Source organism: Delphinapterus leucas, chromosome 11, assembly GCF_059928025.1.
Source record: "Delphinapterus leucas isolate spDelLeu-1000000601 "Yukka" chromosome 11, BTC_Dleu_Yukka2, whole genome shotgun sequence".
NCBI classification, from domain to species: Eukaryota; Metazoa; Chordata; class Mammalia; order Artiodactyla; family Monodontidae; genus Delphinapterus; species Delphinapterus leucas.
In genome coordinates, this window is record NC_143139.1 from 54,626,115 (window position 1) to 54,687,062 (window position 60,948).

General features: G+C 37.7%; 1 protein-coding gene and 1 pseudogene across 2 annotated transcripts; one reads left to right on the top strand and one right to left on the bottom strand.

Annotated features, from left to right (window-relative positions):
- The first annotated feature begins 13,386 nt into the window (after positions 1-13,386).
- RAP1B (RAP1B, member of RAS oncogene family) lies at positions 13,387-59,431 on the top strand. 2 transcript variants are annotated; one of them, XM_030763026.2, is made up of 8 exons: positions 13,387-13,517; positions 49,524-49,605; positions 50,671-50,739; positions 51,994-52,050; positions 52,974-53,114; positions 54,926-55,069; positions 55,758-55,874; positions 57,834-58,107. In XM_030763026.2, the coding sequence occupies exons 2-7, from the start codon at positions 49,549-49,551 to the stop codon at positions 55,842-55,844; spliced, it is 555 nt and encodes a 184-aa protein (XP_030618886.1). In that variant the 5' UTR covers positions 13,387-13,517; positions 49,524-49,548; the 3' UTR covers positions 55,845-55,874; positions 57,834-58,107. The 2 variants fall into 2 exon arrangements, with proteins under 2 accessions (XP_030618886.1, XP_022427297.1); XM_022571589.3 differs by lacking the exon at positions 57,834-58,107 and adding an exon at positions 58,114-59,431 and having other exon boundaries at positions 13,388-13,517.
- Positions 44,832-47,024, bottom strand: LOC149748027 (small ribosomal subunit protein uS8 pseudogene; annotated as a pseudogene).
- Positions 59,432-60,948: the final 1,517 nt, after the last annotated feature.

The following is a 60,948-nucleotide window of genomic DNA, read 5'->3' on the forward strand; positions in this document are numbered from 1 at the left end:
ACCAAAACGAGCTTCAGCAAACAGTGTTGGACTAAGACAGAGATTTCTCAGTCTAAGATTTCTTAGATTTCTTAATCTAATAATTGAGATTTCTTTCTTAATTATTTTTAGTTGTAGTTTTCACTGGTAACAGTCAAAATGACTGAATATAGGACAGAAGCAGCTTTATCGAGATCTAACTTACATATCATAAAATTCACCTGTTAACGAGTATATATTTCAGTGATTTTGGTAAATTCATGCAGTTGTACAACTGTCACTGCAATCTAGTTTTAGGACATTTCTATCACCTTCAAAATTTCTGTCATTCCCATTTGTAGTTAATCCCCACTCCCATGCCCAGCCCAGGCAATTACTGTTCTGTTTTTCTGTCTCTGTAGATTTACCATTTCCAGAAATTTCATATAAATAGGAATATGCAAGATATAACCTTTTGTGTCTTTCTTCCTTCACTTTGCATGATGTTTGTGAGATTCACCTATGTTGTGCATATATTAATGATTTCTTTTTATTGCTGAAAGTATTATATAATACCACATTCAATTTAACCAGTCAATGGACATTTGGATTCTGTCCATTTTTTAGCTATTATGAATAATAATTTTATGAACATTTTTAGACAAGTCTTTGTGTGAACATACGTTATTTATTTCTCTTGGGTATATACCCGGGAAAGGAATGCTTGGGTCATATGCTAAATTTATGTTTTACTGTTTTAAGACATTGCCAAAGTATTTGCCAAAGTGAACGCATTGTTTTATATTCTCACCAGTAGTAGGTATGCATTCCAGTTTCCCCACACCTCCTATACTTGATAAAGTCAATCTTTTGGATCACAGTCATTTCAAAGAGTTTATAGTGGTATCTCACTGTGATTTTTAATCAGCATTTCCCAAAACAAGAATGTCAAGGATCTTTTTGTGTGTTTATTAGCCATTCAGATAGCTTCTTGGTGAAATGTCTTTCAAATCTTCTGCCCATTTTTCAGTTGGTTGGTTTGTCTTATTATTTGTCTTATTATTATTATTGAATTGTAAGTGTTCTTTTCTTCTGGATACAAGTTCTTCATCAGGTATATGATTTACAAATATTTTCTCAAAATATTTGGCTTGTCTATTCATTCTTTTAATGGCACCTTTTTTTAATGTATTTATGTTCTTTTTTTTCTTCATTTATTTTTGGCTGTGTTGGGTCTTTGTTGCTGCGTGCGGGCTTTCTCTAGTTGTGGCGAGTGGGGGCTACTCTTTGTTGCGGTGCACAGGCTTCTCATTGCGGTGGCTTCTCTTGTGGAGCACGGGCTGTAGGCGCGTAGGCTTCAGTAGTTGCGGCATGTGGGCTCAGTAGTTGTGGCTCATGGGCTCTAGAGCACAGGCTCAGTAGTTGTGGCACACAGGCTTAGTTGCTCCGCGGCATGTGGGATCTTCCCGGACCAGGGCTCAAACCCGTGTCCCCTGCATTGGCAGGCGGATTCTTAACCACTGTGCCACCAAGGAAGTCCTAATGGCACCTTTTAAATAGCAAAAGTTTTTAATTTTGATGAAGCCCAATTTATCAATTCTTTTCTTTGTGGACTGTGCTTTTGATGTTGCAGCCATATTTTTTCTTTTAGTGTTTTTATTTTCTTTGTCCTACTTCTTTTCTTGATATTTGATATTTGTTGCACCTGTATTTATGCCTGAGTTCAGCCAAATAGGTATTTCATAACAGTGTTTATCTCATTGCGTTCCTCTTTCTTTCATAAAATTACATGTTAAAAGAGCTCCACTGGATATTTTTAAAGTAAGGTGAACCTGTTTGACAATTTCAATGAACATTATGATGCCTCAAAAGTCAGATAATAATAGTGATTTTATCCAGGGCTAACTGTGTGCCAGGCACTGTTTTAAGCTCTTTGCTGGTATTAACTCATTTAATCCTAATGCTCTCATGTAGTAAGTACTATTATTATCACCACTCTAGAGAGAAGCAAACAGACACACAGAATACTTAAGCAAGTTGCCCAGGAAGTGGCTGTGCTGGCATTCAAGCTCAGGCAATCCAGCTCCAAAGCCAGCAATCTTAACCACCACGCTGCACTTCTTCTAAGCAATTCCCCCTCCAGAATGACTCCCCATATAAGATGTAAGGAATATGTGGTAGGTGTCTAATACAGTGTCAGCCCAGCCCCTCCTATCTGGAAACTGCCTCATCACCCCACAGGGAGGGTTCCTCTTTCTGTTGTGTGAACTTCTCACTGCACCGATCTCTGCCCCTTCCCCCATGCAACCATTGCCGGCCAACCCAACTGTGAACAATCAGCTCAGCTGAACGTATCATATTCTCACTCTCACTTGAGGCTTAAGATATACTGGAATCAGGAGCCAAGTCAAGTCACTGAGTGCTCTAGGCTAGGACTTCTACCAGCTGCCACTGCAGCCCCAGGCCTTTCCCTGGCTCCTCCCTTCCTGAGACCTGGCTGTCCCATAATTCCACAGTTCTCTGAGACACCTCCCTAATTCTTCTAATCCATTCCCTTTCTGCTTAAGGTAGCTCAGGTTGGTATCTCCTACTTGCAGCCAACAGATCATCACCACCCCAGGCAGCCGTGACTGAGGCCCACTCCCAGGGCCCCATCGCTATGTGGGTTTCAGGACCCCTACCCAGACCTGCTGGCCTCATGGAGCACTGGTGACACTTGCTTGTCAGGTATGTCTTCCCTGAGATAGTCTTTCTAGGCTTTCCAGGAGACAACGAGTTTATCTGATAAACTAAACTGTGCTAATGAGAGACAGAGAGAGAGAGCTGGAAGAACCTCTGCCTGCTTCTGACTCCCAGGTAGCATGTGTATACTGAAACAGGGGCTTTCTGGAGATAATGGCACTTTTGTTTTCCAAACTGAGTGGCTTTACTAGTGGCCACTGCAGGTCAGAAAAGAGGAGAAGGAATATTTCTGGGCAGTTGGAGCTTTATTGTGCCCTCTGTTTCACCTCCTCTGAGGAGCAGCTTCTCCCTCTTAACAGAGGGTGGGTTGGTGAGCAAAGAGCCACCATTACAATCGTCCAGGGACAGCAGCAGTCTCCAGAAGGTGACTTCAGAACCTGAGCAGCTCCAAAAGTGACACTAGCGCCAGTGACAGTAACAAGTGGCAAGAAGTTCTGGTTTGGGGAGTGTGGTTTGAGAGAAAGAACACAGCCTGGAGTCAAATCATCCTACTTTCAAATTCCAGTTCACTGCTCACACAGATAACTTCTGAGCCTGTTTCCTCGTCTTTAAAATGCAGTGATGATAGCGGCAATGTTGAAGGGTTGAGGATTCATTTACAAAAAGCCTGGCACACTGTCTCCTCTGTATTATTCAGGTTTACCCTTTTCCAAAACCAGTAACTCCACGGCTTTTTCCACTGTTTCTCCTTCACACACACACACGCACAAAATTATTCACAAAGGGATCATAATGCTGAGTGTAAAATTGAGACATTTCACAATTATTGTTCTGTAATTATTCAAGTTAGCAGATGTATACTCAGTGGCCAACTTCCTAGGGAGCCATGATCTAGGCTGGGGGAAATTTTCCTGTGGTTGCAACTTGGAGAGTATCTCTTGGATTACACAACAAATGTTACCAGACAACTGAAAAACTATCTCAAGTTTCAGGATACTCAAAAATCAATATTATTTTCCTTGCTACTTATTTTCGGAGAGCTGAGAGAAAGTGGCTGAAAATTTCATTTCCCAAACATAAAGGGGTACTTTTATCGTTACTCCAATACCTTTGTTTTTTCCACTAAACTTGGCAATCTCATTAGAACTTCATGCTATTCATCAGCATCTCTGGATCAGCTATCCTTGTAGCTGATCTAGATACTGAAACCACCCTCCTGGAATCACATAATTAAGAGATCTAAATCTGGAGTAAATTTCTAAAACACATAAGGAAATCTACCCATCTAATCTTTAAAAGTGAGTTAAATGTAAATAAATGATCATAAAATTATAGTGGCTAACATTGATTGAGTGCTGACTATGTGCAAGGCAATGTACAAAGGATATTAGATAGACTGCTTTATTTAATCCTCACAAGGCTTCTGTTTATTTGTTTTTTGGGGAGGAGACAAGTTTGGTTAGGAATTGTTGCTCTCCCTGTCATACATTTAGGTATGTACTCTTCTTATTCCAATTTTTTAGGTGAAGCAACTCAAACTCAGGATGTAGAAATAGTGTGGATTCTCACAGCTAATAAGTGATGGAGTCAGAATTTGAACCCAGGCTTTCTCACCCAGAGCCCAGGTTCTTAACCAATTTTTTAAGTTTTGGTAAAATATAGATAACCTAAAATCTACCAATTTAACCATCTTTACGTGTACAGTTTTGTGGCATTAAGTACATTTATGTTATTCTGCAACCATCACCACCATCCATCTCCAGAATATTTTCATCTTCCCAAACTGAAACTCTGTACCCATTATACACTAACTCCCCATTCCCGCCAGTCCCTGACAACCACCATTCTACTTTCTGTCTCTATGAATTTGACTACTCTAGGGACCTCATATAAGTGGAATCATGCAAATTTGTCTTGTGGTGGCTGGTTTATTTCACTTAGCATAATAATGTCTTCAAGGTTCACCTATGTTGTAGTACTGATCAGAATTTCCTTCCTTTTTAAGGCTGAATAATATTCCATTGTATGTATACACCACATTTTGTTTCTCCATTTATCCATCAGTGGACACTTGGGTTGCTTCTACCTTTTGCCTACTGTGAGCAATGCTGCTCTGAACAAAGTAATCTACTCTCCCTGACATTTCAATTTTGGGGGGAATATATCCATTAACCAAGACATTTAAAATACTTTCCTTCTCTTTGCTATTGGTCAGTTACTCTTTGCTTTTTGTTTGTTGTTCGTGGATGTCTCCATTTGTGAATCAGTTATAAACATGTAATTAGCTAGGGAGACTCTTGTGTTGTCTTAAGCTAGTAGCACGAAGAACAGCAGGAGGAGGCTGGGCTAACTCACAGCTGGGGTAGACGTAGGCACATGCAGGCAGACTGGTGAAACAGAACTTTTCAGGCCGATATAGCTTAAAAATAATTTCTCTCCCTTGGCTAACGTGGTCTTTTGACAAGCTTGTTTAGGCATTAAGGACATAACAAGCCACTGAAGAATTTAGATAGAGACAGTTAGGAGAGGAAAGGGATCCTAGTGAAAAGACGCTGTGGTTCTGAGGCCTACAGCGAAGCAGGGAGGAAATGTATAAGCACATTAGTGATGTTAAAGTCCGTCTTAAAAAGACAAAAGCATGTAATTTAAAAAGAAAAAAGAAATGGACAGAATCAGATAGAGCAGGAGGGCACTCAGAGATAAATGCCCTTAGAAGGCTGCTTCTGCCACTGTTCAACTTTCATCAGACTTTTACCAATTTTTATCAGAATCCCACTGAGTAATTATTTTCTCAAATATATTCACCTTAAAACAAAATAATCTACTCCCCCTTATATTGACTTGGGTAGGACTCTTTTTTTTTTAAATTTTTATCTTGGTAAAGCATCTACCAGAATTGTCTTTTGGTAGTTTTTCCCCTATTTAAACCATCCTTCATTACTTCATTACTTTATTACTACAGCAGCATGACTGGATGAAGAGACAATGAGTCCCTGGGAAAAAGAGTCCAGGGCTTCAAGTCTGGCCTGGCCCTGTCTCAGACTGACACCGTAGCCCCATATTTTTTACTTAGCCTCTCTCAATCTGTTTCTTAACCTGAAGACGGGGATAAAAAACTCAAAGGATATTTTAAAGGATCGAGTGAGATAAGTTCTTAGTATGTAGTATATGCACTTCTTATCTGGATTTTGATATGAATAAATAGTTTTCAATCCATCTTCCATATTTTCTTCACATAATGTAAATATGTGAAAGGGAGGTCCTTACTTTCTCAGTCTAGCATTTGTAGATAAAGATGTGTAATATCAAGGCTATAGGATTTTTGCCACAGATATCCACCAAAAGTGATATCATTTATAGAGAAGGTGAAAGATAAGGAAAGGCATAGCACAAAAGTAGAATACAAATGGTCATCCACTCAGCAAATGGAGGAGGGGCTATTAGAGATTGAAAGAGATTTAAGAGGCATAACAATTAAATATCATGTCTGGACTTTTTTGGATGGCAGACTGAACAAACCAGCAGTAAGGAGCCATCTTTGATATAATCAGGAAATTTTAAATTTGGACTGGTACTATGTTTTGTTAAGGAAACTTTTAAAATTTTGTTAGGTATGATAACAGCATTGTGGTTATATTTTTTAAATGTTCGTATCTGTGGGAAATGCATACTAAATTAGTTACAGGATTTTCCTTCAACTATTCCAACTAGAAAAAAAAAGGGAGGGGACAAATGAAACAAGAGTGGCAAAAATTAGGATAATGTTGAAACTGAGAGTTGTGTACATAGGGGCTCCTCTATGTGTAACTGAAATTTTCCATTATAAAAAGCTTTTTAAAAAATTAAGACCACTTTTAGACAATGGATGGAAAGAAGGGCAAAAGTACATAAACCAATCAGACAATGAATATGGAGAAAAGTGGTCATATTTTAGTGATTTGGGAAGTACAGTTGACCCTCGAACAACATGAGTTTGAGCTGCACGGAGCCACTTATTATGAGGATATTTTTCCAATAGTAAATACTACAGTTCTACACTCTCTGAGGTTGGGTGGATCTGCTGATGAAGAACTGGGGATCTGGAGGACCCCCTTCATAAGGAGGTCCAACTACAAATTATACTCAGATTTTCGAATGGGTGAAGGGTCAGTGGCCCTAACCCCCCATATTGTTCAAGGGTCAACTGTAGAATCAACAGGATTTGGTGAAGAACTTGATATGTGGAAAAGGCAGAGGGAAGTGATAGTTCTCTGTTTTAGGGAGCTGGTACCATTTATTGAATGGAGGATTCCTGGAGGAAGAGCATATTTGGAGAGGTCAACCAAGGAAAGCTTTCCAGGAGGCAATTGGCCCTATGCAACTGGAGCTTGGCAAAGAAGTCTGAACTGCAGATATAGATCTAAGAGCCACTGGCATTTAAATGGCATATAAAGCCATGGGAAAGACTAGAAATGCCTAGAAGAAAGTATCCAAGAAGAAAAGGACCCAGAATCAAGCTCTGGGGACTCCGACCCTTAAAAGTCAGGAGGAAGAAGGGATAGCGTAAAGAGGGGGAGATGAAAAAGCTAGAGAGAAAAGAACAAAACCCCAAGAATAAGGTGCCATGAAAACTAAGGGAACAGTGTTATAAATGCTGATTAGTAGCAGTTGAAGTAGTACTTTTGGAACTGTGTTTTTAGTGTCAATGGATTAAAACAGGTTTTCTTTTTCAGCTTTCTTAATAATCAGATAATATTTTAAGGTATCCACACCATAAACTTTATAGCATTTTTTCCATTGCATAAGTATTTTTGAGTTACAAACTACCGACATAAAGAAACTTTAGAACACAACCAATCCTTCACTGAGGACTGTCATAAGCAAAGCAAAAGGAAAGTTTAACAAGCATCTGTTGAACTCTTACCATGTTTGTAAAAAGTTTTATTGTGCCAGAGGATGTAGTAGGAACCAATATTTATAGAGAATCTTTTCATGATGACGTACCTAACATTTACAGAGTGCTTACTTTGTGGTGGGCACTATTCTATTTGTATTGTTAACTCTTTTAATCCTCACAATAATACCATAATGTAGGTTCTACTGTATTCATTTTACAAATGAGAAAACAGGCACCAGAAGTAAATTCCCTAAGATGAATGGAGCCTCCATTTGAATTTGCAATCTGACTCCAGACCCAATCCACTTAACTGTTACCCTGTATTACTTCCTTTTTTATACCTGGTCCCTTATTATTATTTTTTTTTTTTTGCAGTACGCGGGCCTCTCACTGTTGTGGCCTCTCCCGTTGCGGAGCACAGGCTCCGGACGCGCAGGCTCAGTGGCCATGGCTCACCGGCCCAGCCGCTCTGCGGCATGTGGGATCTTCCCGGACCGGGGCACGAACCCGTGTTCCCTGCATCGGCAGGCGGACTCTCAACCACTGCGCCACCAGGGAAGCCCCTGGTCCCTTATTTTTAAAAAAATTAAAACCCTACACTTTAGATACTTTTATGTACATTTTTAAAGATTACTAATAAGAAACTCTGAAAGGTTAAATAACGGCCAGAGGTCACAAATCCACTATGATCAGCTTGGAGAATCACACCAAGATTAGCAAGACTCCCCACACTACATTTTATTTATAATATGTGATGCCGGGCAGTATGGTAAATACAAAGAAGTGTAAGATATGCTTTTGGTTCTCAAGGATCTCAGGATAGAGAGAAGACAAAAGCAATTTAAGTAAGGCAATGTCTGATAAGTACCAAATGAGTGGTACAAACAATAATTATTAGGGAGATTCAGAGAAGCAAGAAACCACTAGATGTAGAACAATGACTAAGATTTAGATAAATACAAAAGAGACAGGAAAGATTTTCTGGCTGAAAGAACAGCATTAACAGAGGAATAATAGCACAGCATGGTGCCAAAGGAAGGCAGGCAAACTAAGATATAAATTTCAACTCTGCCCACATATTTATATATAGCCTTGGTCACTTAGCCTTCCTAAGCTTTAGGCTTCTCATCTGTATAATGGATCATTCAAACCAACCTCCTGAAATTTGGTCATCATTATTGGGGTATGTGATTCATACGCAAGACTTAGGAGTGACTGGGAGTAGAAGCCAGGACTATCATAATGATAAGTTCTAAGGGGATGCCTAACTCTTGAGCATCTTTGGTATGATTTTATTAGCTGTTTGATTTGGAGACAGCCCAGATTCTGAAAGTATTTATATGCGGTTTTTGAAGATTTTCTTAATTTAAATTTCTTTTGAAAATTCATGACGGGGGAATTTCATGAAGCTGGTTCTTCCAGTGGTTTTCTACTTCAACATTCATTTACATGATGGCTCTGGGAATGTCATTTTCATTGTATGGTTTTTCTCAGCTACAGCTTAAGAAAGGGGGAAATTTTAAGTATAATCTATTCCTTACACCATAGACATTATCAGTGACAAAATTACAGAACTGTTAGAGTTAATGTGGTGTAGGCAGGTTTGGCGGTCAAGCCTACAACTGCTGAAAGAGAGTACAGACAGAATTTGAAATATGTCTTGAGACAAATAAGCAGTTATTATAGCTATTACACAGAGTAGAAAACATGCCAAACTGCCTCATTTTTCTTATATATAAGTACATGGTTTCCCCAAAACAGAAATCTTAGAGAAACACAAACTACCCTAGGAGAGTATGAGTCCTGAGTTGTTCTCCTATAATAGCAATGATCTAATATGCTCTTACCTGGTCTCTCACGTGATTAAGTGCTAGAATTTCTAAAATAACTGCATAGCGTTTGAAACAATCTTGGACCAAGGAAACAGAACAAAACTAACTTGGGATTTAAGTCATTGTTTTTCCTCTTTTGTATCAACAAGCAGCCCTCTTATCCTTCTCAACCTCCAACCCCAGCTATGCAAGGCGTTGCAAAGAAATAGAACTACATTTATATAATCATATACTATACACACACACACACACACACACACACACACATACACACACTTACATGACAGAGGGAAAAACCAGTAACAATGTGCCTTGAAGGATCAAATTTCAATATTGTTCATTTGTGAATGAAATAACATAATAATATTTAGGGTTAATGACTCTCAATGCTACTGATAACCATGCTTAATTGGAAGTTAAACAGCATGACTCTTGTTAATGCAAATAATCATTAACCATTAATTAGGAAAATTGTAAATGTGAAGGTTTTTTTAAATCTAATTTTGCAGTTGCAATAAGACCTTTACTTATGTGGACTTTTTAAATGAAACTAATGAGATATAAATGGTATTTGAAGTAAAACTTCTAAAGAGGCAAATACATGGAAAATCAGAAATACCATATCAGGTTAAATACAGCAAGAGTTATGGGTGAGCACACTATTAATTCACTTCCCCTAAAGAGGGAATAACTAATTTTGAGCTTCTTCTAGTCTCAGGGGCTAAGACATGGCTATTTTCTCTACTTTCTCTTACAACACTTCTGTAAGGCAGAGGTTATATATCCCCACGTTGCAGATGAGAAAACTATGCCTCGACACGATTAAGGAATTTGTGCAAGACTATGCAGCTAATAAGCAGTGGAGCTGAACTCTGACTCTCGTGTTCTCCACTATTCCACAGTACCTTAGGAACAGAAAATTCAACAATGCCTATTATATGAAAACCACCATACCAAACATGAGAAATATATATCCTTATCTTATGGACTTTATCTCCTAGTACCAGTAGGACCCGCTACATAATTTGAGGGACCTAGGGCAAAATGAAAATGCAGACCTCTTGTTCAAAAATCATTAAAAATTTCAAGATGGTGCCATCAGAGCATGAAAAGGATCATGGGGACTTTCTAAGCACAGGGCCCTGTCACATGCCCACGAAGCTGGCCCTGAGTACAAAAGGGCAAACAATGACAGCCTGTTTTTGTTACAGACATGAGCTAGGATAGTTTTCACATGTTTAATGATTTTTTTTTAAAAGAAGAAGATTTGTGAAACATGAAAATTACATGAAATTCAAATTAGTGCCCATAAATAAAGTTTTGTTAGAATACAGCCACACTCATTCTTTATGTATCCTATGGTTGTTTTTGCACAACAAAGGATTGAGTAGTTGTACCAAAGACCATCTGGCCCACAAAGCCTTAAATATTTACTATCTGGCTTTACAGAAAAAGTTTGCAAGCCCTTGTTCTAGTAGGAGGGTAGAAAACAAGTGACAAAAAAAGAGAGCAATAGTGTTATGGGGACTCAATAGAGGAGAGCCCACATTAAATTGGAAATATCAGAAAAGGTGCTCTTTCTTGGAGAAAGTAAATGGACCTTGAATAACGGGCAGAGGTGGGAAGGGGCATTCCAGACATAGGAAATCACCTCTGCACACCAGAGAAGTGGGAAAGCACTATGTCTGGGCAAGATGAGAAGTCTACCTGACCGTAAGGCATTTTTTAAGTGAAAGGGAAAAATAAGATACAAGGATTTTTAACTTCAGTAGGGCAGGGGAGTAAATGAATGCTCTTTGGCAAAGAGAGTGACTTGGTCAGTATGCTTTAAGATAATTCATCTGGCAACAGTGTGTAGAATGGATCACAGCAGGAACAGACAGGAGGCCACAGGCAAGGTAGGAAGGTGCACCTGAAGTCCAGGAGTTGAGAAGTAATGCCAACCCAAACAAGTGTGGTCTCAGTAGAAATGAATTGCTATCCAATAGATGTGCCAATTGACTGATGGTTTCAGGAAAGGCAGAAAAAGGAGTATCAGGATTGAAGACTGGGTCATTTAAAAGATGGCGATACAGTTAACAAAAGGAGAAGAAACTGGTTTGGTGACAAAGGTGATGAGTTCAGTTTGCACACATGACCTGTTCAAGTTGCCAGTGGAATATCCTGGTGAAGTTTTCAAGGGGATAGGAACGAGGAGCTCAAACCCATAAGTGAGTTCGGTGCTTAAGAGATGTACAGTCTGGCATTCTCTGCATAGAGATAATAGCTTAATACGAACGAAACGATTTCCAATGTAACAGAAGAAAACAAATGTATTTTTAATTTAACTATTTTACATATTCTCTCAAATTCTAAATAATCCTAGCTCCAATCTTCTGAAACTGACTCTTTCTGGGGAAAAAAGAAAATCAATTGCACAAAGGTCAAAGAGTTAAAAAAAGAGAGAGAGAGAAAAGAAAAAACAGTATACCCAGGTAACATTTTCTCCCATGAACTCAGTTTCAGGCTTTCAGACTTCTCAAAGTTTCATGCAATAATCGAAAAGTTAGTAAAGTCAATTTATTTGAAATTCATTCATTCAGAATTTACAATATTTCCTACAGACTGCTCTGACACGTGCCTTTGAAATTCCCATCAAAAAACGGTTTTTCTAAGGAAACAGAAATTACCAAAATATTCAACATATTCAGTTAACCTAAATCGTGAAACACCTAGAAAGCACTTATACAGAAAACTTAGGATAATTATAGTTCATTCTTATCTATTCCTTTCGTTTTCAATTACTAGTATTCTTAAAAGGAGTGAAATTAATCATATTTTTTGCTAATCTTCCAAATTTATAAAAGTTCATCAAAATTTATTTCAAGAATGCCTTATACGGCTTCCCTGGTGGCACAGTGGTTGAGAGTCCGCCTGCCGATGCAGGAGACATGGGTTCGTGCCCCGGTCTGGGAAGATCCCACATGCCGCGGAGCGGCTGGGCCCGTGAGCCATGGCCGCTGAGCCTGCGCGTCCGGAGCCTGTGCTCCGCAACGGGAGAGACCACAGCAGTGAGAGGCCCGCGTACCGCAAAAAAAAAAAAAAAAAAAAAAAGAATGCCTTATAACACAGGGCCCAGTTAAACTCTGAACTAAGCAAAAATTAGCCTTTAATGACCCCCCAACCCCTACTTTTCCCTGCATATTTGCCCATCTTTGAATATTTTTGCCCATCAAAAACCCAGTTTTCATAAAAAAGCTAATATCTTGTATAAAGGGTAGTCGTATTTTAGTCTTTTCTCTAATAATGGTAAATTCCACTGTTAAGTTCCCACCCTTTTTGAAACAAGGCATTTGGAACAGAAAGTCCTTTCTGCTGCCCAGTAGTTACATCATAGACCACCTATGGGTAACCCTTTAAAGTACTCGAGTCACGCATTTAAATGTGCGATTTATTTTACTCATATAAATAGTTGATTTAGGTACAAAGTTGTTTGGAATCTTGGATTAGTTAACTGAGTTTGACAGGATAGTTTGCAAAGAGTTGTCCTGGGTGAAGACGCTTGACAATTCACGAGAAACCACTTCAAGAATGAAAAAGACTGTGACCTATTCAAGGCACCCTCACGGGAGCTCTAGGTGTGGAAATTGAGCGCTGTTACTTCTCCAGCCACTTTCCCCAGCACAAAGGAGTACGGGAGCACCAAATGTTTGGTGGCGTTGGTGACTGAATTACAGTTTGCATGAAAGGCACGTTTTGAATTCGTACGGTTTTTAAGCTCTTCGCACCGTTGTAACCCGCTACGATTTGGGAAGCCGAGGGAAGGCCGAAGAGGCAGTAAGAGGGAGAGAAAAACACCGCGGTTGAAACGCCACGAAGAGCGCCGCGCGGCCCCGGTTTGCGCTGCGGGGACGCGGAAGGTCCCGCCCCTCGGCTCCCCTCGCCCCTCCCCTAGGCCCCGCCCCTTCCCGGCCGCGCACCCGCGCGACCCGCCCGCGGGCGGAAGCGAGAGCGAGGCTGAACGCTTGACGTCAAGGCGACACCGCCAAACCTCGCCCAGAGTCAGGCGTGTAAGCCAGCCGGAGCGGCGGCGGCGGCGGTAGCGGCAGGACCGCCGTGGCGCCGGTAGCAGCGACCCGGAGGGAGCGCGAAGCGACGCTGGCTGCAGGGACCCGGTGACAGCGTGAGAGGTTCGCAGAGTGCGTGCGTGGCCGCTGAGGGGAGCGGCGGCGGTGGCCGCGCGGGGCGGGGGCCGGGTGCCGGCAGAGGGGAGCGGGTGGGGTGCGGCGCGGGCCGGGCGGGGCGCGCGCGCGGCGGTCAGGGGGCCGGGGCGGCGGCGACGGCGGCCTCAGAGCGCGGCAGGTGGTGCGAGGGCTCGGGCCCGGCCGGCGAGTGCGCTGCCTCCCAGGCCGACGGGCATGAGCCGCCGCCGCCGCGGGGGAACAGCGCGCTTTGCGGAAGGGGTCAAATGTCTGAAATATGGCGGAGGAAGTGAGAGCCCGAGGACCCCCCCCACCCCCACCCGCCTGCTCCCTCCTGCCCGCGGCCGCCGCAGCCTCTCCCGCTGCCCGCGGTCCCCCGCCGGCTCCCCGTAAGACTCGTCCCCCCTGCCCCGGAGCCCCCTCGCCGGCCGCCTCTTTTTCTCCCGGGTGTAAGTGGAAGTTAGAACGGAAACCAGAAAGTTATCCTTTGAGGAGACCCAGCTTCCCCCAGTCCCGAGCTGGGGCGAGGAGCGTTCGGGGGAAACCACTCCCCGGCGTCCTGCGGGCTCGAGCCTGACAGGGAAAAAGTTTGCCTGAAACGGGGCTGGTTTGCTCCATTTGTTGCGGGAAGTGGCAGGAGGAAGGCAGCGGAGGGAGCCCCACCTAGTCTGGCAGCGGCCACCGCGTAGAGAAAAACTGTTAAAGGGGCCTTTCCCTTCGTCAGCAAGAGGAAATCTCTTTCTCTTACAGAGGGAGAGAAAATCCAGGAAGTTTGTCTTCTCTTTTTCGCCATCTCGATGTGTGTAATCCTAACATTGACTGTCAGCGCCGTGAATCTTATTTAAAACTACCCCCAGTGAATCGGGCCATCCGAATATTTCTTGTGGAAAAAAGAAAAAAACCTGATGGCTTTTGGAGAAAAGATCATCCTTGCTGAGTTTAAGCAGACGATTTTCTTCCCCTTCTCCTGATCCTCCACCCCCTTTTATTAGTTCAGAACAACATTTTTGCCCTGCAGCTCTTGTGTGAACATAAGCAGTTCTGTGTTACAGTAACGGGAAATCACATTTTTAACGGGGTAGAAAGTTGACGCTAAATGAAGATTGTGATTTTAATATTTTAAAATTAATTCAGCCTGATTGGATTTTTGTTTTGCTAGTAGCACAGCATTTAGTATATAAATATCTAAAATATAATTTATCATGTTTATAAAACTTAAAGCTTCCAACTCGTAAATTCATTTTTTAACCCTCTTTTTTGTAATTAGAATGCTATTTGGACTTGTTCAACAAAACCTTAGCTTAGCAAGAAGTAACATAAAAAGGGTAGACGTTCATTTAACTTAAGGCTGGTATCACTCCTAAAAGCTGACCCTTGAATTGTGTTTGAGTCATAATGGAGTCATGGGACTTTTTAAGGGCCGGAAAGGGCTATTTAGATCATCCAGTCCCACCCTCTGATTTTACAGAGGAGGAAACTGAGGCCTGGAAAAGATAAGATAACTAGTCAGTGGTCCTGCTGACTTGTAGGACAGTAACGTACCATAATAGAGAACCTGGAGGAAAATATATGACATTTTTATAGTGAATTACATTTTACAGAGAATGGTCGTCCCATCATACCCCAAAAAAGGTGAGTACGTTAGTCAAACAGTGTAGAATCATTTGGGTAGTTTCATTACCAGGTTTTAAGAGAGGAAGTTGATATCAGAATGGTGAATTAACTTTAAGGACACAGAGCCCTGAATGATAGTCTTATTTGAGCCCATCCATGCTTTTGATCTCTGCACTACGGGAAAGTAGTTTCACTTGCATTTTCTTTTTGTCATTCATAATAAATTGTGAAGCTCCCTTATCTGAAGAAGCCGGAAAGTAAGTCTTTGAAACATGTGTATCCAGTTTGGTTTTAATGTGCCAAGTATGGGAATACAACTGAAGAACCCAATAATAAACTGGCTTAATTTTAAACTTTGGTATGGGTTCATGAAAATGATTGCTCTTTCTGCCCCTTCCCACCCTCCCCCACCCTATGAAAGTCATCTCTCTTCCTTTCTATGACAAGCGTCACTTCCTGCCTCCTGTTATCATTATATGTTTTTTCTTATCCCACTAAATTATAGACTCCATGGACAGGATGTGTTCTTTGCACAGAGACAATACCAGTTTGTTAAATGTAAACACCATGAGGGTAGGGACTTGGTCCATTTTATTCTCTACTGTATCTTAGTTACTAGAACCTTGCCTGTGCACATAGTAAGTGTTTAGCACTTAGATTTAGGGATTAACTGTAATAAACATTTAAAGAGATGGTATTTGAAGAGAACTTTGTCTTCCTTCAAAAAGAAACATTTCCACATTGGTTTTGGAACCATTTTAAGTTTACAAATTGATTTCGATTTTATCCTCAAAACAGTCCTTTACTGTGGAATTTCAGTATTTTCTCTTAGCTGTGTAAAGGGAAAGTGAGCCCCCATGGTAAGGAGCCACCATGTAAGGAGGGTCTAGCGAGGTGTAATAGGGAATTCATCATAAAAAACTTTGATCCATGTACAGTAGGATCTTACAGGTGTATCTTCCAATATAATTCAAGATTGATAGAAGACCTATGCAGAGATTGATAACATAGTAACTAATTATACATGTTGTTTTAAATATAAAGTCTAAGATTTGAATGAGAAACTGTCCATGTTCAATTTTCTTTGACTTCTGTTGTAGGTATTTGATCAATATTTATTAAGGCAGTGAAATTAAATAGGGAAACTGGATCTCATACAAATAGGATTTGACTGATTTTGCAAAGGTGTCGTTTATTTTTCTTCCAAAAGTGTAAGTAGGGAGTTTTATTATTGAATATCAAGGTCTTACTGGTATGCATGTGTCGTCATTTTCCCAAAGGCTTAAAATAATGTGTTTCTGTGTTATGTATTGGTAAAGAAGGGGTGGATATTGATCTGTAGTGTTTAGATTTGACTGGCACCAGGAATAGTTTAGTATTTATGAACTGAATATTCAAAAGCTGTCTTTTCTATTATGGCAATAATGTCACATGTTCAGTCTATAGAAAATCTTGATGAAGATTGATCTTAAACTCTGTAAGACCATATAGGGTTGTGACTAAATTTATGCCTTGATTTTTCTTCCCCCTCCTATAATTTTTGAGACCCTTAGAGTCAGAGATTAGGCTGAAGTTTTTACAGTTACCCTTTTCAAATTGGATTTCTTTTAGAAAAAGTTAAGAAACAGGTATTTTGGCTGATGCAATGATTCATTGTTAACACTGGATAGATTTTTCAGCAAGCAGGAGGTCTGTACTGTGGCTTACCCTTGTGCTGAAAGCCTGATGTTTTTCAGTGTTAAGATATTTTGCAATACTACTTAAAGGTACTAATTACCATTTGAGAACTTAAGTCTTTTCATTTATTAGTCCTTTGGAAATGTTATGAACACAATGGAAGCATTAGGTGCAAGGAATAGGATGAATTTATCTATTTGCAGTAAAGACTGGCTTGCTGTATAATCTCTTGTACTTTGTTTGAACCTAGTTGATCACTGGATTCTAAGACCAATCCCTTTAGTCATAGAATTTGTATTTTAGAGAAGAAAGGTTATCAGGAACTTTTGTGCTGCCATTAAAAAATTAAAATCACTTCTTAAAATACACCACTAACAAAAAGAAATACCACTTCTCCATACTTCCTAACACTGGTGTGTTTATTCCCAATGTTAGTCAAATTAAGGCTACAACAGCAACTGATTATTTCAGTAGCGATTTATGAAGAATTTTTCTTTGCATCAATAGTGGATCAAAATTTGTAAACAGTTTCCAAGGAACCTTAAAACTTATAAAAGAAAGAAATGAATATTTGGGGAATTCCCTGGTGGTCCAGTGGTTAGGACTCCACACTTTCACCGCAGAGGGCCGAGGGTTCAATATCTGGTCAGAGAACTAAGATCCCACAAGCTGCGCGGCGGCCAAAAAAAAAAAAAAAATTACAACATAGATTGCAGAATTTCCATTTGGTTTTTACTATACAGAACAATATTCTGGAGTATTACCACACTTAAAATTATATATGAGGTGCTCAGGTACTAGAAATGTGTTCACTTTTAAATTAATAATCTTAGTCTAACTATACAGAATAATTAACGTTCTGGTTTTGAATTTTATATTGGGCTGGTTCCTAACACTTAACTCTTGTAGTTATGCTGTTTTGTAATTTTGTAGTTGTATGTGCGTGCGTATGTATGTATGTATTTATTTATTTATTTCAGTGAGACCTTTTAAATTTAAACTGGATTCTGATCCCATGAGATAACTTGCTAGGTAACCTTTTCCAGTGGTGGGCATAGAATGTTTTTAACTGTTGTACAGGCAGACTAAAGATGTTAAAGGAAGAGAGCATCCATTAAAAGCAGTTATACGTAATTTTGAACATTTTCAGTTATTGACTTCTTGGAATCATCACTTTTGCTACATCACGGAGCTTCTTGCTGAGTTTTTCAGTAGTTGCCTTGAATATTTATTTCAGTAAATATGTACTTTTAATTAAATAGTTTTCTCTCCTCTATTTAAAACTTAGCATTTTGTTAAGTAACTTTATTTTGAAAATATACAGTGAACTAATTGCCCCATTGGTGGATCACCTTTACCTGTTGCTTTCCTCCTCTTTGCCTTGTGGGAAGGGCACAAAGATGAAAGAAAATCTGTTTGTCCATTTAATAACAGTTTTTGGCAAAAGCTTCTAGAAAGGAAATGGAAAATGTTATGTAAAATTCTAATTATCTGAGTTTTCTATAATTTATCCTTCTTATTAGAATATATTTTTCAAGTCACTGTATTCTATAAAAAGCGGGGGGGGAGTTTCTAAAAGTTCTTAGTTACTGGGAATGAAGACTATAAATATAAGCTCTTTTTGTTTAATTAATAGTTTGTAGGTGTCAAAGTGGTGTGCATGTCGCATCCAACTGTTACCTACGTGTTGTTAGATTGCAGTGAGACTACATTATGCTAACATAGTTATAGCTGCTGTTCTAAGATTTATAAGTTATCATTAAGCTCCTCAGTAACTATAGCAAAACTTGGGAATCCCTCAGGAACCTTGAATTCTGTACTGTACAGATAATAACAAGGGATAGTAATGAGGTATATAAACATGTGCATCTGTTATTCTGCTCTTGAAATTGTTGAACTTGAGATTTTGCACTAAAGTGTTTTGAATACAGAAAAGTATAATGAAGAAAAGTATTGCTTGTAATCATACCAGTGCAGTGAGTTTTTAGGCAAAGTTTGTAAGCTTTCCGAACCTCTGCTTCCTCAGTGGGAAAGATGACGTATAAAGCTTCTGTTCACCTGTAGCATCGCTAGTGCCAATTGAAGTTGATTAGATTGCTTAATTTTTAAGATTCCTATTAAGGTATGAATGAGAAGTAAGGAAGAATAATTGTGATTGTGACCAAATAAATTGTGTAGCTCAGTGGTTTTTAAAGTATGGTTCAAGGAATCCTGGGGATTGCCTAGACATTTTGAGGGAGTCTACAAGTACAGAACTGTTTACAATAATACTGCGATGTCCTTTGCCTTTTCTCTGTGTTGACATCTATACCAATGTAGAAAAGCAAAGGTGGGTAAAACTTTTGACATCTGAGAACAAATCAGGTGAGAGTACCTCCCTGTATTAGCAGTCATGGTACATATCCTTCAGTGCCATGCACTCACAGTTTAAAAAAAAAAAGTCCAAATGCACTTGATGAAGAAGTAAAAAAAAAATTATCAGATCTCAACTTTGTACATATCATTTTAATGTACTGTGACAAAATAGGAAGTATGCTTAAAACGCTTTTTCTGCTGTCATACTGAAATATGGTTGCCTCTAGGGAAAGCATTTGTGTGATTTTTGAGTTGCAAGCTGAATTAGCCACTTTTTTCATGAACACCATTTTTACTTGAAAGAATGCTTGACAAACTGAACAAGTTTTTCAGACTTGGGTATTAGACTGACATTTTCTCAAGAAGCGAACCTGGATCTTTAAAAGGAAAAGATTGACAGTATTTACGGGCAATGATAAAGTTCTAGTTTTCAAGGGAAAATTAGAATTTTGGAAGATTTTTCCGATGATATTGGTGATGTTAATGGACATGGTTTTTAAAATAACGTATAATGAAATATGTCAATATTTGAAGATCCACATGACTCTGTAAGCCAATATTTTCCAAGTCACCAGTGCATGATATTATAAGATCATGCAAGGATAAGAAACAAAGTTCTAGCTAGACCAATGGGTCATTTTTTTTTTAAATTTATTTATTTTTGGCTGCGTTGGGTCTCCGTTGCTGCGCACGGGCTTTCTTTAGTTGCGGCGAGTGGGGGCTACTCTTCATTGCGGTGCGTGAGCTTCCCATTGTGGTGGCTTCTCTCTTGTTGCAGAGCAGAGGCTCTAGTAGGCGCGCGGGCTTCAGTAGTTGTGGCACATGGGCTTAGTGGCTCCGCGGCATGTGGGATCTTCCCAGACCAGGACTCGAACTTGTGTCCCCTGCACTGGCAGGTGGATTCTTAACCACTTCACCACCAGGGAAGCCCCCAAGACCAGTGGGTCTTAATGTGAATGTAGAGTTTATTGATAAGGTTACCCATTCCAATATATTTCAGCCAATTGAGTTTTGGTGTAGTATCAAAGGAGAATATCCACATTTATCTGAAAGGCCATTAAAATATTCCCAAATGTCTGTCTGGTTATTATTTACTTTTTTGTGTGTATTACTCATTTTTCCATGCTTTGCAATATATTGAACATATTTTTGTTGGAGGAGTAGAGAAGAATAGGAACCATAGATAAATGTGAGGCAGTGTTTTCATGTGCTTCATCTTAGAATCTCATTAATATATAATCATTTTAAGTTTAATTTCTTTGCAGTTTTTTCCATTGAGCAGTCCATTCAACTTGCTGCGCTGCGCGGCTTATGGGATCTTAGTTCCCCAACCAGGGATTGAACCCAGGCCCTGGCAGTGAAAGCACCAAGTTCTAACTACTGGACCGCCAGGGAATTCCCCCCATTCAACTTTGGATTGCAGTAGATTAGGTAATTGTTATTTTTTAAGTCAATTTTTGGTTTTAATACTTGTTTTGTACATCTGATTACTCAACCATAGATAGGTTGCTTGTATGTTCAAGTTTTGACATAACCCTAAACAGATTTTTAATAGTTGACTTTCACAATTTTAGGATATGTAGTAGCTTTCATGTAGTAAAGCTATGTACTTTTTCCCACTTCTAGTTTAACCATGTGTCCTTGACCTGAGAATTTGATGTCCTTGACCTGAGAATTTGATGTTGTCTAGATACTTTTCCAAAACAAATGAGAATGTTTTTACCTTCTGGGAGAAAGTTTTTTCTTTTTCATGTTTATTTAAGAATAATTGTAGCAATCCTTGTTAAACAACTCTTTTCATAAAAGTCATGTCTTAGGACCATTCCAAATTTTAAAGGATTTTTAGGACAACCTGCATTTGGTTCAAGTAACAAGTTTCAGGTTATGAAAGAAGTAAGATACATAAGTTGTAGTTTGTAGTTGTAGTTTGTAGTTTGCACCCAGTTTCTTGGAAATTTAGTGCCAGTTATTTCCCTAGGAATAATAAAACGGGTGTGAATAAAGAGAGTATTGAGTCTGAACACCACTGTTTGTAAGAACAGGGTTGGCATCAGAGAAAGAGAAAGATTCGGAGTGGTTTAGGGAAGAAATAAGTGTAAAAAACTAGCTTCAGGATAGCTTCAGGGAATAAGCCCTATAGAATTCCTGCCCCCATGAGCTAATCCCACAGTAGGGGGCGTTCATTTAATAGGAAGCTTTAGTTCTCCCTATATTAAATAATTAACTGGTCAGCTGTTCTGAATTAGGGAACATACTGAGATCATATTTTATGTCCTGGACATCCAAATTAGTCACAAAGTTGCCACTATTGCTTATATAGTTTAAGTTGCTAGCTGAAAAATGTTTGAAATTCCCTGTATTTTAGGTTTTTTATACTTAAGCTTTTTTTTCCTCCAAGAGCCCTGTCACCTTACTTGATCTTCGTTGAACAAAGAGAATACAGGATTTGCAAGCTTTTAAGGACGGAAGACCATTTATAAAAGTTTTCTATTGTTTCCATGAAAGTGATGATGGTGATAATAGTGAAGAGGTGGAAGGGCAGGAAATAGAACAGAAAAGAGTGAAGATGGTGATTAAGAGGTTCTCTTTCTGATGAGCAGGGCTGCTGCTATTCACTTTAGAGTTCTGGTTGAGCAAAAATGATAAACTCCACTTTGAAAAGCACTTACGGTGCTTTAGTGATTGATACGTCTTGTCCACCAGTGGGCCCTATGTAGAGGATAAATTGATATTTTCTATCAGTTAGAGATTATGGTATTAGAGTAGAAGTTTCATAATTATGCAGTGTGAGTTGAGAGTACTTTTGCTCTTTTTACTCCCAACAGGCCCTTATGCACTTTTCTCTGAACCTTCAGGTGCTCGGATTGGACACTTACTTATTTCACTTTTTCTCATAAGTTTTAACTGATTCCATTGAGCATGAGGGCTAAATCTGAGAAATGATGTGCTAGTTTTGCTTTTTTGTTTGTTTTTTGTTTTTTTTTAGAATATGCTTTATTTATTTTTTGATGTGGACCACTTTTAAAGTCTTTATTGAATTTGTTACAATATTGCTTCTGTTTTATGTTTTGGTTTTTTGGCCCTGAGGCATGTGGGATCTTAGATCCCCCACCAGGGATTGAATCTGCACCCCCTGCATTAGAGGCAAATTCTTAACCACTGGACCGCTAGGGAAGTCCTGATGTGCTAGTTTTGAGAAGTTTGATTCTACCCTGTTTAAGTAGCATGGTTTAGTAGTGGTAACTTTGACCTGCGTGATCTAGGCTTCAGTTCCCTCTGGCACAGGCCATGAAGCCTAGAACAAGTTAACTCCTCTCTTAGAACTTATCTTTATGTAGACAAAGTTTGATTAACAGTTGTTAAGGTATTTTTGAGCTCTAAAATCCTGTGTTGCTGTGATATCATCCTTGTTAAAGCCACAGTCATCTTTGCCTGGACTCCTACAGGAACTTTCTAACTTGTTGCCATTCCTCAGTCTTTACCCAGAAGACAAAGTCATCCTTTAAAAATGTAAACCAGATCATGTAATACTCTCCAGTCCCAATTTCCTACCCCAGTGGCTTAAAATAAAAACCAGGTCCAGTTCTTGCTTACTTCACAACTTTATCTTCTTTCCATTGCTCACTAAGCTCCAGCCATACTGGACTTCTTTCTGATCTTGACCCCACCAGCCCTTTACCACCTTTTGAGTTTTTGGTGCTTACAACTGCTTTCTCTCTGTCATGCTCTTTCTTCAGCTGTCTGCAGTTCTGCCTTAGTCTGAACCTTACATCTCAGTTCAGATGTCTCATCTGCAGAGAAGTTTTTCCTGATCATCTTATATAAAGGACTATCCCCTCTTTATTACCTTCACAGTTCTTACCAAATAATTATATTTATTCATCTATCCTCTCTTCCCCTCGAAAATGTTTCAAGAGAGAAGAAACACCATGTCACTTTTCCAACAGTCTCAAATGGTAATTGGCACACATAGTAAGTGCTCAAATTTGTTTTATTTTAATTGAAAGAATACATGAAGAGTTCAGTGGTTTGTCCTTATCAATTCCCATCATAGGCTACTTCTTACACTAATTTTTTTAAGTGTTACATTTATTTCCAACTATAATCCCTCATTACTTAGGGCATCTGTCTCTTGAGGAGCCGTTCATCTGACTGCCTATAATTGGAGCTGGTTGATCTCAGTTGCTGTATGTTATGATTAAATTGAGTAGTTATGCACAAAAGGTTCTTAGCAAAGACATGAAAGTTTAATCATCATGAAATGTAAATAGTTCAAAATAATAATAATACCCAAATGAGTGATATAGATGAGTGCTTATAGAATCAAAGGAAGAAGTGAAAACCTTTAGGCTTTCGTAGTCCAAGAAGACATTAAAAATGAGGTGGGGGCTTCCCTGGTGGCGCAGTGGTTGAGAGTCTGCCTGCTAATGCAGGGGACACGGGTTCGAGCCCTGGTCTGGGAGGATCCCACATGCCACGGAGCAACTGGACCTGTGAGCCACAACTACTGAGCCTGCGCGTCTGGAGCCTGTGCTCTGCAGCAAGAGAGGCCCCAATAGTGAGAGGCCCGCGCACCGCGATGAAGAGTGGCCCCCGCTTGCCACAACTAGAGAAAGCCCTCACACAGAAACGAAGACCCAACACAGCCCAAAGTAAATTAATTAATTAATTTAAAAAAAAATGAGGTGGGATCTGTACATGATGTTAAAAGGGTACGTAAGTTTTAGACTAACAGTGAATCAGGGTAGACAACAATTTAGAAATTGAGAAGTGCAGAGCATGTTTAAGAGAGTATTTTGCTCTGGTAGATGTTTGTGAAATGGATTATAGGTCTGTAATACCTTACCTATATAACCCTTGGTGCCAGGTATTTTGGAATTCAGAACTTTTTGGAAAGATTTATTTTGCATATTAGTAAGAGTAATCAAGCACTTAATACTTCTAAAGTGAAATATGAATAGTTACACTTAATGGGATAAATAAAAACTAAATAGCCGCACATCAGTGCTTGGGTGAAGTTTTGCTGTGTAAAAAATTTATGTTGGGTCAGGTTTTGCCGCTAAATTAAACTTGCAGATTTCAGAGATTTTCTGATTTCAGAATTTCTGTGAGAAGTGGGTCTGAAATAGTTGGAAAGGCTTTACTCTTTATTACTTTGTGTCTTTGGGGAGGACATCAGGGTCTGAAAATGTTAGTTTGAGGCAATTAGCTTAGAAACAGTTTCTGCCAAGGAGTTTTTGACACAGACTCAGGGTGGAAGGCACTACTGAGGGTGATGAGTCTTTACAGGTATGGGAGAACCACCTAATTCCTTAGAGTCCAGTTAAATGTTTGGAAGTAGTGGAGATTCATCAGTGTATATAGGTGCCTGGAAAATAGTAAATGTTAAAAAAAAGTGTAATGCTTGAGAGCTCATATTTTGGATGCGATTTCTTCTTTATCAGTTTTTAAAGTCTTAAACCCTGCAGTTTGTGTCCCAATAGATAGATTTGTAAGAATTACATAATACATATAATTGTGAGGTAAGAGCGCAAGAGAAGGTTAGAATAGGAATACTGTAGGACTAATGTAATCTGTTCTAACATCCTTGATGGAATCACTTGGTATTGACAAGGAAAGAAGTAAATATCTGAAGATGCTACTTTGAAACTCAGGATTGATTATAAGAAGTGCCTGCTAGCTTTCTGTGTTTTCCCCACTGCTCTCCTAATTCTTGCAACCTAATTAACACCCAGATTCAGTCCTCATTGTCTTTATGCATTCATTTGGTGTATATTAATGTCCAAGAAGGAAGACGTGTGTGCTATTTTTGTATATTGACTTGTATCTTATAGAATTGCCAAGATAGGCATGTTTCAAAACTACTTTATAAAAAATAAAAGTGCTTACTGACCTAATAATTATGCAAGTAAGTGGAATAATGTATGGAAAAGCCAAATGTAAGCATTATTTATGGCTTACAAAGTGTGGCGTGCCTTTTATTTTTCTAAGTGGTCTTTATCATACTGGGTACTAAATGCCTCTTTGAATAAACTAAAGAGGCTAGAGTATAAAAGGAAGAACTGTTACATTAGTCTAAAACAACTTTATAAGACAACTAGCTGCACAAGCCAGTGTGGGCATTAGCTAGCATAAACTGCTGCTTAGATTAAGATGTTAAAATTATTAGAGAAAACTATGAGAAGTACCTGTGCTTCCACTGTTTTTTGTTAGTTGGTTAATTTTTCTCCTCTGAACTTGTGGCACATTTACTAGGGGATTTTCCATTAGGAATGTCCTGGTCTTGAAATTTCATTTAGAATGTAATGCAGATTATAAACCCACAATCTGAAATTATGGCATTCTTATTATGCTTCAAATGCATTTGGGGGCAGTCATATTAAGCTTTGTCTTAATCTTAGGAAGGTAACAGTAAAATGAAATAAAAAAATTTTTGTAGTCATTTGTTCCTTCTCTCATGAAAGACTAATTCTGTTTATTTTTGAATTCAACCTTGTGTTGAAATAGACTGTAAAATTGTTTTAAAAATGTTCCCCCATCCTTGTGGAGGGTGGTGTATTATAAAATCTGAGTATCTATGTTAAAAGAAATATTTGTGGCATTCTTTCAGTCATAAAAGTGGGTGTGGTTTGTTCTGGAGCCCTTACCCTTAACTTGAATTCTGGTCTGTCTGCTGGTAGTAAAGAGCCTCACTTCTGATTTCTTAAAATGCATGAAAGCACATATTTTCCCTAACTAATGGGGATATCTCTGTGGTTGACGTAATCATCTCATTCTGCAACCTATTCAGCAAACATTATTGAGCACCTTCGGTGTAAGTGTTACATTCTGGAATCACAAATTCAGGAGACTTGGAGAAAATGTGGCTTCACTAGGAACATAGTAAAACATCTGGTTAACCTTCTTAACCCTTTGCAGTGGTGTTGTCTTTTTTTTCTGTGACATGTGGAAGCTAAGATGTTAAGAGTGGATTATTTAAATGACTGAGGATTATCTAAAATACTGATTTCTGGAGACCTGAGGAACACAGAGACCTTCCTTTTCTGTGCTAAATTAGGGGACACTTACTTGGAATCAAAGAAGACTAATAATATGAGCTCTGATAGACCCTGATCTTTCTTTGCTAGGATATAGGTCTTAGGGTCTTAAGGAGGAAGGAAGGTGTTAAGAGTCTTCCAGAGGTGCTTTTTAAAACTTACACACACACACACTCCCACTCCCTACAATAATCACAGAAACCACTGCTCTAATGTCACTTTAATTTCTCCCAGGGTTCTGGGTCTTCAGATTTAAATTTGATCTGACCTTGAGACATCCTCTCCCACCATTCCCATCAGTGATTTTGTTTTGCCACCTCCTCAAATACCCTATGCATGGCTCCTTAATTTCCTATCATGCCAGGGTGTGGCCCATATGGGCCAGGCTACATCTAACAGAAACATAATATCTGATGAAAAATGTCTTATTATATGGACATACAGATGTGTGTGTTTACATTTATCTTTAGAGAGACTCATCAGTGTCTGAATAGATACAGACCTAAATGAGTCTTGATGTATAACCTTGCTTTATAGAAAATGAAAATGGTAGGTTTTTCAGCCTCCCTTGGTAGCTAGGGTGCAAGTACTTGACATAGGACCAAGACACAAAGGATTTTTCTGAAACAAATCTGAAAGGAAACTTTGCAGAGCCCTAGTGGCATGAATGCTTTAATCTTAAGCTGTTTATTATGTTAACTACTTCCAGAATCAAAGTGAGCAGATTTAATAGATCAGATTTAGCTCCAAATGTAAAAATTTAGTGCTTTACCCAAGATGCCCTTTTCAGTTTTATCTGTAAAGCTTGATGGAGTTTTGGGATATGTTGGGGTCTTATAATAGGTTCCCCTAATAACACTGTTTTTTATCATCCTCACAAATGGCCTTGACAGCTGAATCTGTTGACTAAGTGTATAAGGCGCCTGTTGAATGTTATAAAATAGAGCAACATCAACTATGCCAGAACCAAAATTGTTTTTGATAGACAGTCTTAAGCATTCAGGTGGACCATCCTCAGTGATTCCTTTCAAGGTTTTTGTTGTTGTTGTTTTGTTATTTTGCAGCTAACTAATTCATGTTTGTAAAACTATCAGACAACATGTTAGCTATGTGAAATATTCTACAGCAGAAATTTTCAGATGTTTTTTAGTTACATTCCTGTTTCTCCTTTCCCTAAACCATAGTAGACATTGATAATTGAGAACTGTACTCTTTCCCTTTGAGTCCAGAATCATTATTAACACTGCACTCCAGGTAGCCATTAATATTTTGAGTTGCTGTTTGAGCTAAAACCCATTTGCCACCAGTGAATTAATGGACAAGATCTATCCTTATGTCTTCCAGGGCATATCAGCAAACTTTCTGTAAAGGGCCGGTTAATAAATATCTTAGGCTTTGTGGACCACGTATTCTCTGTCACAACCACTCAACTCTGCTGTGTTAGTAGGAGTAACCATAGACAGTATGCAGTTGTATGGCTGTGTTCCAACAAAACATTATTTACGAAAAACAGACATGGTGAAGTTTAGCCTGTGGGCTGGAATTAGCCAACCCCTGCTCTAGGGCAAGAAACTGGTTTTGATTCATTCAACAAATAATTACCTTCTGTATTCCAGGCACTGTGTTAAGTGTTGGTTATGCAACAATTAACATTATACATAGATCTCTGGCCATGAAATATTTAAGCCTTAACTGAGTGTTTTTTATGCTTTAGGCATATCCAAAGGGGCTTTTTGAGGAAAAATATGGCCTGGCCCATACATCTGCCTCATTTGTCAGTACAAGTGAGATCTTAGGCAAATACCCTAAGTGCCATGTTCTGTGGTAGTGGTGTTAACTAAAAGTAATCTTAGTATGCTTTAGATATCAGATGCTGTGGTATCAAAGTGAACATCCTGTTATTAAAAGGGGGAGGCTTAAGATGTGTGGATCTAGTATCTGTACTGCCTGAACATAGTAGGTATTTAGTGTTCATACGGCGTTGTGCGATAAAACTGAAATTACCAGTTGTCTTAACTATCTTCTGCCAGTCTCTTGCAACTTCTTTCCTCTATGCAGCATATTGTTTCTGACCTCTTAATTTTGGTTTTCATTTTGTTACAGGTTTTTCTTGCAAATCAATCCATGCATTTTAAAAGTAGGCCACATATTAATCATATTTAATAAAATGCTTAACTTTTCTAGATGTATTGTCCAGATTTCTGTTAGAACTCCTTTTATTTAAAAAGTAGCTTTAGTTTTTCTCAATACTGGTATGTTTTTCTTCAAAATATCCAGTACTGTTGATTATAAAATGAGTCAAATCTCTTGACTAATACTCAGAGATCTTCATTATCTTAACTGTAGACTCTCGCTATTTTTTTTTCCTGTCCCTTTGTACCTTGAGGTCCACTCAGACCGTGCTTTCTACTGTAGTCTAATCATATTCCTACATTTTGCTGCCGACCTTTTTCTGAATTTCCATAGTATTTTTGTTTTTCTCATGATATTTTCCATGACTTTTGTCTCACCTTTCTTACAAAATTGTAAGCTTCTTGAGAGCAAGTATGTTTTGTTCATCTTTGTAACCCTTGTGATCACTTGCACTTAATGCATATTCAGATACTAATTCTATGAAAGCTATACTTTTCTAATTAAGGGACAGTGTTCCTTCATGACAGATTCCTTGAATTTTTATCCAAATGAGAAAAATCGTGTCAAAATACATTGTAAATTGTAAAGGCCATACAAATATTGTTTGTTACCATACACACTCAAACTTTGCTCTTATACTAAGTGATGTACACAGTTTGGTTTTTAATGTCCATGTTTTATTTCAGAGAAGAGTATGATCACATTGTGGAAAAAAATAAGCTTGTTGTACATTTGCAAGATTTTTTTTTTTTATTGATTGCCGGGAAGATGTTTTTATTCATTTATTTGGTTGTGCTGGGTCTTAGTTGTGGCAGGCAGGCTCCTTAGTTGAGGCTCACCGGCTCCTTAGTTGTGGCAGGCGGGTTCCTTAGGTGTGGCATGCGAGCTCTTAGTTGTGGCATGCATGTGAGATCTAGTTCCGTGGCCAGGGATCGAAACCCTGGGTCCCCCCGCACTGGGAGCGTGGAGTCTTAACTGCTGCGCCGCCAGGGAAGTCCCTGCAAGATGTTTTCTAAGCCTTCACAGTTCCACATCTTTAAAATTATGAAACATGAGAGGAAGCAAATTCCTATCAATATGTATTCCACAAAAGACAACCAGCCACCTTGTTTTTCTCAGGACTGAGGATTTCTTGGGACATAAGACTGAGTGCTAAAATCAGGACTGTTGGTCACCCTGATTTCACTTTGATGTGGCTACCTTTTTTGCTTATCACTGTGTTAGCACAGTTTAATAAATGCCTGGTAACTAGACAGTTGGCTTAGTGGGAGAGGGGTGTTGGGACACTTGGGCTTTTATTTCTTAAGTTTCTGAATGTTATTTATTTTGGATAGATGTTTTTTAATATTCAAATGAAAATACAGAAGTGCATTTGATTAATTATTTAGGAATATATTTGTGTATGACATCATGGTGTCCTTATCAGAAGGTGGTGCTACTAAATTTCTTGACTAAAAATTGTATCATCTGTCGGATGATTAATGCTTTATTTAAATGTACTTTATTAGATATAGCAAAGTCCTAGGCAGCTTGAAATTTTCCTCTTACAGCGGTTTAAGCTTTGATCACAGATTAACAGAGACGGTGTTTGTAAGGAAACATCTAGGGTAGTGTGTGCCTAGTCATTCCTGTGCTGCGGTTAGCTTTTGTATGTGTTCATGTTATGTAAATCAGAGAACACCATGGCTGAGATCTCTCTAATAGCAGGTATATAACTTAAAGTGGCTACTAAAAATCCTTACAAATTTTGTCAGCAGTTGAGCCATTGTGGGACATAAACTATTCTGAGACATGCACTGTGCCTGGTAGTATTGATGGAAAGGAGCCATTAAAAATATTGATACTTATACCAAAAAGATGTCCTTAATTTGATTAATCTGTTGGCTAAAATAGGCTCTTCTGGGATGGTGTGCTTGGTTGTTATCCTTTCATCATTTTTCTTGTTTTAAGAATGTGAATAGAGTCCTTTTGTTATTTTAGCTTTTTATGGTTCTTTTTGCCACCTTGTGAGACTTGCCAGCTTATATCATGGACATTGTTGTAGAAAAATTACTTGAGCCTTTAAAGCAAGTGTATCCAACATTATATTCCTGTATAGAAATGTAAAGGTCAGATTTGGGTGATGAAAAGACTTGAGAAGACAAGAAAATGGGAACATTTAGATTAAAGTCGAAAAAGAATGGTGTCCTTTTCACAAGAGAAGGAGGAAATCTGCATTTCTTTGCTTGTAGTAGTTTTTGTTGATTTTTAATAGATACGTTTTGTTTTTAGACTAGACCTTAAAAGAATGTTGAGTAAACACTAGCAATGGTGTCACCATAGCCGTAGTATCTATTTATTCCTAGAGAAATCAGAAATAGGATGTAAGGTGCTTACTTCTGCCCTGTTTACAGAAGGCTTAAGATAAAGAGGAAAAGGACCAAGTCCAAAGACACAGTCTAGGCAAGTGATTTTTATATGTTATGGTTTATTGTACATACAATACAAGCTAGTCACTGAGTATTTTACACTGAGAAGCTCATTAAGCCTAGAAAGATTTTTGGTTTTGTACAGTGCTAATTTTTTCTGTTCATATTCCTTTTTCTCATAAACTGGCAAAAGACTCCATCAAAGTTCATTTGATAAAGGCTTACAACTAAAATTATAAAACCTTAAATTGAGATTTGCAATCGTCTAAATAAATTGTATATTTCAAATTAATACACCAGAAATATTGAGTGAAACAAATTACACATGGTACATTTATAATCTTCCTAAACAAATCAGTGTCCGTTCTGTACCTGAAGCCTTTTGAACACAGGCATTGAGCATCTTCTTTCTAATCGCTTTGAGAATAAAAGATGCTACTGCCATGTCCATACTGTTGTCAGTTTTTCCTCCATTGTCTTTGAGACCTATTCCAAAAGATTAAAGATACCTACTAAACCAAGTGTGTTCCTCTTAGGCTCCCTATGTTTTAATGGTGTCACTATCCATCTGTTTGATCATGCTGCATCTCATCTTCCTTTCCTTACCCAGTGTTGCCTGTCCTCATGTTCTCTTGAGTCTAACTTAGAAATTTCTCAAATATCCTTTCTCTTTATTCCTTCTGCCACTACCCTGACTTAGGTCACCATCTCTTGCCTGCATTAAACTCCTACTGAATTCCCAGAGTTCAGGAAACTAATACTCTGCTTCTGTATTCTTTCTAAAACACAGATATGTTCATATCATTTCCCAACTTGCAAACTTTGTTTCTGTTTCTTATAGAATGCAGGTCAAGGCTCCCCTTCCTCTTGTACCTAACCCCCTTCCCCATGCACTCATGATGTAATGAATTCTCTCATGCTAGTCCTTTTTCCTGGAATGCCCTTATCTCTCAGTGAACCTCCCTATTCCCTTAAAATATCCACTGGTCTGGCTTAAATATCCACTTAGTGAAACCTTGCCTGATATATCCTTACAGTCAGACAGTTCTCTTCTCTGCACCCATAGCATTTTGTTCTGTAAAATTGACTTGATTGCGAGCTAACACAGTACAAACACTATAAACATTTTAAAGTTCCATACTTACAAAGCATCTTCTGGGATGTAAAAGCCACCGAAATATAGCTGTCATATTTGTTTTTTCTCAAATTTCTGGAATGCCCTACCTCTTTGTCTTCACAGTTAAAACTAACATCTCTAATCTGTTCATGGACATTCAAGTGTATAATAAATTAACGTTTTCCCTTCATATTTGCATCCTGTATCCCCCTTTTTTCCACATGAGAAATGAGAGTTCTTATGAGGTAATGGAGTGGAGAGAATGGAATTGATTTCAGAAACATCAGGGTAGAATGGATCAGACTTGGTAATGGGGTGGAGAAGAGAGACAGATGACAACTCCTTAGGGTATACAATTTTCTGTAGTATACTATAGTATGCTTTTGAAGTCTTTTATGTGCTTCAAGTTTTAAGCACTGTAGACAGCTAGATAGGATAAAAAATTTTTCAAGTACCATTTACTGACTGCTTATTTTGTGTTAAGCATTTTGCATGGAATAATTTATTTTATTTGAAATTTTTTTAATTTTAAGAAGTACTGTTTTTTCCCATTTTCAGATGAGGAAATGAGGCACAGAGAGGTTAAAATATCATGACCAAGGTCACGTAGCTAATATGTGTTAGAACTGGCATTCTGATCCAGGAAATCAGATCTAAAGTCTATGCTCTTTTTTTTTTTTAATTTATTTATTTATTTTTGGCTGTGTTGGATCTTTGTTGCTGCGTGCTGGCTTTCTCTAGTTGCAGCGAGCGGGGCTACTCTTCGTTGCACTGCACAGGCTTCTCATGTGGTGGCTTCTCGTTGCGGAGCATGGGCTCTAGACGTACGGGCTTCAGTAGTTGTGGCATGAGGGCTCAGTAGTTGTGGCACACGGGCTTAGTTGCTCCGCAGCATGTGGGATCTTCCTAGACCAGGGCTCGAACCCGTGTCCCCTGCGTTGGCAGGCGGACTCTTAACCACTGCACCACCAGGGAAGCCCTGTGCTCTTAACTGTTGTTATATTTTCCTATTTTACCATTTGTTTGTTTGTTTTTTCAATTTAAAATACAGTTAACTAAGGCCTCCGTGTGAGTGAGTGAGTATGTGTGTGTGTGTATCAGATTCTAAGATACATAGCAAATAATAAAGTTAATATCCATACTTGGGTTACCTAAATTCAGTTCAGAGGACACAGCAGATTTTGAGTTATGTATGCCTATAGAATTTACAGCTAGATCTGACAAGAGGAAAAAAACTGACAGGTTAATTTTTAGGACATGTCCAAGGAGCTGGGGAGCAGGGGAGAGGAATCTGTTAGATCCCTCCAAATCCAGCCTGTTTGGAGGGATCTGATAGAAACTAATATGGTGATCTTGAGCCCCCATTATTTCTTCTTGCCTGATTTTGAAACATTTTTGGGATCTCTGTTTTTTTTGGTCACTTAACTACATTGCTCATGTATTGTTGACTGAGAAATCTATTAAGATTTCTTTATATGGCTTTTCTGCAGTTGTTAGATTAGTGATAAATTTTTATACTGTAGTTAATATATTCTCTCAGAGATGTGATCAAGTACTGAACTTTGAAAGGTAACTACAGTGAAGAGTCCAATAATAAAACTGGAAACATGACTTTAAATTGCATGTCATAGTATATGTTAGAATAAGCTTCATTTACTGGCAACATTAGTCCATGAAAAGGGCAAAGGAAGAATTTTATTCCTCTGTGAGGTGTTATAAATATGGTCAGAATAGAGAAAATGCTGTAAAACAGTTTGACAGTCTACAAATACTATGCTCGACTAGATTTAGAAATCTAGTTCACAGAGAAGACCTTTCTTGGCAGAATTTAAGTTAGTAAGATTGGAAACATTTTTAAAAGAGGGTGTGAGGTAATGTTTGGACCTCTTAATTTTTCCTCCAAAAAATAATTTTTTAATCTGCTCAGAAGTTTTGAACACTGTCATTGTGTCCAAAAGATTAGTCCAGTTTCTTTTAACGTTTGAATTAGTTAATTTTATTTAGGAGTGAGAAGAGAGCACAGTAATCCTCTTTAGCTGCTAAAATACTACTTCGGGAGTTGGAGGCGGAAAGGGGAAATCAAGTATCATCTCCCCAGAAAGTGCTTAGTGGGAGTAGTGTCACTTGACTTCAGGAACCAGTAGTTAAGTGTTTTTACCTAGCCCTTTATTTATAATTTAAGATCACAGAATTTCAGACTGGGGGGGGGATGAAAGGGAGGTCGTAGCTGAACAACTTGAGGATAGGAAAATTGCTAGTTATCAATGTTTTGGAAGAATTTTAATTTGACTGTAGCTATTTGGAGAATTTTAATGGAAAGGAACTATGAAATGTCGCTGATCACTTTTTAAGTATTGTTTCTTATTATAACCTATTTTTTACATTTATTAATGAGACTGATTTAAAGAATAAGTCAGATTAAAAATAATAATAAATCAGATTATGGGGTTGAGAGTAGGTGTCTCTGGAACCCAGAAGTTGTTGGTTTTAATACTATTCGTGCTGTAGAGCTTTTTTTTTTTTTTTTTTTTTTATTCCTGGCTGCTTTGGGTCTTCGTTGCTGTGTGCAGGCTCTCTCTAGCTGCGGTGAGCGGGGGCCACTCTTTCATTGCGGTGCGCAGGCCTCTCATCGCCGTGGCCTCTCCTGTTGCGGAGCACGGGCTCTAGGCACCGGGCTTCAGCAGCTGCGGCACACAAGCTCCAGAGCGCAGGCTCAGTAGTTGTGGCGCACGGGATCAGCTGCTTCGCCGCATGTGGGATCCTCCCGGACCAGGGCTCAAACCCGTGTCCCCCCCGCACTGGCAGGCAGACTCCCAACCACTGCACCACCAGGGAAGCCCAGAGCATTTTCTTTTCTACTGAAATTACAATTCCTACAGGGCAAATATAAGAAACTAATATTAAAAAAAAATTTTTTTTAAGATATATGCCCAAAGCATCTCAAACGTTCTTTCTTCTCCTCCCCTCCCTGCCCTTTTCCTTTTCTTTTTTTTCTTTCTTTATTTTTTTGGCCACGCTGTGTGGCATGCTGGATCTTTGTTCCCCAACCAGGGATCACACCCATGCCCCCTGCAGTGGAAGTGCGGAGTCTTAACCACTGGAACTCCAGGGAAGTCCCTTCATTTTTTTTTTTTTTAAGTCTTCTCTTTTTTATTATTTTTATTTATTTATTTATTTTATTATTTTTGGCTGCATTGGGTCTTCGTTGCTGCACTCAGGCTTCCTCTAGTTGTGGCTAGCGGGGGCTACTCTTTGTTGCAGAGCGCGGGCTTCTCATTGCGGTGGCTTCTCTTGTTGTGGAGCAGCGGCTTTAGGCGCGCGGGCTTTGGTAGTGGTGGCTCGCTGGCTCAGTAATTGTGTCTCGCAGGCTCTGGAGCGCAAGCTCAGCAGTGGTGGCGCACGGGCTTAGTTGCTCCATGGCATGTGAGAATCTTCCTGGACCAGGGCTTGAACCCGTGTCCCCTGCATTAGCAAGCGGATTCTTAACCACTTTGCCACCAGGGAAGTCTCCCTCATTTTTTTTTAATGTCAGGAATTCCATTGGAATTCATGACATCTGTCAATAACTGATGAACTTAAATGGCAATTTACCTAAAAAAGTAACTTGTTAGTGGTCTTTTAAAAATCTAAGTATTTCTTTCCTTTGCTGGAAATGAATTATTAGTCTTTAGATAGTCATTCTTTTATTCAACAAACATTTCTAGACCAAATAGGGAACACCAAAATAAATAAATAATGGCTACTCTGCATCTAATTGATAATGGTAATGACTAACACTTAAGGCTTTTATAGATAATACATATTCTTATTTAATCTGCCCATCAACTCTGTGAAATTGGTATTATCATTGTCCATATTTTACACATAAAAACACAAGCCTAGAAATAAGTGACAGGTCACTTGTAAATTGCATAGGTGGCCAGTTCTAGGTCTTCTTATTTCTAGAATCCATGTTTTACCACCCTGGGCTGCAAAGGTAGTATAATTTTTACTTTTATAGTATAAGGAAAAACTAAGTTTGGTCCTCAAACTTAGCTAAATGGCTTCTTTATTTATTGATAATGAATTAGCCACACTTGGTTAAGGAATGTCTCTAAAAATATCAGTTGATTATTTGTTTTGCTTAAAATATAGGATTGCTTTGTGTTATTGAAACATAGGTCCATCATTTAAAAACAAAGAATCAGTGTATTTGCTTTTCAAGATAATCTTGATTTCAAGCATTTTCAAGGTAACCTTGTGGATACAAATTTTGTTACTGGATTAATATAACCAAAGTTTCCTTAATTCCTTTGGTTTGATGGTGTATTATATTTTATCCTGGATAGGATTAAAGCAGTCTTTAATTAGAATCTATTATTCAATGTTTTATGGGTCAGCCTGGTGACATTTGGTCCCCACTCCACATTTTTTGCATATTTTATATATAGACTTCTCCTTTACAACCACTTTTTCCTTCTTTTTATATTTTACTCCCCAATCTTAATCCCCATAATCAATATGTATAATCCCCTCTACAACCAGTCTCTTCATTTGGGGTGATAGTTGAAGAGAAGTATATTTCCTGAGGGAGACTCTCATGCCCATGCCCTAATCTTAAATTACTTTGAAAGAAGCCTTAACTGCACAAAGCATCTTGGACTAGCATGCCAGAAGGAAGAAGAAAATGTAGAAGGCGTTTGCATCTTGCCTTGGTTGAATGCCCAGTAGTTGTTGACAGATTTTCCCATAGGACAGCCTATGAATAGGGAGATTGTCCTTATTGTTTCCAGTCTTTTATTTAGTTTTATCTATATTATATTTGAAAGATGATAATTCTAAAATGTCTATATAATATTAAACCTCCATTATGAAGTTAGGAAAAGAATATTTACATTATCATTAAATTTTATTACAAACATAGAATTTTACAATTGACCCTTGAACAACACGAGGGTTAGGTGGACCAATACACGTGCAGTCGAAAATTCAAGTATAACTTTACAGTCAGCCCTGAGCATCCAAGGAGTCAACCAACCTCCAATTGTGTAGTACATATTTATTTTTTAAAATTCATGTATAAGTGGATCCCACATGGTTCAAACCCATGTTGTTCGAGGGTGAACTGTGTATCGTTTTTTATATTAATTAAGAAGAGGGAATATAACATTAGGATACTTCAAAAATTATATCTGTGTATAATTCTTCAAAACTTGATGTAACAGTACATTTTGGAATTGAAAGGGACCTTAGAGTTCATCCAGTCCCGAAGTAAAAAAACTGGTGTCCAAATCTCCGTAACTCAAATAGATTTGTTGGTTTTCACAATATTCACAGTTTTTAGAATTTGAAAGATTTTAGCTGTATAAGCATTCGCTCTATTTGGCTGCAATCCACACCATTCCCTAATATTAACACCTTGCTGCTTGAGGCATTTACATGCCTACCTGGCTGAGTAAGGCATCTCTGCTCAATACTTCACTTTCCCTTATTTCCTCATTTTACAGACAAAGGAACCTGGAAATTGAGAATAAATTTATTTATCTCAAATTATTTAACTTCTAAAATAGAGCCAAGCCTCTTAAATCACAAGATAATGTTGCTTTCTACAGCTTTTTTTCTCCTCTTAGAAGACAAGATAGTGTATGGTTAAATCCTAAAGTATTTGGTGCAGCCTGTCAGAAAGAGGAACGATCAATGTGGGCTGAGATAGTGCGAGGAATACTTCAAAGATGTTTCCTGGACACTACCCTCCTAAGGACTGCATCCTGAGTATTCATGAGTCAGGAGCATTCTCTTCTGTCCTGATCTATGTGTTATTCTTTCTACACAATGGGGGGAATCATGAATATCCTCCTGTCCAGAGCTGGCAAAGGAAATCACCGAGGGGCATTTTGTACATGTTGAATAACGGTACCTCCTAAGACCAGCTAATGTTCAGATTCCTCCAGAAATCCCATTTATACCCCTATTAGCAAAGGAAGAAGGGGCATAGAAGCCATGAGCTCTCTCGTGGATCCTAGACAAATCTCTATGACTCTCCCCAATCCACATTTAACTTTAGCCACAAATTAGTTGGAACATTATCCCACCAAAAATATTAAAGATACTGAACAGAACAAAGCCTAATGGTAGAGTGTTTTGTTAAAAATAGGATTTAATATCAATTTGTTGAAATGACTGGGTACTGAGCTATAATCTCTCCATTCCCACACTATCTCCCTTAACTTGTTTTATATGTTTTTCTCCATAGTGCTTGTCAGATTGACATATTTTATATTGATTTTATTTGTTTCCCCCCCCACCCCGGGGCAGTAAATTATTGGGGCAGTGTCTTTTATTCACTGCTTTATTCCCTTTGCCTGGAACAGAGCCTAACATACAGAAGGCACTCACATATGAATGTTGAATATTGAATGCTATAATACAGTAATCTTGATTAGAAGGTGTCATGTCTTAGGTTTTCTTTTTTAATCATCAGGTTCTAGCACAATTCTTGGTTCACTGTAGGTCTTCAGTAAATGTCAACATGAAGTAAATAGCCAAGAGGTTTTTTTAGTACATCTGTTTATCATTTTGTAATGCTTTTTAAAATTCCCCCGATGATATTAGATTTACTCTTATAGTTCTTAATTGGGGACAGTAATATCTGAACTTGGGTGTGCCCTAGGTCTTGTTAAGGAAAAATATGGAATACAGAATGGTAGATAATTGAATCAGTTGTTTGCTTTTTGATATGTACTTTTATATAGTGAATACATTTAGACTAAAACTTTACTGATTTTTATTTTCTTTGACTCATAAATGTCTTCAGGATTTTCTGCTCAGAATCGTTATAGCATCCATTATTGTTTTGTATTTTTGTAAAAATGCCAATCATTTCTGATTGATGAAATATTATCTTAAATAAATTTACTGAACTTTATGTAGAATATGATTGTCTTCTTTCCTCAACTTGCATTTCAAGCAATTACAAAGCCGACACTGAAACTTGACTTGAGAAGGAACCATAGGGGTTTTATTTTCTTGTCATTACATGTCTTTGCTATGATTTTCTCTGAGACTAGAATTAAACACTTGCTTAAACTGGTAAAAAGAACCAATGAAAGCAAAGATAAGTCTAATGTATCACTTACTTCGATTGATCCAGGAGTTGGTTGTAGTCCTACAAATTTTAGGGGATCTATATAAGTAACTAAAATTAGGAATCTTTAAATGCAAATGACATATAATACCGAAAATTACCCCCCAAATTTTTTATTCATAGATAAGTAGCAGAAATATTTATACATTTGAAAAATTAGTGTAGAAAATACTTCCAGTTATAACCATAGTGGAATTTTCCGTGTTTTGATAGTTCTTTACAAATTTAATTGATTTTCTTCATCTGGAATGTTAGATTGTTGGAGAAGCTGTGTGAATCGTGCTTCATATTTATAACTGGATAAATGTCTACTTGTATATATGCACTTTCTCGCTGATGAAGAAGTATAAATGAGAAATGGCACTATTGATAAATTCATTTTGCACGTATTCTATGTTCTTGCCTGTTTAGCCACCCCCCAAAAAATGGGCATCTGAGATTCCCTCATTAACTAATGAGTTAATATAATTGGTGAATTAATAGATTAAAGCTTGATTCAAGTAATTCTGGAATTTCAGATTAATATATAAACAGGTTATTGTTAATTTATAATTCATTACAGATGACTTCCAAACTGCATTCAGATTTTTTGGATAAATGCCATTACGTACAAGAAATGCCATAAAAGAGAGCATATATAAGCCAACAAAATCAAATGCCATCACCTACAATGGAAATCAAACTAGAATGTTTTACAGTTGACCAATAGCACCATAATTCTTGGCAAAATGTTTAGCCAAGATATCCACCATTGCTGACATCTTCATCTAACACTTTTTGATGGTGGTGCCCTTAACTTGAAGGTTGTTAAAGTCTCTTTCAGTGTCAGTTTTTCTGTTGATTATAAAATAGTTTTAATTGTTCTTCCCATCTCTTTAAATGGCAGTCCACTGCAATAATACGTAATAGTCAGAACTCTGTAAATTTTTTTTACTGAAGTATAACTCACAATGTTATATTAGTTTCAAGTGATTCAACGTTTATATACATTATGAAAGTTATGATCACCATGATGTCTAGTTACCATCTGTCAGTAATTTCTAATATACTTCTAATAATTTCTAAGATACTTTGTATCTTTGTGTGTGTCTTAATCCTTATTTCCTACTTATGTACAAGAAGGCACAACAGATCAGCAGGCTTCTCAGAATACAATCTGAGTACTTAGAACTTAAATACTTTGCTACCCTATTTATCTTTTCTTTCTAGATTTTTTAGCATGATAATTAATAAAAAAGACAAATACAGCTTATATAAGAGACGAAAATGTTTAAAATGTCAATATTTACATTGTATAGAGTATTTCTTTTTCTATAAAGCACTTAAAATAATAGGTTTAATTTTGTAATGTTTAATAGTTAACTCTTAGCCCTTTTTGAGAAGAGGCATACTAGTTATTAAGGTTTAAAAATAGAATTGAAAGAATTTTAATTGGTTCTTTTAAGCTTGTCTTTTCTTTAAACATACATCACAATCAGCATGTTATTTATCTGAAAAATTCCTTTTTTTGCCAACATGAATATTTTATAATTATAATTCATTGTGAGTTGAGTGACAGGCTAAACTTGGCATTTTTGATTTTCTAATGGCCACTTTTTTTTCCTGGTTTTATTGAGATAAAGTTGACGTACAAGCACTGTATAAGCTTAAGGTGTGCAACATAATGAACTGACTTAGATACATCGTGAAATGATTACCACAATAAGTTAATGAACATCCATCATCTCGTATAGATACAAAATTAAAGAAATAGAAAATAATATTTTCCTTGTAATGAGAACTCCTAAGATTTATTACTCTATTAGGAACTTTTGTGTAATATAAGCAGTGTTAATTATATTTATCATGTTATACATTACATCCCTTTTATGCACTTATAACTGGAAGTTTATACCTTTTGACTGCCTTCATCCAATCCCCCCCCTTTTTTTAACTGCCAGTAGTTACCTATATATATATATATTTTTTTTTTTGCTGTACGCGGGCCTCTCACTGCTGTGGCCTCCTGTTGCGGAGCACAGGCTCCGGATGCGCAGGCTCAGCGGCCATGGCTCATGGGCCCAGCCACTCCGCGGCATGTGGGATCCTCCCGGACTGGGGCACGAACCCGTGTCCCCTGCATCGGCAGGCGGACCCTCAAGCACTGCACCACCAGGGAAGCCCACTAATACTTTTAAGTTACAATTAAAATGGAGTAATTACAAGACAACCCCACAACTCCTCTTTCACCTTCCAGTTTTAATTTTCATTTGTGTATTTTAAAAATTTACTGTTTATTAATAATAAAACTGTCAGAAAAAACATAAGCAAAAGAAGAAAGACAATCCACCACCATATATATACATAAAGTTCAAGAGAACTAAAATTCATTTTACATTACAAACTCAAGATTTTCTCACTACTCCTAAAGTAGTAATACTGAAATTATTCCCAGGTCGTCAGAATTACAGTCTGCATAACTTGAAGTGCAATAAATATTGACTTGTGTAATTAATATTAAGGGTCAGAGAAAACACCAATAGTATAGGATTTTTGCATAGTAATTTTTATTTTTTATTTATTTATATATTTTTTACGGTACGCGGGCCTCTTATTGCTGTGGCCTCTCCTGTTGTGGAGCACAGGCTCTGGACGCGCAGGCTTAGCGGCCATGGCTCACGGGCCCAGCCGCTCCGCGGCACGTGGGATCTTCCCGGACCGGGTCATGAACCCATGTCCCCTGCATCGGCAGGCGGACTCTCAACCACTGTGCCACCAGGGAAGCCCCATAGTAATGTTTTTTAAAGACTTACAGGAGAGTTATTTCCCACTCTTTCTCCCTAAACTACATTTTAAAATGATTAAAAATACTGATATATAATTAGCTTTTTGCTTTTTGTATTGACAGGGGAGTTTGCTATAAGGTACATTCCTGTTTCAGAGATGTTAAAATGTATTCTAAAAGTGCCTCTTAGAAAACCATAATTCAAAAAGAGTCATGTACCAAAATGTTCATTGCAGCTCTGTTTACAATAGCCAGGAGATGGAAGCAATCTAAATGTCCATCATCGGATGAATGGATAAAGAAGATGTGGCACATATATACAATGGAATATTACTCAGCCATAGAAAGAAACGAATTTGAGTTATTTGTAGTGAGGTGGTTGTCTGTCATACAGAGTGGAGTAAGTCAGAAAGAGAAAAACAAATACCATATGCTAACACATATATATGGAATCTAAGGAAAAGAAAAAACAAAGGTCATGAAGAACCTAGGGGTAAGATGGCAATAAAGACACAGACCTACTAGAGAATGGACTTGAGGATATGGGGAGGGGGAAGGGTAAGCTGTGACAAAGTGAGAGAGTGGCATGGACATATATACACTACCAAACGTAAAACAGATAGCTAGTGGGAAGCAGCCACATAGCACAGGGAGATCAGCTCTGTGCTTTGTGACCACCTAGAGGGGTGGGATGGGGAGGGTGGGAGGGAGGGAGACGCAAGAGGGAAGAGATATGGGAACATATGTATATGTATAACTGATTCACTTTGTTATAAAGCAGAAACTAACACACCATTGTAAAGTAATTATACTCCAATAAAGATGTTTAAAATAAATAAATAAAGTGCCTCTTACATGATGCTTAAATAGCAAGTATAGCTAAAGAATTATAATATAGTTCAGTTGATTTTAACATGTTCCAAACTGGTTGTAGTGACAGGAGGACTAAATTAAGGATAGAAACCCACATATGATTGGAAAATAGTTTTAGGCTATGCATTGTATAAAACAGTTTTAGGCTATGCATTGTACCTCTTTGCCTAACTAGAAGAAACTTTCTAAATTAGACAGAAGCTGGATAGCAGCCCTTCTCCTGCATTCTTAATGTTTTATTAAGCTAGTAGGTAAAAGGGTAGAGCAGTGATTCTCAACTGAGGGAACATCAGTTTTGCTACACTGTATTGAGCAGTAGCCCAGACCATTGCTGTTATAATTATTTTTAAAGCTATCTTTTATTGATTATTACTGTGTGTAAGTACTCTTGAGGGAAATCACTGCATTTCATTCTTTAATTAGTTGAGCACATACAGTCAGTCACTGTTTGAGGTTCGGGGATATTATAAAACAGACAAAAATTGTTTTTGTGGAGTTTATGCTCTTGTGTATCCATCTCACAACCTTACCATGTAGGGATTACTGTCTCCATTTTCCCTGTAAGGAAAGGGAAGCTCTGAAAGGTTTCATGACTTGCCAAGGTTATACAGAATGAGGATTTAAAACTTAGGTGCTGTGAACCACTATGCTATGCTGTCAAAATTGTCCCTCTTTTGGAGTTCAGTGAAAGAACAATTGTTCTCAATGTCTCAAACAGCAGTTATCACAAATCCCTTTGAAATTCTGTTATAACTCTACTCATCTTAAAATTGTGCATGAAATTTTTAAAACAGAAGTAATGGTCATTGCCAGTCAATCAGAGTTGGCATTCATAATGAAATCCACGTTTTATCCCAGGCTTAGAATATGTGAACAGTTTTTCAAAGCTGGTGTAGTAGAAGGCACAGATTTGAAAAACAGGTATTAGCTCAAATCTTGGCTTTCATACTGCTAGACTTTTTTTTTTAAGGAAAATAATATCCGTAGCATTGGTATTTATTAGGATTTAAATAAAAATATTTCGGTCATTTGTCCCTATTAGGAAATACTGGCCAAAAAAATTAATGAAAGAGAATGACTGTTCATTTGTGGTTGTTACTTACCAGTGTTCCTTGTTAGAAAGCTGCTTATTGGTAAGTTAGATGTGTTTTGTCACTATGTTTTTAAATTTGAAAGTCTATTGATGACTTTCATATTTCCTACTTCAAAATTTGAAATGTTCTCAATTTCCTGTGATCTTAGAGATCTGCAGTAAAAATTCTTGGTTGAGTTACTAAAATTAAAACAAATTGATAAGCATTATTTATAATATCCACAAGCTGGAAACAAACCAAATGTCAATGAGCGGGTGAATGGATAAAGAAAATGTTATCTATATCCATACAGTGGATCTGCTTTTTATCAATAATAAAGAGATAGAAGGAACACAGATTACTGATAGAAGCAATAATATGGATGAACCTGACTCATTGTAGCAACAAGTAATACTCATTTATGGGTAAATGAAGCAACTGGGAAGTAGGACCCCAGGCATCGCATTAAGAAATGCAGTTCACATAAATGTTTACTTTTTTTAAGTCAGTATGTACAAGTTTCCTCACCCATAGGCCCCCATTTCTTAGAAAACAAAGACCTTTTGGTTTAATTTTTCTTTTTAGCTTGTTTACTTTGTGAGGATCTCTGAAAATGCTCAACTATTGTTGATTTTCCATTTTCAGTTTCCTATTCAGGTCTGAGCCCATTTACAGAAAGAAGGGACATGTCTCCCTTTAAAATTTCCTGGAGTCAATTTTTATTTTGTTTCCTATCATGTAGTGTTCATTTTGTCTACAATATTAAATGTTGACCAATCTAACCCTGAAATAGTGTATTTCCTAAATAGGTTCTTGTTCTCTCGAGGCCAATTTTTTTTTTTTTTAACAGGCTGGGCTGTTTGAATCTGGTCTTGACTATCATGCTGCTTTTAACCTTTTTCCTCTATGATGAAATTAAGTAATTAGTAAGTAAGTTGGGATTCTGCAACAAATTTCTGTCAGTCTACCTGAGATTTAGAAAAATCTTTAAGCATAACTCCCAACTAAATTCTAGACCAGTCTTTCAATTCAGTTTCTATAGCTCTGACCTCCACTTCAGCAATTTAAAGAGACGGTTGTTTAGTATAATTTTTCCTTTGCTGAGAAACCCCCAAGAAACGTAGTTCATTTCAGAGGTATGGGTAAGGAGCAGATGGAATAGAAGGGTATTGTGGATAGTATAAAGAGACAATGATTCAGGGAGGGTAGGTTTCCAAAGGTTTGAGCAGGGGAGTAAAGAGAGACAATCTTAGTCATTTTATTTTGAGGCTTCAGAATACCAATTAGAGAAGTTGATTATTGAATGTTATTTTTGTCTCATAATTTTTCTATATTTATAATTCCTCTTAAAGTATTAATTTTGACATTTTAAAAGTTGGCCGTGGGCTTCCCTGGTGGCGCAGTGGTTGTGAGTCCGCCTGCCGATGCAGGGGACGTGGGTTCGTGACCCGGTCCGGGAGGATCCCACATGCTGCGCAGCGGCTGGGCTTGTGAGCCGTGGCCGCTGGGCCTGTGCGTCCGGAGCCTGTGCTCCGCAACGGGAGAGGCCGCAACAGTGAGAGGCCCGTGTACTGCAAAAAAAAAAAGTTGGCCGTAAGTCCTGTTGTTATGTTGCAGTTGTCAAAGTCACCATTTTTGTAATTTACGAATGTAAGTGCAAGAGTTGAGATTATATTGGAAGTTTATAAAAGACACAGAAGTTTTTCCTAGAAGAGGTATGGCCTTGGCAAATAAGAAAGAGATCACTAGAGTCAAGAAAACGGTGTTGGGGTAATTAAGTGGGAAGAGGCACATTGGGAACTGTCTGGGTAATGGAAGTGTTTTAAATCTTTTTTTAATATAAATTTTCAAATATTTACTTATTTTGCTGTGTCGGGTCTTAGTTGCGGCACACGGGATCTTTCGTTACGGCGTGCAGGCTTCTCTCTAGTTGTGGCGTGCGGTCTCAGTAGTTGTGGCACGCAGGCTCAGCTGCCCCATGGCATGTGGGATCTTAGTTCCTCGACCAGGGATGGAACCCGCATCCGCTGCATTGGAAGGCAGATTCTTAACTGCTGGACCACCAGGGAAGTCCCCATTGAGGCATTTTATTTGCATGTTTGTATTACATCCCTAGAAAAAGAATCCCAGGATTTTCTCTCCTGTGTTTTTATCTTGCTTCTTCATGGTCCGTGATGCCATCTGAAGTTGTCAGCTCAGTGAAACCAAACTGATAGGACAGGAGCAGGCTTTTCTGCCATTTTTCTAGATCTTTGAGTTGCACATCAAATCTAGGGACTGATCACTTCACACTTGTTTGACCTGCCTGTGAGGTTCACAACAGTTTTCCCAGCCCTGTGATCATTGATTTCAAATTCGCTAATGTAACCATGCTTCATTATCACAGAAACTGGATGATGACTTGGGAGCATGGCCTAATAAGAACCTGGCACTTGCCTCTCCTTTCAGCATTATTGATGCTCTTGAGAGCATCAGCTAGGACTTTCGTGTGCACCATTATATCAGCACAGAAAGATGGCAGAAAGAGCTTAAAATTTTTTTTAACAAATGTGTCCTTACAAACAGATTCTCAGGCTCCCTGATCAAGCAGAAGTTAGGAAGGCGCCACATAATAAACCCCATGGTTATTGACCTTGTAATGCTGTCATGAAAGTTTAAGTGACCCGAGGTGATGTTTGGCCCATCACTCAACTTTGCCTGAATTGGTCACTGATGTTACTCATCTTTAACCTTTAGTGCTTGGGGCCAGTTTGAATTGCATTGGAGGCTCTCAGGCCTGTGTCCATCCATTCCACCCGGAGCACTCCCTTATTCAATGAATGGAAACAAGACAGTACAGGACAAAACAAAACATGTGAGACAAAATTTTGAGCAAGTAGCTGAAGAATTATAAACTAATGGCAAAAATATTTATCAAATAGGACACTCCAAGCCAAAGCCAAAAGGCCTAATTGCCTTATACAAAAACCTACTTGGTACAAATCCTAGGGTAACAAAGTTAGCAATGTGAGCTCAAGCACTGATTGGAGCACCGGTCATTGTTGAGATTGACTCATCTGATAGGAAAATCAAAGAACAAACAAGTTGGACACAGGCAGCCCATTCAGTACACTTGTTTGTCTAAGGGCATCATTTGGAATGATGCCAAATGAGGGTCTTAGGTTGACTGTCCCAAAGAATGAGAGACACCATTCAATATATAAACAGAAAACACAAAGCTGAAATTATTGATTACTTAAGGAAAAGCTATCCTGGTCTGATACTGCCTCCCCTGAGCAGAGCAGATTGCTAGTCTTATAGGGTTTTTAGGGAATTTCAGAGTCCGAAGATTCACAGACTTTCAAAGGCAGGAGTGAGTTAATGTCAACAAGCAAAAGCAGTGTTACTCAAGTGAGGCAATTGCTGATTGATTGGCATTTTGCTGCGTGTTCACTGAAGTGAGTCTTTTTTTCTTTTTTTTTTTTTAAGTTAATGATAAACAATGACAAAGAAGTCATCAAAAAGTGACACAGCCCAGCTACCTAAAGGATAAAAGATGCAGGGAGATGAGTCTAATTTTATTTGTGTTAAAGTTAGTTTGCTCTTTGGGATGTTTAGGAAATTCTTGTCCCCAAAGTTACCATATTCCCTCTAGATGGGTTCAGAAACAAAAATTTATTTGAAGGCATCTTTCATGAAAATCCTAAGTTTATTTTTAAATATTTCTCAAATATTAATGTAGGTCCATGGGGTTGGCTAATGTGTGCATGGAACTGAATAGAATTATCACCTAAGTAATCCTTTTTTTTTTTCCTTTGCGGTACGCGGGCCTCTCACTGTTGTGGCCTCTCCCGTTGCGGAGCACAGGCTCCGGACGCGCAGGCTCAGCAGCCATGGCTCACGGGCCCAGCCACTCCGCGGCATGTGGGATCTTCCCGGACCTGGGCACGAGCCCGTGTCCCCTGCATCGGCAGGCGGACTCTCAACCACTGCGCCACCAGGGAAGCCCAGTAATCCTATTTTTAAATGATTTTTTACATTAAAAGAAATAAACCTGACTGGAGTTACATGTTTACAAAGAAAGATTTATTTGTCCCAAATTAAATGCAGACTACCATGTGGAATATTCTTAAAGCTGAAAGGTGATTGAACTTTTATTTCATATCCTTTTTCCTAAAATCATATCTGGTAAGAACCATGCAGTTCACAAAAGTTATGGAGACAGTGTTCCGGAACTGGAGAAAAGTCTATGGAAATAATGGGTTCAGTAAGTTTAGAAATGTAGGAACTAGTAAGTGAGAAAGCCAGCAGCTGACTTCTTTGGTGGTTTTTATATTTGCTTCCCTGACCCCCCCCACCCCCCATTAAGGAATGGAGAAAACACAGGAAATAATCCATGTATTTAAAGGTGGGAGTGAAGGAGAAATTTTTGAAAAGAAGTCCTTGGAATTAGACATGGCGTCCTGAGAAGAAATAAAGAGATGGCATATAGAGATAGGTAAAACAAATGCTATCTTCTAAGAGTATGGACTGGAAGGAAAGAACGTATAAAGAGATTTAACACAAAGAAATATGCCAAAGTGGGTCCATTCTTAACTGACTGACTTTCAGAAATAAGGGGCTATCAATAATAGGCTGGTTTGCAGAAGCATATTCACTGAAGCAAATGGTTATTGGTTGGTTAAATGTGTTTAAACCAGTCCTGGTATTGTGTTACTATGACTAAAGAACTGTCATTTCTTGATTAAGAAGGTTTAAAACCTATTCTGGTGGCTACTTTTGCACCATGGCCACTGGCCAATTATTTTTCTCTAGGAATGTGGGAGCTTTGTGTTCTCATGTTGTTCCCCACCCTGAAACTTTCGGGATCTTTCTTTCTTTCTCCTTAGTGTACTGAAATTTTCTAATGATGAGCCTTGGTATGGATTGTTTCTTTTCAGTTTTATTTTGTTTTGATTTCCACCATTTCAGCATACTGAACACTCAGTAGACTTTTTCAGTCTGGGCTTTCGTGTTCTTGAGATCTTCTGATTCCTGACCATTTCAGTTTCCTTGTGCCACCCCATCTGTCCCCCGACCCCACACCCCACACCCACTTCAGGAATATATATTTGGTCTGCTTTCTCTGCTAACTCACTTACCGTTTATGTATCTCAGACCAGCAAGTTTTTTCTATAAATGCCACATAGTAAATATTTTAGGCTTTGTGAACCAGACAGCCTCTGTTATAATGACTTAGCTCTGCCATTACAAGATAGCAGCCATTGATAATACACAAATGAATGGGTGTGGCTGTATTTCAGTAAAACTTTATGTACAAAAACAGGTAGTGAGTTGGATTTGTCTGCAGACCCCTCCCCTATCGTGTTCATCTTTACCAGAATGTTAGCTCAGTTGAGGTCAGGAATTTTTTTGTTGTTCATTGGGTATATCCTTGTACTTAGTAGGCACTCAACTACTTGTGATTCAGGGTTGCAGATGGTTCAGTAAAGAGGGATAACATGTCTATCACTGCCATCTTATAGCTAACAGAATGCCCCTTAATGTTGTTTTTCAGCCTTCCTCCCTTTTTTTCTTGATGGAGTAAGTATTTTATTGTAATTGAATTTAGGATAGGGCTAAAAGTCACGTCTATAATTCTGCAGTTTCTTTCCTCCTCTGATGTTTTGTAAAGGGCACCACCAGTAGCATCCTTTAGTAAGTCTGTTTATGAAATGCTCCATATTAATATGGTATAGTAGTCATTTTAAATAAATGCTTGAATGTCTTGTTTATATAAGAAGGACATGAATACAAAGATAGTACTTAAGAATTCTTTTTGTTTTTTTTTTCTTTAATAAGGTACTAGATTTTACAAGTTTGCACCATGCGTGAGTATAAGCTAGTCGTTCTTGGCTCTGGAGGAGTTGGAAAATCTGCTCTGGTAAGACATTCTCACTGTACCCAAGCTGTTTACTCCAAGACGTGTTCTTTTTCTGTTGAGTTTTAGGTTTTGCTTATTTGTCTTTATTTATTAGTTAAGGTGAAATCTCGTAATGATTTTAGAAGTAATGTAATATTTTTCTTGTAATTTAGTCAACTGGGTAGATCATATTCTCTCTGGAACATGGGTTCCAGACTAGAATACAGTTTGGACTAAGCACAGAAGGGAAAGAACACATAAAGAGATTTAACACAAAGAAGTATTATGCCAAAGTGAGTCCGTTCTTTAACTGACTGACTTTCAGCGCATGTAAATGGGTGTCTGCATTTCAGAGCCAGACAGGAATAAATTTTGGTCCATCTCATTGTGAGTTGGCTTACAATACAAATTTTGTTACAAAAATTAAATACACCTTATATAAAAAACTTTTTCAAAGATTACCTTTGACTGTCCCACCATGTTTTCTGTATCAAGAAATAGTAAAGCAAGAAAGAAGACACAACTTGACAGTGGTGGGTGGGGAAGGAGAGAAACTTAGGGGAAATAACTTGATGCACAGTTCAGAGTTTAGCAAAGCCCCACAGTAAGATAGATTGACCATCTAACTTTGCCACTTAAACACCTAGCACAGAATTTGACATGCTTGGATCAAACTGAGAAGTGTGTACAATGGAGCATGAACTGCTTTTTCATTTGTAAATATATCCAAAGTAATGGGGAGGTGTTGTGAGTGTGCACATATGTGTGTACACAAGGTAATTAGCCACTTTCTAACTAAAATTCAAATTTAAGCCCTTAGGACTGAAACAGGAGCCATTTAATGATTTTTCAATATATGATCTCTAAATTTAGACTTAACCAGTAAGGAGCTTGGTGATTATTAATTTTTTTTAAAAAAGCTTTCTAAAGTAATTTTCCCACCACATGCGTATGTTCAAATATAGTTGCGGTTATGTTTTTTTAATCAATGGTATATAACTAGCTATATGAAGTCAGTACTTTAAAATGTGCAGAATTGAATGTGTTCTTTTGGGGGGAGTATAATGGTATGTTAATTTTTTTCAGACTGTACAATTTGTTCAAGGAATTTTTGTTGAAAAATATGATCCTACGATAGAAGATTCTTATAGAAAGGTATGTTAACTTTAGAAGGCCTTTTGCTTTTGACTTCACCATAAATATAAATTCTTGTTTTTAGCTTAATAATTATTAAATGTTGTTTACAAAGTAGGACGAAGAAGCAGAGTTAATTTATAAAATTAGTGGGGAAAGATCACACCTGATTATTTCCTGGCATTGTGTGTTTACCAGCTTGAGAATCTTAAACAGTCACTCTTGTTCTCTGTCTTATCTCTCTCTCTCAGAGAATTTTAAGTTTATACTGACCACAAAATTGTAATTTGACACACTAACCTTAGAGCTGGGCCATGCATTTCAAGTGGTAGCTCCATGTTTCTCTCCCCTTCCTGCCCCCCAAAGACTGAATACTCTCGGGCTTCCTTCTTTTTAATGTAAAGATATAAGTACAAAAGTCTCCCTAACCTTCCTACTTACAACTCCTTGAGAAAGTTCCACTGCTTATAATAGTAGAAAGATTTATTTCTGTCCATATGTTCACTTGTACAACATGTGACAATAAAACTATAAATGAGCAGAGATTTTTTATTTAGCAGGGAGAGAGTTATCCCCCCACCTTGATATAGTGACCAGCCTGGCCCCTGCTGCTGTGCAGACATTGTGTTTCCGTTCCTCCCTCTGTGTCCACAGTCTACCAAAACAAACTGGAAACCCCTTTCTGCACCCCAGCAGTGAGGCACTATTACTCTTCTTTCCATGTATATAACTTTGTTCCCTAGGAAATGTTAGGTAAAAAGGGTAGCAGGGATATATAATTTATTTGATAGCTCTCCTCTGCTTCCTTGCTCCCAGAAATTTTGTTGTTCCAATATGGTGTAGGGGATGTGGTTATCTAGAGAAATGAAGGTATATCTAAAGTATGGGAGAATTGAGATAGTTATTTCTGGTATTATTGGAACTATTACTGGTTTTAAAATAATTTTTTGAGCTATTTTGAAATCATTTCCTCTCCAGATTTAAGTGCTGAGTGATTCATATTGAGGTTGGATCCTGTGTATCTTGTATCAATAGATATCCTTGTGTTAAATTCAGAACACATGGTTTTTGCACCTAATGCAGTTTGGGGGTCAGTAGACCTGTTTTCTAGCTATTTTTTCCTCCTGTTTTGTTAAAGTGAGTATTGCTTGAAATTAGTTGTGAAGTTGCTATAATCTGTGTCTCTGTTTTAAATATCATATTAGCTGTTGGGTATATTAAAGTAGTCTTGTATACGTTTAAAAAAATGAATATCTATTTTAATTTTTCCCCAAGCAAGTTGAAGTAGATGCACAACAGTGTATGCTTGAAATCTTGGATACTGCAGGAACGGTATGTAAAACAGAGTACCAAAGTATATGCACAGCTTGTGCAGTATTGACCTTTAGATGCTAGTATTCTGTAGACAAACATTAGTTAAGCTTAGTTAAAAGTACTGCTTGCATTAAATCTTAAAGCTGTTTTCCTTATCCTCTTGAATTCTTTTCTTGTGTGTGTGCTTTGCCATTGCAGTGGGTCATTTATTGAAGAAATAAGTAGAAATTTTGTATGAAAGTTCATTGTCCCACTAGTACTTTTAAAACAAGTTAAACTGTATTACCATTTATTAAATAATGTGGAAAATAATATTAGAGTATACATTTATTCCTCAGTGGCTGTATGAAGTATTTTGAATGTTATCTTTCCTCCTTCAATATATTTACAGACCAACTAGATTTGTTGGTATCTGAAGGTGAAGGGAAAATTTATTCTGGATATGTGGTATTCATTCAACTAATGTTTGAGTACCTGATACGTGCTGTGTATTGTATTCTTACACTCAAAGTCTTACAGTTTAGTGAAGGAGGAAAAGTGTGGGAAAATGGCAAGATACAGGTAACGTGCTGGTGGCCCCCATAGAACTAGAGCATTGTGAGCTAGCTGTGGGTAACGTGATGATTTGATTTGGGTGCCTTACACATTATGATATATTAAAAAGCCTTTAAGTAGCATTTGGACACAGGACATTTCTGTTCCACTTGAGTATATTTACTGCACATAAATCTGCTCTGGTGTATTATTTTTAAGTAAAACACTTATTTCTTGAAATACTGATTTTTTCAAATAGCCACAGGCTGTAATTTTAAGAGATGTTACATAACACTACTGCATTCTTCTTTGAGCTCTAATTATAGACTTCGAAAATTGTCAAATTATCTGTCAAAACATTTTTTTTAACATTATTGTTTTTTAATGATTCTTTCTTTCTACTGTAGGAACAATTTACAGCAATGAGGGATTTGTACATGAAAAACGGACAAGGCTTTGCATTAGTTTATTCCATCACAGCACAGTCCACATTTAATGATTTACAAGATCTGAGAGAACAGATTCTTCGAGTTAAAGACACTGATGATGTAAGCTGGCTTCGTAATAAATAAATATATTTTGTTTCAAACCCTTATTATAGTGATATCCAACTTAAAGGTTTGGATTTAAATCCAGTTTAAAGTTAATGTATTTGGGGGGCTTTGTTTGTTTTTCAAAAGCTTTTTCCTTGATGGGGAAAAACATATCTTTAACACTATATATAATGTAAAAAGTGAGAAATACCCTCCTCTCCCCTGTGTAAAATAAATTTTATACCCTTCCTGTTTTAAAATCATGCATTTGGTGAAGAAGGAGAGGTGTTGGTGGCAAATATTACTAATAGAGCATATGATGTTCTGGCCACATTTCTGGCAGATTTAAGAGCCTTTTTAACGAGAATCAAAACAACATATGAACAGATCTCAAGCAACTATGACAGAAGGAGCATAATGATAATAATAATTTTTAAAGAAAGGCAACAGCTATATTCGATTCTAATGTAAATTTACATGCCCCTTCAGAGTATACCATAATGGAGTTTAATCCCTTTAGGAAACTTCAAATGGATTATTTTAATTCCTCATCACACTATATATAAATTCATCTTGCATCGAATTGATCTTGCATCAGAATCACCTGTAAAGCTGGTTAGATTGCCAGGTCCCACTCTCGGAGTTTCTGATTCAGTAGGTCTGGGATAGGGCTTAAGAATTTGTATTTCTAACAGATTTCCAAATGGTGTTGATGCTGCTGGTCTGGGCACTTCACTTTTAAGAACCACTGTACTATGTATAGTTTAATTATAGCAAATATTTCGAGAGCTTGAGGGCACCTATGGGAAATGCTGCCATTTCCTGGACTTCTAAAGCAGGAGAACTTTGGGGGACCCTGACATACTTAGAGCAACCGGTAAAGCTGTTTGTTTACCAGTGTCTCTGGTAACTACTATGGTTTTCTGTCAGTTGCATTAAACAGGTATTTATTAATATAATACTATATATCTGTTCCTTAAAAAGCCAAAATTCTTGATTTTCTAGTTTGGATTTTTTCCAAAACTTCTTTAGAAAGACAATCTCTAAATGATTAATAGGAGTTTTGCAGCATAAGTATTATTTTTCCCTGTAGTGTCCTTCTAAAATTACAAACATCACATGTATCCAAACACGTGATTAATATGGTCTAGATTTTTAGTAAATTAGGATGATTTTACCTTTTGGCTTTTTAATATACACTGTATGAGAAGCTAAAAGTTCTGCTTTGGGGGCTTTCCAGATTTCTCCTTTTTGTGTTATGAAATTGGGAATGAGTATTTAATAAATACATGTTAGAAAACCAGAAAATTTTAAATTGATTTATGTCCCTTGGAGAAACATTTAAAAATTTTGGAATATATTGGCTTTTTATGGTATACCCTTTTGCACTTCCTTTTAAAAAGGCTTTGTGTTTTGCTTACTATAATTAGTTAAAAGCCCACTGTGAGGGACTTCCCTGGCGGTCCATCAGTTAAGACTCTGAGCTTCCACTGCAGGGGGCAGGGTTCAATCCCTGGTTGGGGAACTAAGATCCCGCATGCTATGCGGTATGGCCGAAATAAAATAAAAGTCCATTGTGTTACAATTTTAAGGGTTTTTCACCCTCTTTTATAAGTAGATCATAGCTTGTTTTCTAAAAAAATTTCATGTGAAAAGTTAAATTAACATTGTCAAGGCTTTCATATTTAACTGTAAATTTTATTACACATTATTAACTTAGCATTTTTTCTGGCATAGTATAAAAAGTAATCCTTAGAAATATTTTAATTTGAATTTTGATTTGAATTTATATTGCATATTTGTTTACTTGTTTTTACCCTTTTTAGGTTCCAATGATTCTGGTTGGTAATAAGTGTGACTTGGAAGATGAAAGAGTTGTAGGAAAGGAACAAGGTCAAAATTTAGCAAGACAATGGAACAACTGTGCATTCTTAGAATCCTCTGCAAAATCAAAAATAAATGTTAATGAGGTATGGTGAAATAGAACTCATGATTTGGAATTTAGCATTCAAAATTAATGGAAAATAATGAGTCTGTATTAACACAACCCCAGGTTAATTTGTACTCAGGGTGCTTTGTTGATCATATAGGCAGAAGTCTTGTGTTAAGTAAATGCATGTTAATAAGCAATAATGCTCTTTGAGCCTCTTTATTAAATACTGGTACAGTGGAATTTACCATAAAATGAAGGAAAACTGGACAGAAAATAATAGGGGTGGGGAAGACAGATTAAGTCTTCAGGTATATGAAGGATGTTATGTAAAAGGCAAAGACAAATTCAAAAAGGCATGAACGGTTGTTGCCTTGAAGGGACTTAAAATAATGTAGACTAAGGATACATAGAGTTGAAGAAGAGTACATAATTGTTCTCTTTGGATGGTGGTAAATGTTCTGTCTGAACTAAGATCCTTGCAGCTCCTTCAACTCCGTATTTATTTTAAGGAGAACGAATTTTAGCCCTCCCAAAAAATAAACAGAAAAGAACTTGGCAATTATAAGAATACCTGGCTTTACTCTCATTCCTTAACTGAACAGAATATTTGCTTTCTGGGGAAAAGTTCATGGAAAGTTCAATTTTTTCATTTTACTCTTTCACTTTTAGTTCTTTGGGGGCTTTTTTTCCCTGTAAATTTTTTTAAAAATTTAATGTGTTTGCAGATCTTTTATGACCTAGTGCGGCAAATTAACAGAAAAACTCCAGTGCCTGGGAAGGCCCGCAAAAAGTCGTCATGTCAGCTGCTTTAATATACTAAATGCATTGTAGCTCTGAGCCAGGTATGTTGATTTATCTTTTCCTCTGTTTTGTTTGTTTGTTTCCTCTAATTTTTAACCTCAACTTTATTAAGGGTTAAGAAAGTAAATATAGGATTTTCTCTTCTAAAAGAGAAATGGTTACTTCCTTTTTAAGATACGAGTTAATATGATATCCTAGTAATTAAAAAAATTATTTCATTTATATATCATCATCAGAAGTAAGGTATTCCACATAAGTGAGAATTCTAGATGAGTTTATCCAGTATATACTCATGCCTCAGTGGGCCACTGGTTTGTGTTGACAGTACAGTGGTGATGAAAACCAGTCTTCTCTGCTTTCTTCTTTGTTGCCTTAAGCTAACTAAGGTCTAGTTGGAGAATTAGACAAACAGTTGCAAAATATGATAAATGCTATTGCAGAATAAGTCCAGCATGGTACTGATAATAAAAAACCCCTTATATATTATGTGCCAGGCACTCTTAAGTACTGCCTATATATGTTAATTGCACTCTCACAACAATCCTGTGAGGCAGAATTTTTATAATTCCCATATTACAGATGAGTGAACTGAGGCACAGAAAGATTGTTATTTGTTCAAGCCCTGCAATTAGTGAATAGCCTAGTCAGAATTGAATCTAGTGATTTGAGTACATCGCTCAGAATTTGAACTGTGGTCTGGCTCCCAAGTCCATAATTAGTCACTATTATGGGTGCTATTGGAGCATTTAACTGGGGCACCAGACCAGTCAGATGTGAACTGTGGATTCAGGGAAAGTCTGTCAGAGTGAGATACATGTAAGTCGAAATCTGATGGATAAGTAGAAATTGTGTAGGGGATGAAGAGTTCCCAGGAAGAGAGAACCACAAATACAACCCTGAGATGAGACAGCAAAGGAAAACTGAGCATACAACACTGTAACATAGTTTTTGAAAAACAGTCATATTAAATGAGTTAATACTTGTAAAGCAGTTAGCTCAGTGCCTGGCACATGGTAAACCCTTACCTATTAGCTGCTGTTTGCCAGGTATTGTTAAACCATATCTTACTGTACTCTTATCCTTGGGAACTTTGAATGTTTGTAGCTCTGCTGCTTCCTGTGTTAAATGGCCCTATACTACCATAGAACTCTGATCCTGTATCTCTCTAGAGTTTTTGTCCCTACTCTCCATTTAAGGCTTTCTGTTTAGAGATACAACCTCTCACTTTATATATCCTCTCATTTCCAACCACGTGCCCATTCTTAGCAGCACACATGTGCCTGAGCTCACACACTCCCATCTGTCCTTTCCAATTTGCTACATTCAACCTGCTAAGATTTAGGAAACTTAGAAAACTCATTCAGACTCCAAACGAGGGCTTAAAGTTCAAAGCATTTGTGGAAATTATTTCATCAGCTGCATCTATATTAACAACGTTTCTGAAGCTTGCAACAAATCTGATTCCCAGAAAACCAGTTAAAAAAAAAAAAGAAACATTTTTTTAGCCCAGGCATGTGTGCAGAAAATCATCCAAAGTTAAATAAATAAATGACAGACCCGTGAGTTCTGATTTTACCTTCTTTACATCACTCAAATTTTTTTAAGTTTAATTTGGTATGATTTTAGTGTAATAACAGCCTTTTCTGACATCTATCTTAGAGTTGGTAGAATCTGTTTATGTAGAATTAAAAAGTATATAGTTGTCAACTGTAGAGAGCCTTCGTGAAATAAATTCTATCTTGTTCACTTCTCTGCACCAGCTTTTTAGCCACTTTTATTGGAAGAGTAGGGAAGAAAAGTCTTGATTTTCTAATACTAGAAAGCCTGGTTAGATGTGCATTCTGTATTCCTCATGTAATTCTAGGGTTGTAAACACTTACAGATCAGCCATTTTGTTAATATTGATGTCTGTTTTATAATCCTAATTCTAGTAAAGGTGACCTAATGTAAAATTTTAATGTGGTGTTTTTTTTTTTTTCCTTGCTTTTAATCTTTGGAAGGTAATACAAAGAAATTTGCATTAAGGTACACTCAACTTACATTTGACTGACTTTCAAGAAGGCAGCAGAATAGATGAAGTCATTCCAAAAAAGATGAAAATGTCTACCCATGCTTTGCCATGAATCGTGGTACCTGGTCATAATGTAATGACGAGGATAAGAACCTGTATTATATTTATTTCTGACACTTTAGCACTGTTGTCTTAATATGTCCTTTGGATCTTTAGTGTGCTGTTTACACCCCATGTTTTCAATTAATTTAATTTTCTCATTTTGACAGGTCTGAAGAACTGTTGCCCAATTCAACAGTGCCAGCATTCCAACTTTGTTAAACCTACCAACATCTTAAATGGACTTTCTGTGGTGGTACCCTTTAAGAGGCGGATGAAAGCTACTACATCAGTTTGCACATTCTAATCACTTTCCAGTATCACAAGAGAGATTTTTACTTATATAATAGTCCTAGAGTATGCAGCTGGTAAAACCAGAGGCTACAATCCAGTATTACTGCTAAGAGACATTTTTCATCCACCAATGTTGTACATGTATGAAAATGGTGTACTGTATACTTTAACACGCCCTATACTTTGTATTGGAGAGTACAATAATGTAAATCCTAAAAGCACCACTATTTTAGCATAATAAAAGAAAGTCCAAAGAGCTCCTATATAGACTACTCCAGATAACTTCGCTTCTTTGATACTTGTAGCTTATTGTAATTTTTTTTAAGAAATTCAAGGTCATTATCATTGTATTGTACAAATAAGCGCTTTGATTAACACAGCTATATAGTTTTTTTAATTTTTAAAAACCTGTGGAGACAGTGATCTTGTCTTTAAAATATGATAGTCCTTTCAGTATGTCTTAGATTAAAGACGTTGCCTTTAATATCTGTTGGGAAGGAAATGTCCAGACTTCAAATCTTTTATTATATGTTTCCTTTTTTGTTTACATAGGGAACAATGTTTATAGTTGTGTGTACAGTGGGGGTCTACAACAAGAAGTGTATATTTTCAAACAATTTTTTAATGATTTAACAATTTTTGTAAATCATTTTCAGGCTTCTGCAGCTGTAGATTCTCACTGTGAATCCCCTGCTTGCTCATGCATAAGTGTATTTGCAATACCAAATATACAGGTTTAGTATTTTTGCCTGTTAGTGATTGTTTCACATGTGTAACGTTTTGGTTGAGATGTTAAATGGTGGACGAGTACTGTGGATGTGAATGTGGGAAGTAATTTTAATCATGTGTAATTGGTCACAAGGCCTGAGTTGCAGTAACTATTGCTGTTTTATTTAACAATGCCTTGTTGCTTTGTATGCATTAACGTTTGGGTGTAAAGATTGTGTGTCTATCCAACAGGGAGCCACAGTATTTAAATTGACCAACCTAATGTTACAACTACTTTTGAGGTGGCCAAATGTAAACTAAAAGCCTTAATTAAAGTGGTGCAATTTTGTATAACTCAGCATCAGTAGTTCAATAAATTTGGATTGCCATGCAAGGGCTTGCATTATAATTACTTGCCACTTGAATGTGTTTTGTGTAATGTTTAACAGTGCTAGTAAATAAATATGGGTTTAACTTCTTTTTAAATGGAATGGGTGCATTTTGCATAGCGTGGTTTCATAATTTAACATTTGGGCAGACTGATTAATTACAGAAATGATGAGAGAAAGAAGTCAGATATTGTTCTTAGTATTGTTTGAATATCCACATAACCATCTTTTGAATTTTTCCTTTGGAAAGAATTTTGTAAATCAAGCAATATTACTTATGAACGTATGCCTTCTGGGCAGTGTTCAGTAGCTGTTTGAGGTATAGGAGGAAGAATTGAAAATACTTTGGCAGGTGTTACACTTAGATTATTTTTAAAACAATAGGGTGCAGTTGTACTTGTGGTCATAAAAATCTTTCAATGAAGTGGACTCAAATACTACTTTCTTTTTATATAATGAGTGTTTGTCTTAGATGTGCTGTAATTCAGTTCATTTTTGAAATCTGTAAATGAATCTTAACTCAAACTTTATCAAAATATTTTCCAGCCACTGAGCATATTAGCAATTAACTAGTGATACCATCTAATTTAGGGATGTCTGCTAATCCCCTAAATACTTGATATTTGAATGGGACATTTAAAAGCTTTCATTTTAAAAAGAAAAATGTCTTATTCCTTACATATTTCACTCACAGAGTTCCATATATTAAAAGGTTCCATGTTATCTAAAGAAAAAAATGTTCTCTGAGAAACCCCACTTAACTAAGAGACTTGTTTTGGCAGAACTGGTTTTATTTAAAGTCACTGGGAGAAAATTAAATCCGCCAGAAGTGGAATTATGGAGCACTAAAATCACTTCAATTTATTATGTTCTGTTGTTACATCCATTTGGCCCTCTTTGAGGGCACCACCGTTAATTCAGTTACCTTCATAAATGTTTGTTACCTACCAGCTATGTGCCAGGCTGCGTTCTAGGCTCTTAAAAACAGATAAATATCCAACAGATAAATTTAGTAATTTCTTGTCAGCCATTTATTCTGGGTCTGAGGATAGAGCAGCAACCAAGATCAACTTAGGACCCTGCCCCCTAGGACTGATACTTTACTTTGGGGTTTCTCAGCCTCAGCACTGTGGATGCTGTATGCTAGATGATGAGTTGTTGGGGGCTTTCCTGTACATTATAGGGTTTTTAGCAGCATCTCTGGACTCCACCCACTAGATGTCAGTAATACCACCCCCGCCCCCAAGTTGAGACAAGCAGAATTGTCTCCACACATTGTCAAGTGTCCTCCAAGTTAGATTCAGGGAAAGGGGAGAGGGGTATTGAAGGGCAGAATTGCCCCAGTTGAGAACTGTTGATCTGGTGGGAAACAACACATTAATTACAGATGAGTGTTAGGGGTACAAAGCAGACAGTTTAGGGCTTCCCTGGTGGCGCAGTGGTTGAGAGTCCGCCTGCCGATGCAGGGGACATGTGTTCGTGCCCCTGTCTGGGAAGATCCCACATGCCGCGGAGCGGCTGAGCCCGTGAGCCATAGCCGCTGAGCCTGTGCGTCCAGAGCCTGTGCTCCACAATGGGAGAGGCCACAACAGTGAGAGGCCCGCGTACCACACA

Coding starts and splice junctions, on each gene's coding strand:
- RAP1B (XM_030763026.2), top strand. CDS start 49,549: ATGCGTGAGTATAAGCTAGTCGTTCTTGGCTCTGGAGGAGTTGGAAAA. Junction 52,051..52,973: donor TCTTGGATACTGCAGGAACG/GTATGTAAAACA, acceptor TTTCTACTGTAG/GAACAATTTACAGCAATGAG. Junction 53,115..54,925: donor GAGTTAAAGACACTGATGAT/GTAAGCTGGCTT, acceptor TACCCTTTTTAG/GTTCCAATGATTCTGGTTGG.